Below are 72,089 nucleotides of genomic sequence, written 5' to 3'. Positions count from 1 at the left end.
TGTTATGTGAAAACGCCGCAATATGTGCAAACAACTGTATATGTGCAAAATTTCGCAGGGTTTTGTGCAAACAACGGAATTTGTGCAAACGCCACGCCGGGAAATGTGCAAATCTGTGCAAACGTGACGACGGGATATGTGCAAATGAACAATTTTCACGGGAAATGTGCAAACCTCCGGGATATGTGCAAATCACTGTTTTTATCAATATTAAGGCTATTTCTCATGAAATGTTTCATAACATTACTATTAAAATGAGAAACATGCCTGCATAAGGGAGAAGCCACAGTGCCATAGGCAATGAAACGCTTTTCAGAGAGGCGGCGGGGGGGGGGGGAGCACCAAACTAAAATTAAGGGACACTCAATTTGGGGCACAAGAGTATTTTTTTTGTCATTCAGGCGAGAGATGTTATACCCACAACACCCTCAAACGTATAACAAGGCCCATTATCGTTTGGAATAACATGGATATAGAGTTAAGTCTTTTAATACTCCAGACCCGGTCATTTACCAATTTGAAGATCCTTCTAAACTAAGATCCTGTACTAAAGCATACGTAAAGAGCATAGTCTTTCAAAAATAATTAAAAACTGCAACACCTCACCGTCTACCAAATTAAGACCCTGTAAAAATGAATATAGAATGTAGTCTTTACCCCAGACCCCGTTATATCAATAATAAAAAAAATCAAATTTAAGACCCCACCGTCTCATTCCTGTGGAATAAGATGAGTATAAAGTTTAGTCTTTCACTTCAGACCGGGTGATTGAACACATTCAAAACTATTAAAGGGGAATCCAACCCAAATAAAAACTTGTTTTTATAAGAAAAAGAAAAATCAGACAAGTTAATAGGTGAAAGTTTGAACAATATTGGACAAACAACAAGAAAGTTATGAATTTTTCAAAGTTGTGAATATTGGTAATCACTATACTCATGGAGACTTCAAATTGGCCGCATATGTGATGTCATAGTGATGTAAGGCAAGGACTACTCTTTCATGTACTCCACTACATATTATGGCTAAAATGTCATTTTTCCTCAAAGTTTTATTTCAAATTATATTTTTCTTTCATGAGGACATTAAACAATATACTACCTGGGTTATATTTAGATTACTGCCCCCAGGGGAATGGGTACTTAGGAGAAAACTACAAATCCCTGATAATAAAGAACATGGCCTATGGGAAAGTTGTCCTTGCCCCTTGTCATAATTTACTTACCCAGTTGCCAATTTGAAATCTACATATTATTAGTGATCCCAATTTTAAAGCAGCTATAACTTTCTTATTTCTTGTCCAATTTCTTTCAAATTTTCACCATTCTGTTTAATTTATTTTTCTCCTTCCCAACACAACATTTTATGGCCAAGGCTGGATTCCCCTTTAAAGCCCCGCCATCTTCCACTACTAAGACTGTTATGAAGAACGTGTATATAACGTATTCTCAATTCTCCAGACCCGTTTATTTAAACAAATCTTCAAGACCCCACAGTCTCATTCCTGTGAAAAAAGATTGATATAGAGTGTAATCTTTACTCCAGACCGGTGATTAAAAAAACATCAAAATTAAGACCCCAAACTACGACTCCGTTATAAAGCAAGGGTACATAACGTAGTCTTTACTCCGTACCCGTTTAAGAAAAATTGTTATTATCTTAAAAAATAAGACCCTGTAATAAGCCAGTTCACGGTTAGCTCATGATCAACTTTTCTCCAATGACCTTTGTGATTTTACATTAGGATAAGCACTATCTGAAGGGATTGAAGTTTCGAAGATTCTTGATTTTTTTTTCAAATGACTGGGTCTGGAGAAAAGAATACACTCTATATCCATATGCAGTAACATGTATTTTATATTACACTTTTTTTTTCCTCTCTTTTTAAACTGTCTTGGTTGGGTATTGGGGGGGGGGGGCCTAGGCAGTGCTTGCTTTTTTGTCTCGCCCACCAGAGGTGAAGGCGAGACTTAGGGATCCAAATGTCGTCCGGCGTCCGTCGTCCGTCCGTCACAAACCTGTAATGACACATAACTCCACAACCGTAAGTTGCTTTTCAACCAAACTTGGATGGTAGATGGACTTGGGGGACCTGCATGTTATGATGCAGTCTGAGGTCACATGGTAAGGTCAAAGGTCATTTTCAGGTCAACGTTCAAGTTTACATGCAAGACTCTCTTATGACACCTAACTCCGCAACCGTAAGTCGCTTTTCAACCAAACTTGGATGGTAGATGGACTTGGGGGACCTGCATGTTATGCTGCAGTCGGAGGTCACATGGTAAGGTCAAAGGTCATTTTCAGGTCAACGTTAAAGTTTACATGCAAGACTCTCTTATGACACCTAACTCCATAACCGTAAGTTGCTTTTCAACCAAACTTGGATGGTAGATGGACTTGGTAAGTCCCCCCTAAGTAAAATTGCTGTAACTTTTGAACGGAATTATTTTGAGATATGATATTCCGTAGGTGGTTTTCTACATTCATTAAGCAACTCCTGGGGGAAAATAAGATTGATCGGTTGAGTCATGCATGAGTAATTAAAGATTGAATTAAAAATGACAATTTTTAAAAGTCACATGAGTTGTTTTTCAGATTGTGCAAATACAAAGTTGGGCAAATGTTGTCTTTCTGTGAATTTTATGGTGTTATGCTGTTTTACTATCCATCATTTAGCCACTCCACACACAATTTTGGTATCATATGTTCATGGTTGAGTGAGCACAATTGCAGGGGCCGTGGGGGGGGGGGCTGGGCAGGGACCTTCAGTCCCCCCCCCCCCACTTTTTTCCAAAAGCATGTAAAAAAATGTAAAAATGACCATACGATTGTGATTTTTTGCATGGTCAGCCCCCCCCCCCCCCCCCCCACTTTGAAAACCCTTCCCCGGCCCCTGTATTGTGACGTATCATCATAGGGGTTTATGGTAGTATCCTCTACAACTTGTTAGATCATGTTAAAATTTGAAAATGTTGGTGGCTCCCCCATTATAGGCCCCTCTCCCATTTTAAAATTCTGGACCCACCACTGATTTGTCCATAAATTAAACTGATCATGAGAAATTGTTAGGAAAAATATACATTTATGCAGTGTAAAGAGTATTCATTCCTAGGTTTTCGAATGTGCTCGCTCAACCATGAAAATGTTTAAAGTTCGGAAAGTGTGTGGTAATAGAAATGATGTATGATAAAAACATTAGCAATTAAAGTCTTATTTGAAACAGAATTTGCCCCCAATATTCACTTTATTACCCTTTAAAATGAGTCTGTGACATTGAAAATACAAATTTTCCCACCTTGATGCGTGCTCACTCATCCATAAATAAACAAATCGATTTCATTTTTGCACAGAATTCTGCCCATAGGTTGATAAACATTACTATTAAATGACATTGCTAAAGACAGCCGTGAAAAAAAGTTCCACCATATTGAATAAGGGGTTACTTATTCTTAAACATGTGCACCCATAATGTACACAAGTCTATGAGAGACGAAGTCAAAATTTTAACAAATATGAAATGAGGGTTTGTTTCATGGACGGTTTTTGTTACTTCTGCCAATAGTTATTTCATGAAACTTCGTACATGGCTCCAGAGTAACACTATCCAAAAAGGCGCGCACACCAAAATAACCATTCGATACGACACAGAGTGGGGCCAAGGCCTTGAACTTTCTTCTCATTTGCATAATTTTCGAATATTGTGTGCTCACTGATGCATTAAACGTCGGGATTTTCATAAAAATCGAATCAAATGAACTATGCAAGGAGGTTTGTGACAGATATCCATAGTAACAAATTGCATTTTTTCCAATAACGTACAAAAGAGCTAATCGCATTCCACATGTTCATTCAAGCGTGGATATTTAATTAAACGCCTTTGAATCATTGAAGCATGTTAATTGGTCATGAACATAATGAAAAAGTTGAGAAAAGATCATTTTCAGTTCCCAAAATGAACCAATACTTGCCTATGATATTTGAAAATCGTATTTTTTGTTTTCAATAAATGTTCATTGAACCGTGAAACGATGAATATTATTGAAGAAACTCTTCCAAAAATAACTGTCATCATATTCTATCATTTTTATTGATATAAATGTGTAAAAAATCAAATTATAGCAAATTTGGACTTGTGTTTATTCAACCGTGAAATTTAGCCAAAAAAGTTGTATAATCTTTTAGAGAGTACCTTTTACAAGCCTTCTGACTATTTTTTATGATGAGAATGTGGAATTAGTTCCAATAAAATGGAATCAAAGTCATGATATTTGGCTTGTGACCTTTGAAAAGTGACATTTTTGCCTTCTGACGGTGCTCACTGAAGCATGAAGTGAAATACGTTCATAACGTTTACTCAGAGGGTAGCCTATAAAATTACCTACACGCTCATGTAAAAATATATTAAAAACTCGCATTGGTTCGGAAATTATTGATGTTTGTTTAAGGGGGGACTTACTTTGTTTGTTGTGTATAGATCAAAATTAATGTCTCTTGTTGGTAAAGTGCGCCATGACATTTGTTGGAAATATACGTTAGTGGGTATAGTGTTTTTTTTATACATATGTGGCTGTATTTACACTAGTTGGCATTTGTACATCACTTTGGGTGTGTAAAAGGAGATAGCAAACAATGCCTTGTTTGTATATCCATAGATTCATAAAAATTGATATCCAATACCATAGTAATCAAGACATTTTGGGTTTAAAATCAAATTTTAAAGAAATTCGACAACTTCTGATGAAATCTGGAAATGAAATCAACAGATCAAGTTCAATGTGTGGATCAGTGGAAATCATGCTTGCCTCCCCCACCCCCTTAATTAATTGTCTCATGCAGTGTACGAAACAGTACTGTTTGTCCCTTTAAGCCTGGTGCCAGCCCCCCCCCCCCCCCCCCTTCCACCCTGGCCTCTTTGAAAAACGTTTCATTGCCAATGGTCTTGAACCTACTCCCCTGTTCAGGCAGAAATAGTCTTAATATGGATAAAAACAGTGATTTGCACATATCCCGGAGGTTTGCACATTTCCTGTGAAAATTGTTCATTTGCACATATCCCGTCGTCACGTTTGCACAGATGCTGTTGATAAATTTTGACAGATTTGCACATTTCCCGGCGTGGCGTTTGCACAAATTCCGTTGTTTGCACAAATCCCTGCGACATTTTGCACATATACCGTTGTTTGCACATATCCCGGCGTTTGCACATAACACGGCTCCACAGGGACTTCCATTGACGAGTAGATACCATGTGCGACCATGGGGTTTCAAAAAGCACCCTAAACAAGTATTTTCCACATTCTGAAAATGCACCCCTTAAAAAGTAATGGGGTGTGAAAGCCTACCCTTAACGATTATTGGAAACAAAACGATACCCTTAACAAATATTCCCTGAATTGACCCCCTAAAAAAGTACAGCACTGTTTTCATTGCTATGTCACATTGGGTTTAGTACCGCCCCACCTCCCACACCTCGCTCAAATCAGATTCTATAACATGTAGTGTTAGGGCAAAAAGTACATCCTTTATAAACATTTTAGTCTTCTTTGTACGCTTGCAAATTTCACCGTAAACACGTATAGCTTTCCAAGCGAAATATTTAGTGTTTTTGATACCCTTATTACATTGCGTACATAACATGCCCAATCTTGAAAAAGAAATCCTTTTTACGTGTTTTTTGGTCGCGCATGGTATCCAATCGTCAATGGAAGTGCCCCCCCCCCCCCAGGTGTGGATATAGTATCCCGTAATAAGTAACCATCTGGAATAAAATTATTGGAAATGGTTTTTTGACTGATTTGAGTAGGTATGGGTGTCAACATTTACCAAAAAAAGTTAGGAGGAATACGTGTTGGGGAAAGTGCTTTTTTCAAGGTCAAAGGTCAATGACCTTTTTTACATTATATACCATATACGGTATAATGGTATCTCTGAGATAAAAAGGCGCAGGTTGGTGATCTTGGTGTCAAAATCCAGAGGCTCTTACAAGAAGATCAAATAAAATAAAATTAAGTACCCAGAATGCACATTAAACAGTAACATTCAAGGTCAAAGCCTTTCAAAGGTCAATTACCTTTTTTTACATTATATACCATATACGTTATAATGGTATCTCTGAGATGAAAAGGCGCAGGTTGGTGATCTTGGTGTCAAAATGCACAGATTCTAACAAGAAGATCAAATGAAATCAAATCAAGTACCTACAATGCTCATTCACCAATGAAATTCAAGGTCAAAGTCTTTCAAAGCTCAATTACCTTTTTTTACAGTATATGGTATAATGGTATCTCTGAGATGAAAAGGCGCAGGTTGGTGATCTTGGTGTCAAAATGCAGAGGTTCTTAAAGGGAGATCAAATAGAATAAAATTAAGTACTAAGAAAGCATTTTAATTCATAAAGGTCAAAGGTCAATGACCTTTTTACAAAGGCTAAATATCGTATAATGGTATCTCTGAGATAAAACGCTGCATGTGGTTGATTTTGGTGTCTTTCAATGGTCAATGACCTTTTTTTTTACATTATGTATCTTACTGTATAATAGTATCTCTGAGATGAGACGGCACAGGTTGGTGATCGTTGTGTCAAAATGCACAGATTCTTACAGGAAGGTCAAATAAGATAAAGTTAATCACCTAGAATGCATATTAATTCATAAAGTTCAAGGTCAATGACCTTTTTACATAGGCTATATATCGTATAATGGTATCTCTGAGATAAAACGCTGCATGTTGGTGATTTTGGTGTCAAAAAGCAATTTTTGCAAGAAGATAAAAAGGCACAAAATAATCAAAGAATAATCCTTCACCTTTGATATCCAAAGTCAAAGGTCAAAGGTTAATAAATATTTATATATCCATGCATGATTCCCCCTAAAAAAATAATCCATTATATTCACATTTTATTTGTGAATAATAGAAAGAAAGATAGCTATTTGTAATGAAAACGTGGATGTTTAATAATTTCACTCTGAAAGAAAAAAAATGGCCATGAAAAATAAATTTAGGGGTTAGAGGTCAGTCAACTATGTCAATAATGTCAGGGAATTTCAGTAAATAGGTCTATATAACGTAATTGTGGCATGTAGGTATAGTGATTTTGATGGGAAAAAAGACTGACCTGCGTGGAAAATGAACACAAATTTAATAATTGAATCCTTGACCAATGATGATGTCAAAATACAAGTTCGAGGTGAAAATGAGATCAAATAGCACTTTTTAATGTATATTGTAGTAATGCATTGCAACAAGTGTAAAAAAATCATGTATGATATAATTTGAAATGGTAAAGTTGTCTAAAGTAGCTAGCAGCATTTAGATATGCATTTTATAAATCTAAATCAAGGTACTAATTTCTCTGTAGCAATAGGTCACTAACCTCAAATGCTACAATCAATACTATAAAAACATAACTTAATCTGTAAATTGAAAGGATAGGCCTAACTCTTTTATGGCAAGCATCATCCCAGAACATTTTCATATAGCCAGGGACAATGATGAAGAATTAAAATAAGGCAATCATTTGAGCTGCAGCTTTTGTCATAGTTAATGAAGTTAAGTGTCTCAACTTCAGCAAAGAGTAATTAAACTCTTGAAAACCTTTGTCCTGCAGCATTAGCATCTGAAGAGATTCTGGCAGCTTGTAATGATATGTAATTGATAGTAATACGGGAATTCATCTTTGTTGAAGTTGATATACATGCCATTTACCACATGTATGACAGAAACTGCAGCTCTAATGATGGCCTTCATTTCATCTTCATCATCATCCCTCTGCTGTTTGGAAATGCTCTCAGATGATGCAAGCTGTGACATGAGAGTTAGACCTATCCTATCCATTTTCAGAAGATTAAGCTAATAATTTATAGTATTTATTATAGCATTGAGTTGAGTGGCCTATCGCTGGAGAGAAAAAGACACGACAACCTTGAATTAGATATTATGATGCATTATATGCTGCTACTTAAGATAAAAATCATTTTAAATTATATACTTGATTTCATTTTTTTTTTTTTTTTTGGCAACGCATCGTAGTATATGAAGAAGTGTTATTTGGTTATCAACTTTTTTTACTTAATTTCCACTGATATTTGGGAAAGGGTTAATTGACCTCTGACCCCTAAATACATTTTCCATGACCTTCATTATTTTAGACTGAAATTATGAAACCTCCATGTTTTCATTACAACTTAGCCATCTTAATTTACATTATTCACAAATAAAATATGAACACAAATATGAACATAAGGATAAATTTTTTGTTATTTTTATGTCATACAGATTAAATATATATATATAAATATATATATTTCCTCTGATCTTGGATTTCAAGGGTGAAAGTTTATTCTTTATACTTATTTTGGTGTTGTTTAATCTTCTTGTACAAATCTTTGCATTTTGGCACCAAGATCACCAACCTGTGGTGTTTTATCTCAGAGATACCATTATTATAATCTAATGTTAAAAAGGACATTGACCTTTGGCCTTAAATTTTATGGGTGAATGTGCATTCTAGGTACTTAATTTTATTTATTTGATCTTGTAAGAATCTGTACATTTTGACACCATGATCACCAGCCTGTACCTTACCATCTCAGAGATACCATTATACGGTATGGTATAAAATGTAAAAGAGGTCATTGACCTTTGGAAGGCTTCGACCTTGAATTTTATCGGTGAATGTGCATTCTAGGTAATTAATTTTATTTTGTTTGATATTCTGGTAAGAATTTGTGCATTTTGACACTATTATCACCAACCTGCGCCTTTCCATCTCAGAGATACCATTATACAGTAAATATGAAAAGGTCATTGACCTTTGACCTTAAAAAAAAAAAAAAAATTCCCCAACCCGTATTCCTCCTAACTTTTTTTTGGTAAATGTTGACACCCGTACCTACTCAAATCAGTTGAAACACCATTTCCAATAATTTTATTCCAGATTGGCTATTTTGGGGTCTAATTTAGGGATACTAATATACATGTATCATAAAACATATACTCCCTGCTGTAAGATAAAAACCTTATTCATCACATATTTATTTATTTTATTTTATTTATTTATTTATTAAAATATCTTTATACAGGATAACAGGCTCAGATTAACTGTTTTTCAGCCTGGTCCTGTTAACATAAAAAAAAACAATATATACATAATAGATAAAAGAGTAACTTGGGTAATGTACAGTAATGAGTGAATTCAATAACATTTAAAATCATAATTATCATTAATACAAAATCGTTTAGAGATAAAATACACTACCAGTCACAACTCCCAGACTCAGCACTACCTGCCTCAGCCAGAGAACAATAGAATCAGCATGATCAGTGGACCAAATCCATTGCTTTCCGGCCGAAACAGGCAATAGTGATTCAAAGAATGGTGACTAGTACTGTATTCATTTTTTTTATTTTTATTGACGAAATGTGATATTCGATATCGTATCTAATGAGGTGCATTCACCTTGGACTTGAAGGGCCAGTGACTCTATTTTCTTTTCAATAGTAATCGAGTCATTCACTGCCATATTATTTGATCCAACGTGTATGATGACCTCTTTAGGCAGGGTTTTTTCAACCATATTCCTTGTTGGTTCAAACAAATCTTCTACTTTTGCTCCTGGAAGGGTCTTACATTTAATTCTCTTTGTTGAGGACATCGTAGATGGGTTGAGAGGCTTTATCATTGAATCTCCTATTATTAGAACATCACATTGGAGCTTCCCTTTTTCATTCTCGGCTTTCTTTGCTAGCATGAAGTCACTTTCTTTCTTTTGCCTATAATCTGCCAATTGCTCACAAGAACTCTTTACAATGGCGGTTGTTTCTTCTACTTCTTCTTCAGTGTTATCAAGCAGTAGAGTATCGTATCTGTTGTTCACTTCGACGTTAGGGACAGTGACCTCCATGGAATGAGATGAGCTTTCATTCAGTTGAGTATTCATGTTGCTTTGTGTAGGTGAGGTTAATGACACTACCAATGACGAAATCTGGTCTTTCATCTGAATCAATTGCTTAGAAACATACTCTCTTACAGCTTGATTGGTTCCTTGTGATATTGGTACAGGGCTATTACTAGTAGATATCATATGTCGAAAGCCCATGAAATTGGCAAAATGATGACAAATATTAGAGTTAAGATGAGGGTAGATCTTGCATAGGCCATCGAAGATATGTTCGTTTTCAGACATTTCATCTTCCGTAAAGTAGGATTTTAGAAGATACCCAACTGCCGACAATAAACTAGTTTTAGTTACATATTTGGGCAGTTTATAACGAAAAGAATCATTGCCCGATGACCCAGAGCATTCGTTCATTTTCAGATTTGACATGATGAAAGTCACTTGATGAAAAGAAGGTTAAATTTGTTTGCTATATTGGTTCCATTTGGTTTCGGCACGTGTAAGTTAAATTAGATGTACGATAGATGAGTCAAGAACTTACGTTGTAGATCGTGATCAAGAGTTCGTAGTCCGCCTCTGATAGTATGTGGGACTACAATATTTTGGCGTCTAGTCGTAGTCCATATATTTCCATGCAGTGAGTTATATATCCAGCACCTTATGTTTGATTCCTTTTGCTGAATTCAGATTGTTTTATAGTATCCATGTATATCCTCTCACTTAAAAACGTAGTTTTATCATTTACTGTATCAGTGAACAGAAGAAAATGCAAATTTGAAGTAATATTCCGTGATTTTTCCGTGATTTTTCGATGAGAAACCGATATTCCATTAAAACTTTCAATTTTTAGAATTTATGGAGGTGTTAGAGTGGAGGAGGGGGGGGGGGCTTGGAATTCCGATGACCTGGGTATGATTCCCAGTTGGTGCACTAGTGTCATTTGGTAGCGTGTATCACCACTCCCACATCCCTCTAAGAGGACCTAAAGCCTTTGGTCATCTGTTTACTTGCTTACAATGTTGAACGAGCTGAAGAACATATGATATCATAAATTAAAAAGGTAAAAAATGTATAACTGTTTTATTCTTCATGGATTTTCATCAAACTCATAGATTTTATGATTCATCAAGTAATATTGTCAATATTAGTCAGTTTTGAATCTTCTACTGGAAATGGTGAGAATTGTTAATTACAGATTTCCAGTTCTCTGTGATCTTGATGTTTCAATATTCTGCTGTTGGCTTCATCAGGCGAATGAACACAAGTCACCTCTTTTCAAGCAACTTGGTACCAAAGTCATTATACCACCGCGCCACTTTGAGTAGCTTTCTTTGCCAGATGACCAAATTTTTTTTTTCTTCAAAATGGCTGCCTGTGTCCAGTGTGAATATTTGGCTCTCCAGAGTTCTTGAAAATTAACATACCTGCTAAATTGCCATTGTGAAAAGAACATTTGAGTTCCATGGTCACGGAATTGCAGGGCTTAAATGAATCCAACGCTATAAAGGTGTGTGCCCTGTTGATCAGTGCCCTTCTTAAAGGCTTTGGAGATATATTGTGCCCTTTAAAACAAAATTTTCTTTTGAGCTGTATTGTAGTAGTTTCGCCAATAGAAAAGTGGCCTTGCCCCAAAAGGATTTTAAATTTAACGCTTGGAATTGCTCCAGATGACCAAACTAATATGGTGATTGTTCATAACCAATATAATTACACACTATTCAGAGAGTATCAATTAATAATTTACAATTTGAAAAAGTCCTGGAATTAGAAGAAAAGATACATCATGTGAATAATTTTTTCACATATATTCTTGGGTCTCATCTATCAGATGAAAGTATAAAAAAAATGATGACAAAATGTTATGCTTGAGTGAACACTGTCTATTGAACCTTGCATAAGTCTGTTTGCGCAGATAATGTAATTTCATGCTTTGTAAAAGGAATGTTCGTGCTGTACATTTATCATCTTTTGCATTCAATAGAAATAAAGCAGGTACATTTTAATATTTTTAACAACTTTGCTACCCACATTAACATTTTGAAGTACAACGTTCCCCCTTTTTCGTGCCAGCCGTATCTGAGGACACTCTAAAAACGAAGATCTAATTTAGATCTTAAAGAGCGTGTATGGTGACTGCACTTCGGAGTGCTGATTTGTCTAGTTCAAATTTGAACGAGAAAAATCAGCACTCAGAAGTACAGTCACTATACAGTGCGTTTCAGAAAAAGGTAATCCAAATCTAGAGGGCTGAAATTCTGATCATGTTTAATTTTGTAAAATTATTCTGCATGGATATAATTGAGAAACTCATCAGCTTTCCATTGATATCCTATTTGTGCCATGCATGACCAAATCAATTGATGTTGAAGACAACAGTTGCAGAGACCACTTTTTTCTAAGTTTGGTAACGTGGGTGAAATGTGCACTTGATAGATAGAATAATATTTTTTCCAAAGTAATTTTTGTGTTACTTGAGGAATTTCTCTGAAATGATGAGTGAAAGGTTAATGTCTTATCATGGACCTGGTCTTATTCACCCACACCTTCAACATGTCATCCTCTCCTTTGAAAACCAAACCGGGAGCGTGGAAGGATGTCTTGGACAGCTCGTCTCACCAAAGGCAATGCCGGATCATTGTGCAAAGCATCCACTTCATATTGAATTCGGCCCTGCAAGTCATCAAGATATTGGTGAGGAGTTGCAAACACCTTATTTTTAAGTGTCTCCAAAGGGAATAATCACAGGCTGTGAGGTGATCTTGGTGGCCGTTCAATGCCATGGTTGAGGGCAACAACTTAATGTCCAAAGAGTTCTCTCAGTCTATCACGAATGATGTTGGAAGTATGGGCAGGAGCGCCGCCCTGAGTCCACCAAAGATGCATGTACATTCACTTATTTACACTCCTTTGGAAGAAAAAAGGTCCAATCAAAAGATTTTTGTCAGCTCAGGCATCGAAAGTATTTACATCAGCCTCTGCCTTTTCATCAAGTTTTCAAAATCTTGGAAAAAGTGGTCTCTGCACCTTTTGTCTTCAACATCAATTAATTCGGCTATGCATAATGCAAATGGCACAAATAGGGTATCAATGGAAAGCTGAGTTGTTTCTCTTTAATATCCATACACAATAATGTCACAAAATTAAATATGATCCGAATATCAGCCCTTTAGATTTGGATAACCTTTTTTCTGAAACGCACTGTATACGCCCTTTAAGAGCTAAATTAGCTCTTTATTTTTTAGAGTGGACATTCAACATAAAAAAAAAGTTTAATTCAAGCGGATTAATTTACCGGCAGTCATTTGATTAAAGAGGCCTGTAACAATGTATACATTGGTGGTCAAAAGTTAGTGAACTCTGCCAGAAAAGAACAAATTTAAAGTTGTTTCAAGTTCTGCCATGTTTTAGATATTTTATTGTGAATTCAGGTGATAAAATACTACATTCAATAAAGTTTGTTTCTCTGGGCTCTCTGAACATTGTAGTGTTGTCTGCATTCACACTCAGCATGAAGGAGTGCATTTTGTGGTGGGGTTCACAAATTTTTTAGCACAACCCTATATGTGGAAAAGCTTCAGGATATTACAAATATATCATTTTTATAGGATTATTTCAAAGTGTATTTTTTTTATTCACCTGACATCCAAAAGTTCAAACCTACCACATTATTAAATTTCGAATTGTATCCATTTGTTTCATTTACATAAGTGAAAGATCAGTAGGTCCTGCTTTTTTAAATTGTGAAAGAACCCTTTAAAAAATCAATATATTATGAGTTGAGCGATCCTAACTGGAAGAGATTTTGATGTGCTATAAAGATGTGATGATCATGCATTCAAAATAAAAAGAAACAAATGCAGTTATTTGATACATGTAATTACAGAACTGTAAGAAATTATTTGTCTTGAAGATTTTATGACAGTTTTAAGGGGATTTTCAACCTTGAAATGCTATTTTTTTAAACTCATTTGCTGCATGTAAGTGAAGAATGTTTGCTTGTATTATTTCTTGGTGTGGTTGAAACCACTTTTTATGTCTTCTAAATGTACTGGCTGTCTATTGTGTACTCTGCTATATGCTTAATAAGCTGTGATTTGTCAAATTTAGAAATGTTAATGTCTTGCTCATAATTAAGTAAGATAAAAGTGATAATTAAATATTACTCTGGCTGAAATTACGAGTGTGATGTTTGATCTTTGCTGATTCTCTTCCCGATTGTGCTTATAATCGTTAATTTCATTTTCACCGCCACCACCAATATCAAGATCATCATCACTATCTCCATCATCATGACGAGACCATGTATACTCAGTCAGTAGACATGGTAGAGTGGGCATTTCGGATTCAAGATCCAAGTTTGATTTCCAGTTGGTATGCTATAGTGCCCGTTGATAAGGAATTTGTCCCAATTACCAGGTTCCTCGGAGAAGACATTTAATTAAGCCTTTGGTCCTCTGGTTGCTTGCTTAATACAAGCATTAATGATTTCATAGCAATGAGGTGAAACACCACCACTAAAGTATCTCTTTTCATCCATCTCCGTTTCAAAATATCAATATCATTATCATCTCCACAGCCACTATCTTCTAATGAGAGAATGAATGTGTGTGAGAGGGTGTTTGTGGATGTGTGTATACATAAAGGTGTATGCAGTTACGTAGGTGAGCAAAACATTAGGAGAGGTGAATGTGAAGGACATAGGATATGGGGCATTTTTTTTTGTCGATAAAGAGAGAGAAGCAAGCATTTCGAAAATGAAAATCTCGGGATCAAATTCATCACCTAAAACAGTAAATAGACCTAATTCTTCCGCCAGTCAAACAGTTCCGAAGTTAAGTGATAGTTTGGTGGTCCTTTTCAGGACCAACAATTGCCCACGAAAGATACATGGTGCATCCCTTGAAACGTACTACACTATTAAGTGATGTTTATTCCAAATTTGGGCAAAGGAAGTTCTGTAGTTGCTGCCCTTCCTAGAATCAGTGTTAGATGGCAAATCATATTAACTATTGTCAATCATACATTCGTCAAATATTTTTTTTTTTTAATGGGTTGGCTCGAATAAATATCTTTGTTTTTATATTGTAAATAGTCTCGTGCCACTAACATTGCAAAGTGTTGACGCATTCTACGTTCGTTGTTCAGAACCACCTAAATACAATCGACAGATTAGAAGCCTTCCAAAGTACGAAAACCTAATCAGAGTGACAGAGTTTAATGATCTAATTAGTTAAGAACTTATTCTTTAAATGGTAAGATTATCTCGTGATTTCATGATAAGCCACAATTTAGAGGGTTCAAACTCCAAGTTTTAATTGCTCCCTCCGCCCATGTGCACACCCACTCCTAAATATTATGCGTCGATTCTTAGGTTGATAAATCTTTGAGTTTGATTTTAATGACGTTTACAGTTAAGTCATTGTTGAAAATTTACAAGTTTAAATACATTTCCTCCACCTTTAATTAGTTTCTTTTCACTTTTTGTGTGTGCAGAATTCGTCAAATAAATGTAAAGTATATCATTACAATTACATTACGATTTAAAAACTCTGATTGCATCCAACGAAAGATAAACTCATTCGGGGCCATCTACATTGAAAAGAAGAAGAAAAAAAATTCACCAGTGTGCTGATAACTGGCAGTAAATAATGATTACCTGCTGCATGTCAGAAAATGTTTGGCCCTTCTGAGGTTGCCAGGTAGGCCACACGCCGCTAATCGCGGGGCATGTTTGAGATTGAAGCATCGTTGTCTAAAATATTATTCCTTAAAGGACAAGTCCACACCAACAAAAGGTTGATTTTTAATAAAAAGAGAAAAATCAAACAAGCATAACACCGAAAATTTCATCAAAATCGGATGTAAAATAAAGTTATGACATTTTAAAGTTTCGCTTAATTTTCACAAAACAGTAAAACGCACATCCCGGTATGCAAATGTGGAGACTGATGACGTCATCCACTCACTATTTATTTTGTACTTTATTATATGCAATATGAACTATTTAAATTTTCTCCACATTGTCCAGTGAAAACAACGATTAATTCCACCATGAACATGTGGAATTAGCACATATTTCAGTTGGTCCTTATTTTCAAATCTGTAAGAAAAATAAAATATTTTGTAATTCAGACAATAGAAAACAAAAGAAAAAGTGAGTGAAGGACATCATCGACTGTCTCATTTACATGTCACTGAGTTGTGCATATCACTGTTTTGTGAACAATAAGCGACACTTTAAACTGTCATAACTTTCTTATTTTACATCCGATTTTGATTAACTTTTCAGTGTTATGCTAGTTTAATTTTTCTCCATTCATTCACTACAACATTTTCTGGGGTTTTGGGAAAAATCTTTTATTTTTTAGCTTAGTTCCAGTGGAGCGAATAAAATCACTTAATACACGCCAAGCAAAATTGTTTGTCTTGTCATTTATAGTTTGCGGATGATCATGTAACAAACTCAAATGACATTTTTGTTCATTCGAAAAAAGAAATTCAATGATTTGCTTTGTCGATCGCCCTCATCTTGTTGGTTTGTGAGATGTAATAATTGACCCCCTTTATCTCACCCAGATAGACTCAAATAAACAGTTGCTACCATCAGTGGTTATCTTTGACGTTACAAACAAATCACTTCTCAAATTAACTACAAAGTATACCAATATATGATATGAACTTTGTTTCTCGATGAGCTATCTGAATTCTGAAGTTCAAGCCCATATCATTCCTGATTAATTGATATCCTACAGATACAGCTAATGCCCATCATAGTCTTGTATATTTTGGTAAGTAATGTGCTTAACATTTATTTTGTGAGTGACGTTAGTCTTATTAAAAAGCCTTATTTCCATGGACTATTGCCTCAAGGGCATTTAATATTGCACCAGTATCAGTAAATGCGAGATGCTTCGTCTTGTTTACTTGGCCGAGGTATGAGCTTCCATTATTCATATTTCAATGCATTGTCTTCAATCGTCAGTGGGCTTTCAGATGCTGCATTCATTAATATAAGATGAATATTATTAGAGGAATTTTCCATATTTTCTGGCTCTTTGACAAGCCAAATAGAGAGATCTGGTTTACTGTTTGGTATCTAGTCAAGTGTCAATATAAACGAGTTGTATACCCGCTTCGATTCGCATTTTAAGGCATATGGCTTTTTAGGTCGAGAGCATTAGGCCAAAATAGGCTTAAGAAAGGAAATTTCTGGTTACGAGCTGATTTTTTTTTCAGAAAAGGTCCAAGAAAATGTCTAGAATAACATACTAAAAGTCTTCATTAATCCTTCTTGGGGGTTTTCCGTGATCCAAGATGGCGTTCAAAATAGTCGCAATTCACAGAAAATGGACGTAACTCACTCATTATTCACACTAAACATCCGATTTCGATGCATATTTCATGATTTAAAGGGCTATAAAGATCTAGTGATACAGGTTAAAGTGAAAATACGCTGATCAGGGTACCTATTGATCCAAGATGGCGTCCAAAATTGCTCTCAAAGCCTAAAAATCCACTATTCATCTATTACTTACTATAATATCTTTAATTTTGATTCTATTCAATGGTTTCAATGGTCAAATAGTATATCGGGACAAGTTAAAAGGACAGTCAGTTTTCAGTCCAAAAATCCAAGATGGCTTTCAAAAATGGAGTCGAAAATGGCTGATTTTACTTTTAACGGACATAGTTCATTTGATATCTGCCTGAGATATATGATTTTGGTGTCTAAACAATGGTTTGAAGGGTCATATAATACATTTGGACAAGTTAAAAGGACATTCAGTGGTCAAGTGTGTCTAAAATTCCAAGATTGCTTCCAAAAATGGAGTCTTAATTGACTGTTTTTACTGAAAAATTGACATACTTCATTAAAAAAATTCACCTGAGAGATAGATTATGATTGTGGTTTCTAAACAATGGTTTAAAGGGTCGAATAATACATTAGCACAAGTTAAAAAGACAATCAGAGGTCCAGTATGTCCAGAAAATCGAAGACGGCTTTCAAAAATGGAGTCTAAAATAGCTGCTGTTACATACAAATTGACATAGTTATCTGCATGGGAGATAAGATTTTGGTGTCTAAACCATGGTTTGAGGGGTCATATAATACATCTGGACAAGTTAAAATGACAGTCAGTGGTCCAGTATGTCCAAGAATCCATAATGGCTTCCATAAATAATGTCTCAATAAATGGCTGCTGATATTTAGGAACCAATATTTTGTTTTATATACACCTAATAAGTACGTTTTTGGTGTCTAAACCATGGTTTATTTGTTCAAATAATACTTTAGGGGCGGATCGAGCTTTTGTCGATAGGGGGGTCGAAACAAACTTTCGCCCATATGTTCCCCGATCGGCCGCTCAAAGTTGGTTTTTTGTAGGGGTAGTCCTAACAGTAATTTTTAGCTGTATTCGTAATAAATAATAATCTCATATAAGCCCTAATTGAATAGTGCGAGCGCGAAGCGGGAGCTGAATTTTTTGGAAGTTTCATGTATTTTGTATTGAAAATTGAACATTCTGAGCAATGTTTGTGATCGTGAACAAGATGTGTATGTAATTACTGCGAGCGCGAATCGCGAGCAGAAATTTTTAATATATGTTCTGGCCTGATCGACAATTGGGACATGTTAAGGACTTTTTGCAGTTACCAATGAAAAAATATACAAATTTCAACAGTCAAATAATGCGAGCACGAAGCGCGAGCTGAAATTTTTTGACACTCTGCCCTAAAAATTTGACATTCTAAGCACTCTAATTTAAATCTAGGGAAAGGTAACAGCAGGCATTTTTGCTCAATTCTAGAACCAAATTGCACATAATGGAAGCCTGAACATCCTTGCTTAATATAACATTTGACATTTCAAACGATAGTGCAGAAACAAAATTTATTTCTCACAGGTGGATATTGAGTATGACCATTTTAAGGGATAAGAGTTAAACGCCATTCTGGAAGCCATCTTGGATTTTGAAGCAAATTGGACAATTTGATATCATCATAAACAGTCCCAAAGTATTATTTGGCACTTGAAACTATAGTATAAACACCCAAACAATATCTCTCAGGCGGACATGAAATTAACGATGTTATTTTGTAGAAACAGCAACCATTTTGACTCCACTTTTGGAAACCATCATGGATTTTTGGACATACTGGTCCATGCACTGACTGTCCTTGTAACTTCTCCCAATGTATCATTTGGCTCTTTAAACCATGGTTTAAACACCAACATCATACCTCACAGGCAGATACTAAATGAAGTATGTCATTTTTTTTTAGTACAAGCAGTCAATTTAGACTCCATTTTCAGAAGCCATCTTGTATTGTTGGACATACTGGACCACTGACTGTCCTTTTATCTTGTCCTATTATTATATTTGACACTTCAAACCATGGTTTAGACACCTAAATCTTATCTCTTATGCAGATATTAAATGAAGTATGTCAATTTGTATGTAACAGCAGCCATTTAGACTCCTTTTTTAGAAGCCATCTTGGATTAATGGACATTCTGGACCTATGACTGTCCTTTTTACTGATCCTGATGTATTATTCGACCCTTTAAACCATTGTTTAGACACCACGATCTTGTCTCTCAGGTGGATTTTTAATGAAGTATGTCAAATTTTCAGTAACAGCAGTCAACTTATACTCCATTTTTGGAAGCCATCTTGGATTTTTGGACATACTTGACCACTGACTGTCCTTATAACTTGTCCCAATGTAATATTTGACCCTTAAAACCACTTAATAGAAACAAAATTAAAGACATTAAAGTAAGTAATAGAAGAATTGTGGATTTTTAGGCGTTGGCAGTCATTTTGGACGCCATCTTGGATTTTTAGGAACCCAGGGGACCGTTTCATGAAAGTTGTCAGCACTGACAAGTTGTCTTTTTTCGAAATTGCCTTTCAGCCAATCAAAACCAAGGATTTCACTTAAGTTGTCAGCACTGACTAAATTGTCAGTTTCATGAAACACCCACCTGATGGTCTGTTTATTTTCGCTTTAACCTGTATCACTAAATCTTTTACCCATTTAAACCATGAAATTTGCACCGAAATCGGATGTTTAGTGTGAATAATGCGTGAGTTATGTCTGTTTTCTGTGAATGGCGGCCATTTTGGACACCATCTTGGATTACGGAAAACCCCCAAGGAGGATTTCGGGACTTTTAGTATGTTACCCTGGACACATTCCTTGACCTATCCTGAAAAAAGAAAATCAGCTTGTTACGAGAAATTTCCATTTTAAACCTAAAGCTCTTGGCCTATTTACCTACTTTTTCCAATCAATATATTCATTATGCATTGTTTTTAAATATTTATCTGGTTGCATGTATATCAAAGGATATTATGTGTTTTCAACTTAAAATATATCGATAAAAAGTAATACGTGTTTTCTACAAAATTATATCTGGTATCAAGCCATTTCTTATTCATTTCGCATCTCTCTGTCTCGATATAGGCCTTCTACAGCACCTGGACAATATTGTAAAAATAGAGGGCAAAACAATTATTGCCCAAAGGCTCCTGTTTTAATATTCTAAAGGGTATTTTTCTGAGTAAAGAGCGTTTCGGCCGCCGACCATGTGCCAGCCGACCTTAACCAAAGTAGCAGTGACTGGCACAATAGGGTCCATCTTTCTAATCTTGGGATGTGTACTTATACCAGTAGGAAACGACCTAATTGCATACTTCGTTGAAGAGGTAATCAATCTTGTGATGAAAATGATTTTTTTTTCTGGAAGATGAGAAAGAAAGGGTTAGAAAGGAAATATCAAGATAGAATATAATCGTGATGATGACGCTGAAAGCGATGATAATGTTAGTTTTGATGGTAGTAGCTATGAAAGTTAGGGAATGGTGGTAGTGGGGGGTGGTGTGATGCTAATGATGATTGTGATGTTGATAACGACGACGATTTCAGAATAGAAATAAGAATGGTGCACTAAAATTGATTAGCGTTTCTGATGAATTAAATCCAGAGGCGTCGACAATGAGATGGGGGGGGGGGTTAAGCTGTGTACACTCAAGTTTTAAGGAGGAAAACATAGATATGGAGTGATATGATATAAACTTATAATTATTGTCGTTATTATTCTCACTACCATGATTATTATTGTTATAGCCATCATTATAGTTATGCCTTTTGCGATGAAATTAAGTCAGAAAAAATGATTTTTTTTTTTTTTTTTGGGGGGGGGTCTTGCTCGCTAACCTCACTCTGAATATTATTAAATAGAACATTGTGTATTCGTCCCTGATTGAATCAATTCTTATAATAGGATGTTGCCATTCAGCCTGGTACAACAGCTTATGATTCTTGGTTAAGACCACCTACACCAGTCTACATGCAATTCTGGGTATGGGATCTCACCAACCCGGAAGCATTCCTAGACGGGGGTATACCTCATATGGAACAGAAGGGACCATATACCTATGAGTAAGTTATTAATCCTTGATTATCCATAATAACGATAATCAATGTTCAAATTACGGTCCGAATAATGCCTCGTGCTTGTCTGTCATTTGGAGATTGCTCCATCAAAATATTTGAGAAAAAAAATCCCTCCCCTCCCATAATAATCCAAAGCAATAGCATACTTGCAAAGGGCTTAAAACTTAACAGAAATTTTTGAAAAAAAATTCATGGAAAATTGCGGATATTTTCACACATTTTTCCACACAATCTATTGAAATGGGGCGTCGTGGTCTAGTGTTTTCAACTCTCGTATTTCAATCTGTATTTCAATCAGCAATGGCGTGTTCTCCTTTAGCAAGAAATTTACCAACATTGTGCAGCACTCGACCCAAGTGAGGTAAATCGGTATAGGCCTTCCCAGTAGGATTTATTCGATCTGTGAACGTTTAAGAGCCTATATTGTGTCTCAACTCCAGCCGGGGTAATTATTGTGATACCAAGTATCAATCGGAGTAGGGTATATGCATATCATAGTAAGCTTTCCAGTCCACTTTCATTTTACCCTCTTTTAACTGGGCTATGTTGCAGACCAGGGGCCTATTTCATAAAGGTACAACGCAATCAACGGCCGAGATTTACCCCCCCCCCCCGTATACGGGGGGGGGGGGGGTAAATATACGGGGGGGGGGTACATCTCGGCCGTTGATTGCGCGATCGCCGCGAAAATTTACACGCGCGTAGAGCCGGATGTAAACTGCAAGATTGTGTAGAAAATTGCCAAAAAAATTAATTAAGATTTTTTTCATTAATTGATTGTGCATATAAGCGTATATGAAATTTGCCCTAAATCGGCGACGAAATAAGTATGGAGCTAAATAAGCAAGCTATGGACGCCCAAAAAGTTCCGCTGCACTCCCCAAGGGGATCCCCAAACCGACCAAAGCGCTCCAGAACCACAGACCCCGCCGACAACCCCCACCGCGCACAAACCCTCGAATCCTCCCCTCAAATTGGGAACAAAGGGAAAAATCCGAAAATCTGTGCACAAAACCAAATGGAGAGTCGCCCACAGAGTCAGCTATTCCGAAGCACGTTCGAAAATCCGAGGACCCACTCAGAGAGCACAACGAGACCCTCCAAACCTCCACAACTCGCTCATCCCACAACCGACTCCGACGAAACTAACCCCAGACCGCCCCTCCCACTCCATTCCCTCCGACAGGACCCCCCCCCCCCATCCCCATAGGCGGATCCAGGGGGGCCCGAGGGGCCCGCCCCCCCCCCCCCCCCCCATTGGCGGAGCAAAAAAAGAAAAAAGGGGGAGGGGAGAAAAAAAAAGGGGGAAAGAAAGGAGGAAAAAGAAGAGGAAATATAAGAGGAGGGAGACGAGTGAATAAAATTAGATCAGGGGAAGACTTGGAAAATGATTTGAAAATATAAATTTCATGTCACTTTATAAAATTTTCGCTCGCGCTTTGTGCTCGAATAGCCTGTTCGATGAGATACATATCTTGCTCAATAGGCTGATATGTATATAGCCTAAAATATCAAGTTTTGAAGTCAATATATAATTGATATTTTTTTAAGTGCTCTGTAAAATATCCGTTTTATGTTGTAAATATCATTTGCAGCTTTTTGCGCTGTGCGCTCGCATTATTTGATTTGCCAAGTAGGCCTACCTATCTACCTATCTTTGTTTATTCCATAATATTCTTTATATATTAATTCTGTAAACTACTTAAAATCCCCCTTTTATTAATAGTTTAAAATATATCAACTCATAGATCCTATTCATGATTAGAAAAGTGCTTAACATTTTCAGGCCTCAAATGTCATCAAATTTCACTCACTCATTAGGCTTATTACATTAATAAATATGATAATAACATTTTCATAATTTCCTAATAACTAAATTGTCCCTTTTTCAGAAAGGAATATCGACAAGTTTCATATCGCGTTTAAGAAGAGGAATAGGAAGATAGTCATCATTTCCATATGATGAAAAATGGCCTAGAATGTCCGGATCCAAGGTCAAAATAATAATAAAAATATCAGCTCGCGCTTCGCACTCGGATCATTTATTAAGTGCTATCCACATACACTTCACAATTTCCCTACACAGTGCTTTAAATAATGCTTAAATTCACCCTTTTCCTACCGGAATATCAACTATTTTCCGCTCGCGCTTTGCGCTCGCATTATTGATTTTCATGATAGAAAATGATATGTATTCAGAATGCCCAGATTCTGTCTAACTCTAAAACACGCGTACACATGTTTATTGAGATACGCAGCTTGATTTTTATTCAAAACGTGCTAAAAATTATCCAGTTGCGCTCGCATTATAAATGCAGGAAGATACCAAATTACCCATCCTTTTTCATGATTTACAAAACAGGAATAGAGTGTCCCATTTTTAGGTCTGAAATCTCAAAATTTTCCGCTCGCGCTTCGCGCTCGCATCAAATGTTTAGTTTTTAACCTAATATACCGTTTATTTCAAAAGTGCTTAGAATGTCAATTTTTAGGTCGGAATGTCAACAACAACAAAAGTTGAAATATGTATCGTCTTATGGCTAACTGCACGGTGACAGGTCCCTTTTCGATCAAGCCAGAACCCATATTAAAAATGTCTTCGCGCTCGCAGTAATTATCTAGTTACTTATATACGCATCTTGTTCAAGTTTACATACATTGCCCAGAATATTCAATTTTCAGGACAAAATACATGAAATTCCAAAAATGTTCTGCTTCGCGCTCGCACTATTTAAATAGGGCTTATGACATTACATTTTTTAAATGTTGTTTTATAAAAATAAAGCTAAGAAATTACTGTTAGGACATCTGCGTTTTGCCCCACTCCACCCCCTCCCCCCATTTTTCACGACCAAGACGATGGAGAGAAAATGAAAGGGATAAGTGTGAAATATAGGCCTATAATTTTTCAAATGTTATGTCAAAATCTATCACAAACTTTGATTTTTGTAATTAAAATGTCAAAAATTTTGCTCGCTCGCAACTTCTTATTCATTTTACGCGATTTGCCGTATCGAGCCCCCTCAATTTTTTGGCTCATTACGCCACTGAGACAACCCCTTCAAAGAAACAAACAAAAATCAACTTTGAGCTGCCAATCGGGGAAAATATGGGTGAAAAAAAATTTCGGCCCCCCCCCCCCCCCCCCCTCTATTGGCGGGAGCTGGATCCCTGTATATTGGCTTCCTTTAAAGGTCAAGTCCACCCCAGAAAAAAAGATGATTTGAACAAATAGAGAAAAATCAAACAAGAAACAACGCCGAAAACCTCATCAAAATCGGACATAAAACAAGAAAGCCATGACATTTCAAAGTTTCGCCCACTTTTCAAAAAACAGTCACATGCCCATCACAGTGATATGCAAATGAGAGAGTCGATGACGTCACTCACCCTTTATTTTGTTTTCTACTGTTTGAATTATACATTATTTGAGTTTTTACAGATTTGACGATTATGACCCTAATGCTTGAACCAGATAATGTTACAACAATTGAATTAGACATGTTCAAAGAGGAATGCAACTCTATTCCACATGACAATGAGGAGAAATTGAGAATATTTCACATTTCATATAATAAAATACAAAATAAATAGTGAGTGGGTGACGTCATCAGTCCCCTCATCCGCATACCGACCAGGATGCGCACACAACCGCTTTGTGAAACTAGGCGAAACGCCAAATGCCACAACTTTCCCACCCCAGATCCGACCCCGATGAAATTTTCAGCGCTATGCCCGTTTGATCCTTCTCCCTCCACTCAAAACAGCCCTTTGGTTTCTTTCTTACTTTTTTAAAAACTCTTATGTATTTGTTTGTTTTTTCGAACTTTTGTTATTGTTTTTTCCAATGAACTTTGATCATAAACAGCATAAAATAAATCCATTTAAACCAACAAAAGTGAATAAAAATAATCACACATATATGAATTTTTTGTTTTTGAGCAATTGTAGGTCTGACATGCACTTACATAATGTTGCATAATTTCGGAACCGCGTACCCAGGCGTCACAAATTTGGTCTCGAAAGATGCGCAAGACTTAGTAAAAATTCAGCGAGCGGCGCAGTAAAAAAAAATTCGCGAGACAGCGAAGTGACGAAATTGGTCGACCCGCCCCCCGGTTAAATAAGGGTTAATTAATAGTCGCTTAAATCTATCTATGTTCTTTGATATTCACGCATTATCGCTTTCCCGGAGATGTCGGTCATTCAAATCAGACAATGGAATTCATTTAAAGGGTGACAAGTAAAAATGGCAGAGGGAGACCTAGTAATGACAGAGGTGAAATGGCAGAAGCAGAAAAAAAAAAATTATTAATAAAATCGTCTTCTTTATAATTCCTGTGATCTCTAAAGCGTCCATTATAATTTAAACACTTTGAGATCTTCTTAAGATTAAGACATGTGAAAATAGTGGCCACTTAGTGTTCAGCAACATCAGTTAAAATATGCTTTTCAGGAATAGAAGTCAAAGAGAATATGCTGGTCTAGACACTAACGTAGTTCCTTTAACCCTTGTCGAGTCGTGAATCAATTGTGTAAAATCAATCATACTAACCGGATTATCGGTCAGATTAAATATCATGTAAAGTATAATCATAATCTAGTATAATCATAATCGTTATCTTCATAAGTTAGACCTACTTTCTCAAAAACGTCAAACCCATTATGAAAATAAAGTGAGTTACAGTTTGGTGGTCTGTATAAATATAAATAAAAAATTATGTGCAAGAATAGTGCTCATTCAGCATAATTTACAAAATGAATGCATCATGAAACGAGATTGATTCTGCTTAGCAACAGTGAGCCACCGCGAATGCGCGTGTGCACAATATTTACATGCGACGGTAGGGCCTAATAGTCCGAGAGCAAAATCTCATAGGGGCCCTATTCAAGGAGTTCGTACAACTCACACCACAGAAAATGTTTGACACCATAGGGGGGTAGTACGGACCCTCTAGATTACTGCTAGGTAGGTAGTAGTCTCAAATTGTGGTATCACTTTTTTTTTCTACAGTCGAATTTAAAGAGCGATGTAAAATAGCAAAAAAGGAACAAATCAATAACCTTTAAGGGTAAGGTGAAATGTAAGTTGCCATATCTCCGCTGCATATGCCATAAATACGTCATTATGTTGCTGGGTGACAGCTCTAAAGTTACAGTATTATTTAAAAGTGAAATTTAGATATCAAATCTTAAAAATGGCCACTATCCACTTCCATCTCAAGTAGATATGAAAAAAAAATTGATACGATAACGTGATTTTGTGTTGTTAAACATGAGGCGCTCTATATAACTACAGTAGGACATGCGTTATTCATAACGAAATGAAGATTTTGGCAATATTTCAAACATTTCAGATATGCTTTAACTACCATATATGGGCTACTTTTCACAATCTTGTAGTACCTTTAGTTTGAGATCCAACGCTGCATGAATCAATTAGCATTTCTTGTTCACTGAGGATATAATCTGATCCCAACCATATCCAATTTCTTTCTTTAAACTCAAATTTTGTCTAACTTCTCTAAATTGTAAGTTCTTTTATAGGGTTTATTGGCCGAAAGGCTTCCCCCGGGCGGTGGGGGGGGGGGGGGCTGCCAACGTCACCTCATCCTTTTTCCGAAGTTTGTCTATTTCTTGGAAAATTTGCCATTTTGAAGTCCCTATTGAGGCAGATAGCATTTCTACTATATGTAGGAAACCCTCATTCATTTTGAAGCCACTTTAAGACAAAGGAGTAACCTTTTTTTTTTTTATCTGTTATACATAAAGAGGTGCTGGCAACCGTCTCGCTCAGGGGGGGGGGGGGGCTGCCAAAGTCACCAAGCCATTTTCAGCATTTTGTCTATTAATGTAAAAATCTGCCTTTTTGAGGCCCCATTGAGGCAAAAAGAACATTTCTGCTTTGTAGTAAATTACTTTTTTGTCATAAAATCACTTGGGGACAAAATAGTGGGCTTTTCTCTATAAGGTACATATAATGAAGTGCTGGGACATCGAAGCCTCTACCACACAGAGGGGCTGCAGAAGTTACACACCCCTTATCCGTATTTTGCCTATTTATGGGAAAATCTGCCATTTTGGAGCCCCCATTGAGGCAAAAAGCTGTTTCAGCTGAAAAGCAAGCCACCTAAATCGTCTTAAGACTATGTGAAGATGAAAGAGTAGTCTTTTCTCTATCAGCTACTATAAGGAAGTGCTAGGAAATTGGAGCCTACCCCCTCAGGGGCTGCGGGAAATACTAACCCCTTTTCGGTATTTTGCCTATTTATGGGAAAATCCGCCATTTTGGAGCCCCCTTTTAGGCAAAAAGCTTTTTCTGCTGTAAAGCAAGCCTCTTAAATCGTCTTTTAACTACCTGGAGACAAACGAGTACTTATTTTCCTATCAGCTGCATATATTAAACGAAGTGCTAAGAAATCGGAGCCTACCCCCTCAGGGGCCTGCCAAAGTTACCTACCCCTTTTTCGTATTTTTCTTATTTATGGGAAAATTTGTCATTTTGGAGCCCCTATTGAGGCAAAAAGCTATTCCGCTACAAAGCAAACAACCTAAATCGTCTTAAAACTACTTGGAGATAACAGAATACTTATTTTTCTATTACCTACATATAAAGACGTGCTAGGAAATCAAAGTCTATCCCCTCTGGGGCCTGCCAAAGCCTACCCACCCCTTTTTCGTATTTTGCCTTTTTATGGGAAAATTTTCCATTTTGGAGCCCCCATTGAGGCAAAAAGCTGCTTCCGCTGTTTCCGATACAGCAAAAATGCCATTTTGCTCCAATGGGAATACCAAAATCCGATATTTCCAAATACATGTCAAGTACGAAAAAGGGTGAGGTAACTTTTAACAGGTTCCTGTAATAATATGCTTTAATATGCCAGGATGATATTTTGAGCAAATATCTTCTCAATAATTTGCAATAGATCAATAAAATTAAAAAGCTGCTTCACTAAAATATGAGTTAAATCTACTCCTAGGTCATTTGCATCATAAGTTCATGCCCTTTACTTGCTTGCTCACCTCTCTATGCTCCTTTCTTCTTCTCTCTTCTCTTATCCCTTTCTTTTTTAATTGCTGTTTACTCATGGTTTTAAAGATATCCTGCTTTCTGTGTTTTTACGCATTCTTCCATGTACAACTTATATACTGTATTTTACATTCATTGTTTTCTCTACTATAGTAATGATATTATTGATGTGTATGTTATACATGAGAATTGATTAAATGTCAATTGGAATAAAATAAATGTTTAATTGAATTGAAATGAAGTTAAATAATACAACAAAAAACCTGCGACATTCCTTCAATTACTTTATTTACTTCAAATGAATGGGAATACTGAGTATAGTAACATTCATCTGAGAATTGAACTTGATCATCAGAATTTGCAATGTAAGCTTCGTTTGAAAGTTATTACGAAATATAGATTTTCACTTCGAAATGTTTGTCGTATCACTGGGCCTATCATCCAGTATCATTTTGATACTTGTGGCGGAGATCATCATACTTATGGGGATGGGGGGGGGGGGATTCGATATAGACAAAGACTATGAGGGAGAAAAACATATTGGTGTATTAAAAACGTAATTTTTTGCTCAATCGCTTCTGTCGCGCACAGTTCCATGTCTGGCCCCATCATTTTACTTTTTGAGGGCGGGTACGTCCTACGCCAGTTATTATGAATCCGGGGGGGGGGGGCACTTCCATTGACGAGTGGATACCATGCACGACCATGGGGTCTCGAAAAGCACCCTAAATACGTATTTTCCATTTTCTGAAAATGAAAATGAAAATCCATAATTTATTGTTCGAAATAGACATGAAATGAAATACTCAGAAAATTTGCTTTGCCCAATTGATCGTGGGCCTGGCAGCCGCTGTGCAGCGCCAGATCGACGAGGCTCTATCCCTTAAATCGTTGAACGCCAAACAGGATAGCAGCAACTCCCATCTTTTAACGTCTTTTGGTCTGACGCGGCCGGGGTTTGAACCCCCGACCTCCTGGTTGTGAGACGGACGCTCTACCAACTGATCCAACACACCGGTGATGCACCCCTTATATTAACAAGTATTGGCGTGTGAAACCATACCCTTAACAAGTATTGGAAACGAAACGATAGTCTTGGCAAGTTCCCTGAATTGACCCCCTAAACAAGTACAGCGATATTTTTATTGTTATGTCACGGACGTCGGTCGTCGACCTACCTTCACCCACATCATTGGGTTTAGTACAGCGTGCACCTCCCACATATCGCCCAAATCGTACTCTAAACACGTAGTGTTGACTTTTGGGGCAAAAGTACATCCTTTATAAAACATTTTAGTCTTAATTTTTTACACCCACGCAAATTTCACCCTAAACACGTAGCTTTCCTAGCGAAAATAGATACCCTTTTTTCATTATTTTAGTGTTTTTGACACCCTTATCACGTTACGTACGTAACGTGCCCTATCTTGAAAAAAAAACACACATCATTTTTACGTGTTTTTTGGTCGCGCATGGTATCCACTCGTCAATGTAAGTCCCCCCCCCCCCCCACGGGTTATGAATTTTGTTTGGATCAGATTATATCGCCAGTAAAAAGTAATTCTAATTGATTTAAGCAGCGTTGGGTCCCAAACTAACGGCACTACAAAACTTTAAATAGTAGCACGTGTGCTAATTAGAACATATCTGAAAATGTTTTAAAATCTTCATTTTGTTATGAATAACGCATATTTAATCCAAGTAAAGTTGTATAGAGCGCCACATATTTAAACACAAAAATCAATTTATCGTCTCAATTTTGTCATATCTTCTTGAGATGCAAATGGACACTGACCATCAGGGTATTCCTATTTTGAAGGTTCGATATCTCAATTTCACTTTTGAATGTTTCTGTAACGCTAGAACTGTCACCCAGCAACATTTTCATACATGAATGACGTATTTATGACATATATACATGTAAGCGGAGATATGGCAAGTTACATTTCACCTTCCCCTTAAGAGTTATTGATTCTTTTCATTTTTTGCTATTTTACATTGCTCTTCAACGGTAGTAAAAAGTGATACCACAATTTGAGACAACTACCTACCTAGTAGTGATCTAGAGGGTCCATACTAACAACCTATGGTATCAAACCTTTTCTGTGGTGTGGGTTGTACGAACTCATTTTTCAGAGGTCCTTGCTCCCGGACTATAATGATGCCCTTATGAGCGCCTTGAGCCCTACTGACAAAAACACCTCCAAGACCTTTGAAATATGGCGATAATTACTTTCAAACAGATATTTCAACCCGATTTCATCAAATTACTTACAGGAGAGAATGTTCACTAGTACACTGCACCAGGGGCGACGGAACCGGGGGGGGGGGGGCTAAATTAAACAATCCACGAAGGAAAAAAATCCCTTTTTTCAAAATGGAAAATGCCTTTTCTTTTCAAAATGAAATATGACCTTTTTCAAAATGAAATACCCTTTTTGAAGTAAACATAATAAATTTTAGTTAAGAAAATCACAAAGTTTTAGGCTCGCGCTCCGCGCTCGCACCAATTATTGTTTAGTAAAAGGTATTCGTTCTGCTCATGGTTACAAACATGCATAGTATGTCCAGTTTTCAGATTGGAATATCACACATTTTTGGCTCGTGTTTCGCGCTCGCATCAGTTATTGTTTATTAAGGTAATCATTCTGTTCCTGGTTACAAACTGTGGTTAGAATATCCAGTTTTCAGGTGAGAAAATTACAATTTTCTGGTTCGCGCTCGCATCAGTAATTGTTTAATTCATACAAAAATGCTTACCGGTAGAATATTCAGTTTTAAGGTAGGAATATCACAAATTTTGGGCTCGTGTTTTGCGATTGCACCAATTATTGTTTGTTAAGGTAATCATTCTGTTCCTGGTTAAATAAAATGCCTAGAATGTCAAGTTTTCTGGTTAGAATATCACAATTTTTCAGCTCGCGCTTCGCGCTCGCATTGTCCGATTGATGAGATATGTAGCCCGTATCCTATTCATGAGTCACTAAATGCAGTTTTAAAAGGTTCCTTTTCTGGTCAGTATATTAAAATTTTCAGCTTGCGCTTCGCGTTAATTTTTTAGTTAGATTCACATCCTTTTTTTTTTATTATACAAAAACTGCTCGGAATGTTTATTTTTCACGTTTATTACATGAAATTTCCAAGAATTTGACCTCGTGATTCGCGCTCGCAACATCTCGCAAGGATGCCCTTTTAACAGTAATTAGGTCCACAATTGACCAAAAACCGAGATTTTTATTTTTCAATCAGAAATCTCTTCGAAAAAATAAATTGCTCAACTTAATTACTACAAAACAGACAATTTCTTCACACAGATGATATCATGGTGAAAATATCTGTTTACAGCGAAATGCCTTTTTTGGCATATACGCGGAAAACAAGCAGCCGTTATAGTAAACCCCAAATAGCATGAATAAGATACAATTTCATCAAAGCTTTAACCCTATCCGGCCCCCGAAACTACCCCCTAGACATTTTTCACGCTAATAATCTGTAACGCGAAAAGATCGCGTCGCGACGATTATGACTTTTTACCTTTAAGTCTCGCTTAACTTTTAAGACCAAATTCGCGACGCGGGGGTATGCGGTTCCGAAGTTACATAACTTTTTGTAAGTGCATGCAGTTGCGCAACTACGGGGGGGGGGGGCATGGGGGCACGTGCCTGACCAAAAAAAAACGGGAAATGGAGAAAAAAGAGGGAGAAAGGAAGAGAAACGAAGTGGGAAAGAATAACTTATTATTCATTATAATGTTATATTATAATTTTGTTTTGTTATATTACATAGAAACATTTTATCGAAACTTTATGAAACATAATTTTCTCAGGGCCTATGTCTTCACTGTTCATGGTAGTTGCATTGTCTGTTTATTGAGATATATATCTCATATATATATATATCCTGTTGTACTAAAACATCCCGTTTTCAAGTCAATATACACCAAATATATTTCCTCGCCCTTCGAGTTATTATTTTATGTAGTGACATGCTTCTTTTTCATTCATTCATTCATTTCGGTTTATTGTACGAAATACTTCCTTGTTAAAACAGTCGGCAGACTGATACAAGCAAAGATTACAATGTAAACATAAATTTCATAGTTACATAAGTGAAATGAAATAGTCAAATAATATAAAGTAACAATTAATTAATTGATGTTGGTATATTGCACTTACAAGGTAATTATACATGTAGATGAGATGACTACTTAAAGTGATTGCCCAATGTTAAGGTCTCAATATAAAACATTTCCTGTCCGTGATTACGTCCACATTAGTGGATTGGTGAGATATGTCTGCTCTCCATGAATACGGATCAGTCCTTAAAATGTCCCTTTTTCTGATCTGAATATAAAAAAATTTCAGCTCGCGCTTCGCGCTCGCATCACTTGGTTAGTGAAATACGAATGGTCTTCGTGAATTCCTACAAACAAGCCTTAAAATGCCCCTCTTCAGGTCTGAATTATCTAAATTTTCAGCTCGCGCTTCGCCCTCGCAATATTTGATTATTGAGATGCGTATGATACTCATGATTACAATGACTACAAGTGCTTCATGTATTTAGATGTAATTCTAACAAAATCAGCAAGCGCTTGGCACTCGCTAAGATGACTATGGTGAGATATGTATACTCTTAATGGATTCCTAAAATACAGTGCGTCCCACAAAAAACGAAACCGAGATTTGTCGATGATTTATCATAACTTAATCGCAAATACAATAGACAAATGACCTTCCATTTTAAAGCTTACAATCTCCTCTTTCATCTGAAATTACTTAGATTATTTCTCATTCACGCATGAGTGAGTAAAAACAATTTGAAAAGGGGATACCAAAAAGTCACTTGGCGAACCGTATCTGGGTTTTAAACAGAAAACCACATTTTTAAAAAGCTCAATATCTGCTCTTTAATTTGATACCTCAATTACAGAAAATGGTCAATAAATAACAAAGTTCTGGTTATTTGAAATAAGGCTTCAATTTCAATAATTTCATAAAATGAAGAGGTTTTACAGGCTAGCGTTCAAACTCACTCGACACTCCGTTTTGTTGACGATCAGCTATGCATTAAGTATTTTGTTACCGTGCGATAGCTTCAGTGGGAAACCGGTGAAAACACGTTTATTTAATGGATTATGGAAATACAAGCATTGTTTCGAGGGATCATAACTTTTGTACTACTTGACCATTTTCTGTGATTTAGGTATCAAAGAAAAGAGAAGATATTGAACTTTTTAGTCATGTGATTTTCTTTTTGAAATTCTGATACCCCCCGCCAAATGAGTTTTTGGCATCCTTTCTTCGAATTGTTTTTGCTCAATCATGCGTGAATGAGGAATAATCTAAGTAATACCAGATGAAAGAGGAGATTCTAAGCTTTACATTGGTAGGTCATTTGTCTATTGTATTTATGATAAGTTATGATAAATCATCGCTAAATCTCGGTTTCGTTTTTTCTAGGACGCACTGTATAGTCCTTAAAATCTCCCTGTTTGTGGTCAATATATACAAAAATTTCAGCTCGCGCTTCGCACTCGCATTGTTTAGCGAGACAGATACGTAACATGATTACAAAAATTTGATTATAATTTCCCTGTTTAGGTCTGAATATCAAACATTTTCAGCTCGCGCTTCGCGCTCGCATTATTTAATCAGTGAGATACATGTCCGTTTAATGGCATTGTCCTTAAAATGCCTCTATTACGTCAGTACACCTGGCAAATGAGCGCGCTTCGCGCGCTCACGAAGTGACTCAAAATTTTTGCTGGTACCCCCCCCCAATGCCGTGACCCACGATACGCCCCTGAGTGCATGCCATTGCTAAATACGTGATTCCATGTACAAATCAAATGCAAATTGTGTTTTTCAATCAAATATCCATGCATGTATCATCATTTCATTTTTTTTACTAATTTAAAGCAATAGATGTCATGTTATTTATGACTAAAATAGTGTCGATGATTTCATTAAAAAAAACAATAAAAAACATTAAGTCGAAAAACACAAAAAATACACAAGAATAAAAAAGAATACATGAGAAAAAAAACTGATATTGCCATTTTTAATATACATTTGATAACAATACTAAGAAAAGTGTCCAAACCAAAATCTAGCAGTTTTGAGGCTATATTCAAAGATTTACAGCAAAATTATGATTTACGAATTAATTAACATAATTAAGTAATAACAAATAAATTTGAATAATTTTTGTACAATTGACATTTGAATTGTGGAGATTACGTCATGGGTGACGTGGGTGCAAATATTCGTCGCGATCGCGCGATCAGCGGCCGAGATCTGAGGGGGGAAGGGTTGTTTTTGCCCCCCACGTGCTATGCAATTTCGAAATAACCCGGGCTATAAAGGATTAAGCAAACAAAACAAAAATTAAAGATAGCGAATATGAATATGAGTAGGAACATGAACAGTAGTATTAACATGAACATGATTTTAACATAGGCCTATACAGTAAAACATCAAATAAAACAATAAAAGTACAAACATTAAAACGCAACATCAAGAGAAAACAGTTATAGCAAACAGTAATATTAGCGAAATGAGTTTGACACCAGGTTGATGAAGACAGTCATGTTTTCATGTCACCTAATGAAGAAGAGTTAAAGCGGGTTTACGTTGTTGAGGCATTATGTATGTTACAAAGTGTCGAAGAGAGAAGAGCTTTATGGGTTAAAATAGCTATATTCAGAGATGTAATGAAATTCACATCCGATCCTGATTTTTCAAATTAACATAATTTGTCTTTCCTTTCGGAGTTGTCATTTCTGCCAAATACAATGGAAGTCTCATGTTTCCTTCTAAATTTACATAAAGGATGCTAAAGAGAGAGGGGGGGGGGGAGTTTTAGTTTCCAATGAGTAATTTTAAAAATTCGATAATTCCAGCAAGCGTTGTAATTTTTTATATCTAAGGACCAGTTTGGGCGGAATTGATCTTTGAGTTTTTGGTGAATCATATTTTCAAATCCAGAGACAGATTAGGATTTTTGGTTTGTAACCATTGTGTTTCATTTCTGTTGTATATTTATGTATATATAATTTATGTTTATATATCTATGTCTGTTATCTATCTATCTATACGTACATGGAACCATTTTTCTTTCTTTTGTAATTTTGTGATTTTGTGTAATATTCTGTATGGTTTTTTAATGTGAAATAAATTAAATGAAAGGCAACTGTATCTAATATAATATGTACATGCTTCATTCAACTTGAAGTAAAATCATTGTTATCAGGTTATGAGGAAAGTTAAGTGGAAACTTACATGACTTTTCAAAATACCCCCCAGACCCCAAAATTTCACAGCCATAATTATAGTAGAATTGGTACAACCAGAGAATCAAACAGATGTATGTGCTTATAAGTGCATACATCGCCTTTGTAGCCAGTGGCGTAACTACTGGGAGGGGGGCACGAGCCCCCCAATCGGCTGGCAAAAAGAAAAAAAAAAAACCCGGGGAAAAGGATAAAAAGAGGGAGAAAGAAAGATAAACGTATAGTGGGGGATAAAGAAGGAATTATTGTATATCATATTATATAGTATTATATTCTTTATGATATATTACATAAGTTTTATTTTTTCATAACTTTATGAAAGATAATTTGCTTAGGCCCTATTTGTTCGTCACTCCTGTTGCTTGCATTGTCTGTTTAATAAGATACATAATCCTGTTCACCGGGAATAAATGGTATAAGCATCCCGTTTTCAAGTCAATATACACCAAATATATTTCTTCGCATTTCGAGCTTATATCATTTTATGTAGAGACATACAAATGTTCCCTTTTCTGGTCTGAATATTAAAAAAAATCCAGTTCGCGCTTATCGCTCGCATCATTTGGTAAGTGCAATAGGCATGGTCTTAATAAATTCCTACAAACAAGCTCCTGTTTAGGTCTGAATATTAAAAGTTTTCAGCTCGCGCTTCGCGCTCTCAATATTATTTGATTAGTGAGATACGTATCATGTTCATGATTACAATACTACAAAAAGTGTTTCATGTGTTTGGATGTAATTCTAAAAGGCGAGATATGTATACTCTTCATGAATTCCTGAAAAAAATTCCTTCAGATAGATTTCATAATAAATATTTTACTTTTTTAGGTCTGAATATGAAAAACTTTCAGCTCGTGCTCCTCGCTCGCGTTATTTGATTAGTGAGATACATATCCTTTTAATGGGACGTTCCTTAAAATGTCTATATTAGGTCAGTATACCAGGATATTGAGCGCGCTTAGCGCGCTGAGTAAGTGACTCAACATTTTTGCTGGTGCCCCCCATGCCGTGACCCACGGAATGCCACTGTTTGTATTTTTTTTTGCCTTGTTAAAATTACCATTATAGTTGACTACACTAAGGAAATCTTTACTTTAATCCACCTTTATGGTTGAATACAACACCTAAATATTTTTACTCGAACAGTCGAATGCTGGCAATGCGCATGCGCAAAAAGAAAATAAATGAATAATAAAAAAAACAAGTGGAATGCCTCTGGCTGTCTCACCAGCATCACGCGATTCAATATAGCAGCAGTGCTGACTTTGAAAACTACTATAAAATAATTATTCACAAAAAACACCATTCATATAATGATACAATACTACGTTCATTGACATTTGACCTTGATCATGTGACCATAATTACATCAAACTCATTCAGGAAATGTATAGCTAAGCCACTGCAACCATTCACCTGCACAAAGACAGTGATGAATTCCCGATTAACAGAGGAGTGCGACAGGGAGATATACCATTTCACGGTTTTCACCCAAACTGTTCAATGCTGCACTGGAGGAAATAATACGTAAATTAGATTGGGAAAGTACTGGGCTAAACATTGAAGGTGAGTGTCTCCACCACCTGAGATTTGCCGATGATATCATTCTAATTACTGATGATGGTCACAAGCTAGAAAATATGCTCAACGATCTCAACACTGAAAGTAACAAAGTAGGTCTGAAGATCAACATGAAAAAGACAAAAGTAATGTTCAACAAATTTGCTAAGGAGGAAAGAATCATAATGGATAATTCTGAAATCGAGAGAGTAGTTCATTATATCTACCTTGGGCAACACGTCGGAATGGATCATGAACAACTGGAAGAAGTTAAAAGGAGGACAAGAGCTGGATGGATCGCTTTAAGGAATTTCAATGACATTATGAAGAGCAATATGCCAATTTGCCTTAATAGAAAAGTATTTAATCAATGCGTTATACCGGCAATGACCTACGGTTCTGAAACCTGGTCTGTAACAAAGAAAATGGAACAGAAATTAAAAACCACTCAACACAGTATGGAACGTATAATGCTACGGATATCAAAACGTGACAGGAAAACCATACAATGGATTAGGAGCTAGACTAGAGTAATTGACATAATCAAAGCAATTAAATCAACGAAATGGAGATGGGCTGGCCACCTTGCAAGATCACATGATAATAGGTGGACCAAACGCATCACAGAATGGAGACCATGGCTAGGATCACGAAATCGGGGTAGACAAAAATTGAGATGGAGTGACGAGCTCACAAAATTCATTGGCATAAATTGGATTGCATCATCTTGCACCAACTTGAGGAGGCCTTCGCCTTGCAGTGGGCTGAACATGGCTGATATGATGATGATGATGATGATGTGACCTAAAACTTGTCAGTGATATTTGATGGTATCAGGACAACTACCCCCTGGACAATCACCCCCCGGACAACTACCCCCCGGACAATTACCCCCGAGGACAATTACCCACCGGACAATAACCCCCCGGACAATTACCCCCTGAGGACAACTACCCCCCGAGGACAATTACCCCCGGACAATTACCCCCCGGACAATTACCCCCCGGACAATTACCCCCCGGACAACTACCCCCGGACAATTACCCCCCGGACAACTAGCCCCCCGGACAACTACCCCTGGACAATTACCCCCCGGACAAGTACCCCCGGACAATTACCCCCCGGACAATTACCCCCCCCCCGGACAAGTACCCCCAGACAATTACCCCCCGGACAACTACCCCCCGGACAATTACCCCCTAGACAAAGGGGTGCACAGAGTCATACGTCGGCCGTACGTTTGACGTAAGAAGTACTCAAGGCACTCTCGAGTATCTTGGAATCAAACGTACGCCGTAAGAAAGCTGTACAATTGAGCTCCATCCATAGGCGGATCCAGGGGGGCCGAGGGGCCCGGACCCCCCCCCCCCCCCTATTGGCAGAGCAAAAAAATGAAGAAAAAAAGGGGGAAAGAAAAAAAAAGAAAAAATAAGAGGAGGGAGACGAGTGCAAAAAAAAGGTCAGGGGATGACTTGGAAAATGATTAAAAAATATATTTCATGTCACTATATTAATTTTTTCGCTCGCGCTTCGCGCTCGCATAGCCTGTTCGATGAGATACACATCTTGCTAAATAGGCTGATATGTAGCTTAAAATGTCAAGTTTTGAAGTCGATATTACAAAGCATACTTCAGCTCGGACATTATTCATAATTTTGTTTGATTTACAAACTGATTTTTAAGTGCTCTGTTTAATGTCTGTTTTATGGTGTGAATATAACTTGCAGCTTGCGCTATGCGCTCGCATTATTTGATTTGCCAAATTATATAACAAACTACTTAAAACCCCCCTTTTATGACAGTTTACCAAAACTTTCGTCTCACGATTTGCGCTCGCATTTTTGTTAAAAATATATCAACTCACAAATCCTATTCATGATTACAAAAGTGCTTGAAATATCAAGTTTTCAGGCCTCAGTGTCAACACATTTTACATTATTACATTAATAAATATGATAATAAAATTTTCATGAATTCTTAATGACTAAATTGTCCCTTTTCAGAAAAGAATATCGACAATATCACAGTTTCATATGTTTCATATCGCGCTCAGGAAGAGGAATAAGAAAGTTGTCATCATTTTCATATGATGACAAAATGTCCTTAGACCTAGAATGTCCAGGTCCTAGGTCAAAATAATAATGAAGATATCAGCTCGCGCTTCACACTCGCATCATTTATTAAGTGCTTTCCACATCCACTTCACAATTACCATACACAATGCTTTAGATAGTGCTCAAATTCACCATTTTCATACCGGAATATCAAGTATTTTCCGCTCGCGCTTCGCGCCCGCATTGCTTTTTCAATGAGATTAATATCTTGCTCAATATAGGCTGATATGGAGCTTAAAATATCAAGTTTCGAAGGCAATATGCAAAACATATTTCATCTCGGATATCGAGCTTTCATTATTTTTTAATTTACAAATTGATTTTTCAAGTGCTCTGTAAAATGTCCGTTTTATGGTCTAAATATTAATATTTTCAGCTCACGGTGCTCGGTCGCTTTATTTGATTTGCATAGGCCTACTTCTTTATAAATTATTACAAACCGTCCTTAAAATGCACCTTAAACGAATTGTATACTATCATGATTGCCAATTTGTATAGAAAAAACACTGTATTTGATTATGTCATATTGTTTACTATTTAGTAAATTTGGTACTTAATTACGTACTTTAATGTTTAATTACTTTCACCCAAGAATAATACACACAAAAACACCTTGTAATTTACAAGGTGTTCTTGTATGTATTATCTTTGCATAAAGTTTTTTAGCTTACTGTATTAAGTTATAAAGCCACATCTTAATCTGGAATGTGCACCAATAGTTTCATAATTCTTAGCTTCTTGTTATAGTTGAACTGTTTTAAAATAACAGATTTATAGGTCTAATGGACAGTGTTAGTGTTGATAGTTGCGTTATCGACTTTCAATATTTCTACCTATAAAGGTGTCTTTTTTACGTTTTATCTATTTGCCTGATTTCTTACCTGAAATTAAACCCAAAATAAATATTTAAAAAAATCAGATCAGTTGGAATCAGAGATATTCAGCATTTGTGATTATTATGACTAATCGTGTTCAATTGTTCTATGAAAACTTAGAATGAGGGCCAGTTTTTCTGATGTATATATGCATAGCCAAACGGGAGGTTTTGGGTGCAAGCCCCCCCCCCCATTTTTCATGATGCAGAAGGCGCCGCTAAACAAAAACAAAAAAGGAAAAAAGAAGAAAGTGAGAGAACAGGAGAAAGAGCAATATAAAAGAGAAAGAAAAAGTTATTAACGTAAGATAAAGAAAAAAATATTTCGGAAACCTTTGCCACCGACCAAAACTTACAATGGGTCCCGCTTAATTCTAACATTGATGCTGGAGAGAAGGGGTGATTTTCTGAAGGTAATTGTCCGGGGGTAGTTGTCCGGGGGGTAATTGTCCGGGGGGGTAATTGTCCGGGGGGTAATTGTCCGGGGGGGGGGGGGTAATTGTCCGGGGGGGTAATTGTCCGGGGGTTAATTGTCCGGGTGGTAGTTGTCCGGGGGGTAGTTGTCCGGGGGTAGTTGTCCAGGGGGTAGTTGTCCGGGGGGTAGTTGTCCGGGGGTAGTTGTCCGGGGGGTAGTTGTCCGGGGGGTAATTGTCCGGAGGTAATTGTCCGGGGGGTAATTGTCCTCGGGGGGTAGTTGTCCTTGGGGGTAATTGTCCGGGGGGTAATTGTCCTCGGGGGGTAATTGTCCGGGGGGTAGTTGTCCGGGGGGTGATTGTCCAGGGGGTAGTTGTCCTAGAACCTATTTGATTACCCCTATATCCACATTGTATACACTATATATATAAACTTTGAAAGTTATGACAGCAATCTAATAATTACCTCTAAAATGGCCAAAGTTCAATTACCTTAAATGACCTTTGACTTTGGTCATGTGACCTGAAACTGGCACAAGATGTTCAGTGATACTTGGTTACTCTTATGTCCACGTTTTATGAACTAGTCCAATTCACTTACAGAGATATGATGGTAATCCAACAAATACCTCCAATATAGCCAAAGTTCATTGACCTTAAATGACCTTTGACCTAGGTCATGTGACCTGAAACTCGAACGGGATGTTCAAAGATACTTGATTACTCTTATGGCCAAGTTTCATGAATAAGATCCATAAACTCTCAAAGTTATGATGGTAATTCAACAGATACCCCATTATGGCCAAAGTTCATTGACCTTTGACGTTGGTCATGTGACCTGAAATTCGCACAGGATGTTCAGTGATACTTGATTACTCTTAAGTCCAAGTTTTATGAACTAGACCAATAAACATTCAAAGTTATGATGGTAATTCAACAAATACCCCCAATTTGGCCAAAGTTCATTGACCATAAATGACCTTTGACCTTAATCATGTGACCTTAAACTTGCACAGGATGTTCAGTGATACTTGATTACTCTTATGTTCAAGTTTTATGAACTAGACCAATAACCTTTCAAAGTTATGATGGTAATTCAACAAATACCCCCAATTTGGCCAAAGTTCATTGACCATAAATGACCTTTGACCTTAATCATGTGACCTGAAATTTGCAGAGGATGTTTAGTGATACTTGATCACTCTTATGTCTAAGTTTCATGAATAAGATCCATAAAGTTATGATGGTAATTCAACAGATACCCCCGTTTGGCCAAAGTTAATTGACCTTTAACCTTGGTCATGTGACCTGAAATGCGCACAGGATGTTCAGTGATACTTGATTACTCTTAAGTCCAAGTTTTATGAACTAGACCAATAACCTTTCAAAGTTATGATGGTAATTCAACAAATACCCCCAATTTGGCCAAAGTTCATTGACCATAAATGACCTTTGACCTTAATCATGTGACCTTAAACTTGCACAGGATGTTCAGTGATACTTGATTACTCTTATGTTCAAGTTTTATGAACTAGACCAATAACCTTTCAAAGTTATGATGGTTATTCAACATATACCCCCAATTTGGCCAAAGTTTATTGACCCTAAATGACCTTTGACCTTGGTCATGTGACGTGAAACTCAAGCGGAATGTTTAGTAATACTTGATTAACCTTATGTCCAAGTTTCATAAACTAGGTCCATATATTTTCTAAGTTATGCTGTCATTTCAAAAACTTAACCTTAGGTTAAGATTTGGTGTTGACGCCGCCGCCGCCGCAGCCGTTGGAAAAGCGGCGCCTATGGTCTCACTCTGCTATGCAGGTGAGACAGAAAATGAATGCAGCTGAAATTTAATAAGGGAATCATACTTTACTTCCTAAAAGTCAAGCACAAGAGCACTCACAAATAAACAGACAAACTATACCGTCACCCACCTCGTTTGCATGGGGAGATCGTTTTCAGGTTCATGTGGATCGAATTACCAAACTCCAAAAAAGAGCTGCCCGTTTGATCCTTAGATGTCACATATACCCCATCTGAAGAAATGTTTTCAAATCTAGAATGGACGGACTTCAGAATCAATTATTTTCCATATATATTTGTACATAAATGTGTTCATGGACTCGCACCAGAATACTACTCAAATTATTTTCACGATATAAGCAAAACACATTCGAAAAATACGAGGAAATCCTCCAGACACGATCGTGTTGTTCCAAGGTGTCGGTCTGAATATTGCAAACATTCCTTATATTACGCATGTCCGAAACTGTGGAATAACTTGCCATCTTTAAATCCCGGGGGGGGGGGCACTTCCATTGACGAGTGGATACCATGCGAGACCATGAGGTTTCGAAAAGCACCCTAAACACGTATTTTCCATATTCTGAAAATTCACCCCTTAAAGTACACACACGAAGAAAATTCACGAAAGTGATGATTATAGACAAATTATATATGGATGGAAAGGTCTTGTCTTTTTATACACAAATATGTCACTAAAAAGTCTTATAGATGTCGTGGAAATGCAAGAAATTAAATTATTAGAGACGCTTCTCAGCCCCCCAGCCGCCCCCAGACCGACAGTTCACGCAGTGAAAACAGTCGAGAATAATGACGTCACACAATCGTCGAGCTCATCATCCCTCTGTGCATAATACACTGAATCACCTTACTGACCTGTTCAATATCTTCCGAATTTACCGTTTTCTTCATGTAATTTGATATCCGATTTCTGTTTTCGACAACTTCAGACCAAAAGTGAACCAGAACTGTTTTACTTTGCCCGTTTTTATTGAACTGGGAACTGTAAAGACCAATTTTGTCCACTGCATGGACAGGCGTCGTGGGTTGTGTTGCTCCAGTCAGTCAGTCAGTGAGTCAGTGTTTATTGAAAAACTCAAAGCTGTAGCTGCCCATTCACTGCTTGCCGCTGGGGCTCTGCAAGGGCAGTCGATGCTGCACATTATGCTGTTTGATCCATCCACAAAAGGCGTCGTACCTTAAACTAAAGTCAAGGTAAGCATGTTTGGAAATTGTACTTGTATGGTCTGGCATCTGACTGACGATGCATTCAGGCCAGATGACAGATACAGATCTAATAATAACGGTAATTTTAGAATCATGCATTATTTCAAGCTGTACTAGTTGACTACGTAGGCCCTAAAGTCTCTAAAAAAAAGGTTTTTGCAGCAGATTTTTTCTTCAGTCAGATTTCTAAATAAACTGGCCAGGCAATGGGTTGGTTATACTGAAAAATCTGCGGTTTCGTTTCAGAGGAATGTTTAATTAAGCCTTTTTTTACTACTCGGAATTAGGATGTCATGATTCATGAAGCCAGACCAAATTTCAGCAGTGGTTACCCTGATTCCCTGATTAGTATACTAATACTAACCTCGCAATACGTGTGAGTGCCCTGATTCCTGACCGAAATTAGAGTCTGGTGTTTCTTTCAAAAATGAAGATAAATGCACTCTTTGTTATGACCCGGAGAGCACGGCTCAAGTGATGTTCGTGTAGAACGTTTCAGTCTAAACCCACTATTATTTATCGTCGACCAGGAATTACATGCCACTGCACCGGCTTATTCCTGTATCAGATGATGATGATAATCTGTGCACCAAAACTAGAATATAAACTGATTAAAGTCAAACTAAAAATGTCGAGTCAGCAAGTGTGCAGATCTGTATGAAGAAGAGAGAGAGAGATACATTTATTAACCAGTTTGTTCAAAAATATTGTGGCTGTTGAAGACAGTATTTCTTGTAGTCCTTCTTAATCATCAACATAATAAAACTCATACTTTGATTATTTAGACTATTTCTTTTTTTTTCTCTCTCTCTCTTCTTCATACAGATCTGCACACTTGCTGACTCTGGTCTCTGCTTACTACTTCAATCTGGGAGATTCTGATATGGACATGTAGCCATTTTTTCTTCACTCTGCTTTCCTGGAGCTACGGTTTGCACATTTTGGACTGATAATGATCTTAATTGATCTTGGAAACAACATTTTAGAGCAGTTTTGTAGAGGACTGTAACATTGAATGTACAGGAATACAGCTTGTCAAAAATAAGAACACAATTTAAAACAAAAGAACAATTGTAATGTAACTAGGGCATTTTGTGAGAAATTTTCTACTCAATCACACGTCCCAAATCAAGGGTAAGTCTTTTGATTAAACACAAACATGTGGTTGAATTGCACGTGCAACTCGACCTTATTACACTTATATTTGAATTTGAGACTTACGCTTTGAACATAAGTTTCTTGCAAAGCCCCAAAGTTATATTTTGTTAGCAACTCTGTATCAGTTATATACCATGCTGATTGCTGAAAGTTAAATGTCGTGTATATATCGTCAGAATTTTTTTCTCGAAAGGTATAATATATTTGTCCTTTTAAATTATAGTGGAATATGGGTACGCCTTTTATTTGTTTTCCACAATATTCATTGCATGTATGAACAAAAGTGAAATATTTATTGTGAAGCACTGTGAATGTTGTTTGCAGTTGTGTGATGGTGCATCATGTTTGTTATAAGACTGTAAGCCTGGATGTGATCGAGGAAGTGGCCTGGATGAAAGGAAAGTGAACATGTGTCCAATTACTGGTTTGCACATTTTAAGACAATTTTGTTTCTGGATAAATATTGCTATGCATTCCATGTGAAGAGTAAAGGAGAAGTCCACCCAACCAAAAATTCATTTGAATAAAATAAAAAAATATTCAGAAAAGTTCATAAAAACTTATTCAAATTAATCAATAAAAAATAAAATGCTAAACAAAATTTGAAATGAATAAGATGTTACATAATCAACTCTAATTTGCATGTCATTGTTTTGTGTTTATAACTGTTTTGAGTAAAAAAAACAAGGGAAATTACTCTATTCAAATAATTTTTACTTGATGTGGACTTGACATTTAACTCATCCTCTACCCCTCCCATCCCTGCCCAAATAAGTGTAGAATCTAATCAAGAACTTGAAAATCAAAAGCAGCAATTAAGAAGTACGATTTGATAAATGCAGGTCTGAATAGAATCTCACATGAAAAAAAAAAAAAAAAAAAAAAAGAGCTGGGTAGGAATGGGGAAGGAATAAAATAATTTCTTAAAAAATCCCCGAACAAAAAAAATATCACGAGTTTCGAACCTGGGTCCTCGTACCAATCAAAATAACGTTTTACCGGTTTGGCCACAGACCGCTTCTTACTCCCGCTCGGGAAATTAAGGATATATAAAAAAAAAAAAGACCATTCGCCGCTGTTGCCTTATAATGCTTCGGCAATTCAATTGCAATTCCAATCATTTCGCGATGGATATTGCCGTGTTTTTTTTGTGGTTCCTGACTTTGCTACGTAATGAAATTTCATATTTTTTGTTCAGTCGTGAAGAAGATTGTCTATGCTTTATATTGATTATCATATTAATATGACGCAAGTGTGATTTCTAAGTGAAAATGTGCTTTGTTTATTCACATATATTTCTTGAAAAAAAAAATCATTCTTTCTAAGCTAATTAAATATCGGTTACCAAAATACGTTAAATGTGCATTTTATTTCATTGTTCAGTAAATTCAAACTTTTATCTATATAACAAGACCAATCTTATGAGGAATAAACAATTCTAAGAGCAAAAAGCGCTGATTGGAAAGGTCGTCTTCAATGGGCTGCTGTCAGCTCAGCTGCTCACCGCTCATTGTGTGACGTCACTCAGCTGGAGCTCGCAAGAGGACCGGTGGAAGGCAGAAATATGGCATGAAAATAAATCATTTTTTAGAGCTGATTTCTGCAAACTCTAATCACTATTTCAAAAAGTGAAGTTAGATTTATGATAAGTAATCCTTCCCCTTTACAATGATGACCACAAAAATTAATTATAAAATAGTTTTGATTCTTCGGGTGTGTACTTTAACAAGTATTGGCGTGTGAAACCCTACCCTTAACAAGTATTGGAAACAAAACAATACTCTTGGCAAGTAGTCCCTGAAATGAACCCCTAAACAAGTACAGCGATATTTTATTGTTATGTCACGGGTCCGTCGGTTTTACCTTTACACATCATTTGGTTTGGTAGGGCCCCACACCTCGTGCAAATCGGACTCTAAACACGTTTGGGGCAAAAAGGACATCCTTTATAAAATATTTTAGTTTTGTTTTATCATCCCCGCAAATTTGACCCTAAACACGTAGCTTTCTCAGCGAAATAAATACCCTTTTTTCATTCTTTTTGTGTTTTTGACACCCTTATCACGTTACGTACGTGATTTCTGCGAGTTACGTACGTAACGTGCCCTATCTTAAAAAGGGCATCCTTTTTACGTGTTTTTTTTGGTCGCACATGGTATCCACTCGTCAATGTAAGTGGCCCCCCGGGCTTTAAATTCATTTCAATATAATCTTAAACCAGAAATTTTACGTGTCCAAAGGAAACAGATGCCGCCGCTTAACGCGATCAGAAATTCATTCAATATCGTGCAGAAACCAATATGCATATATATAATGTAAAACAAAGACATTTGACCTAAATACTGACCCTTTCCATAATAACATCTGACAGAAGATATGACAGTCAGGTCATTTGATGTGACCTGACTGTATTTTGGTGTCATCTACCCAGACACCAAACATTTTTAATATTTGGTAAATATTTCCAAAGTTATCATGCGGAAACCAACTCGCATATTTAATGAGCTGTGACCTTTGACCTGCGGACTCCGAATTCGAACTAGTAGGAGTGGGCTATACATGGGTCAAAAATACTTTTTTTGTCAATTTAATATGCCAACAGTTTTTATCTATTCCTTGTAATGTATCTCAACATGAAATGACAATGTTTTTTGTCTCGGGTCCGAGAAAAAAGTGTGCCGGGCCAAAATCCAAAATGGCCGCCAAAACCCCCCAAAATAACAGTTTTGGCCACAACTTCTTTATTTGGTGGTCTTTTTCTCTGGTTTTGGTGTCCATTCATATGTTTTGGGGGGCAGGCAATCTGTTTTACCTGAAATTAGTACTTAAAAACATTATTTGTAGAGTTAAAGGGTTATTTCATCTAAATTTACACATTTTTCGACCCATTTATCAGCCAAAAATTAGGTTTCATCGTCTTGCGGTTCTTGGATATTGGACGATAGGAGTTCCACAATAGCAAGTAGTTTAATAAAGCTATATTGCTCATATTCCTCTACTCTGGGTTCTACGGATATTTTCGAAATATATCTTATTAAAAAAAAGAAAGAAGTTATTTATCAATAGGGGCCATACAGTATACTATGTATTGTACATACACTGTACTGCACTGCATACATGTATGTCCATGCATTGACCACCATGGCAAGGTCTACAGGTAGATCTATATCAACTCTAGTGTCATAGAAATGACCTCTTGAATTAGATGCCTCAGAAATTAAATATACTGTATGCTTTGTCTCAGAAATTGAAGACATTTTTTTGTCAAATATGCTCATTCAGGGGGCGGAGAGGGAAAAATATCATTAACAATGGACTATAGTCAACCCCACATTGTGGCATTTACACTGTGGCTATTCTGCTACCATTATGGTAACTTTGCCATTCAATTGTAACTTGCATGGAATCCTTGATTGTGATTGGCCGTTGATCAGCGTTACCATGGTAGTTAACTGACAACATAAACATAGGGTTAGACACAACCAGGTAAAATTAAGCCTCCAAAAGAGGAAGATACATGTATGGCTATTATGTGCGTACATGTACATGACGTTTACACTGTATGTGCAATTTATGTTTATCATCGGGTTACATATTTCCATCATGTATATCAGCTAACAAGCAATCAAATTCACAAGTCACAATCTAATTCTAAACCTCAGGAGCTCACTTCTATGACACTATAGTTTATATACAGTACATGATATGTCATGGTGGTCAATGCATGGATATATGCAGTGTTCATGTAGTATGTACAGTACATTGTATACCATACAGCCCCTATGGACAAATGACATTTCCCTTTATTTGACAAGGTATATTTCGCAAATATCCGTCAACCCCGATTTAAAGATATAAAAGCTCTATATCTATATGAAGCTGCTTACTACTGGTCAACTGGTATCGTCTAATATCCAAGAACCATGAGACAATGAAACCTATTTTTTTGCTGAAAAAGGGTCTAAAAATTAGTACATTTAAGTAAAATCACCTTATAACTATACAAATAATGGTTTAAAAGTACTAATTTTAGGAAAAACAAATTGCCTGCCCCCTAAAACATATGAATAGACACCAAAACCAGAGAAAAGGACCACCAAATAAAGAAGTTGTGGCCAAAACTGTAATTTTGGGGGTTTTGGCGGCCATTTTGGCTTTTGGCCCGGCACACTTTTTTATCGGACCCGAGACAAAAATTATTATCATTTCATGTTGAGATAAGGTAAAAGGAATACAAAAAACTGTTGGCACAGTAAAACCAAAAATCACCCATTTATAGCCCACTCCTAATGTTAGCCTGTATTTTGGTGTCATCTACCTACACACCGAAATTTTTAAAATCCATTTAATACATTTCGAGTTATTGCGCGGAAACCAAGGGGGGGGGGACGAACGGACGCTTAATGCCCCCTCCGGACTTTGTCTTCGGGGGCATAAAAACATGTCAGGTCGATTGACACTTAAAGGTTAACACTGGCACTAGCTACTTTGTTAAATTTTATGTATTTGAGTGTTTTAATACCGTTGAAATAATCGCTCTAAAATTTCAAAATTTAGTATTGCTGTCTTCGCAATTCATTTTTTTTGCATTGTTATTTTGAATGTTTTTTTATCTGCAAATATTATCTGTTATTGCGTTCTTGTGTATATAGGGGCCCCATGGGAGATCAACTATTGTTGATTGGTCTACTCCTTATTAAATAAACAATAAGCAAACAACGGCGGTAAAAAGATTTACGTTCATTTTATTTAGGTGCCCATCTTCCTTTTCCCACTGCATGATAATATTCGGTTAATAGAACTCCATATAAAGATTGTATAGTCCACTCATCTTTAGTTGAATTTACTTACTGACTGCATGGCTATTGATTCTGACATTGACATAATGATGGTGTAAGTTTTATACAATGTAATTATATATTGTTTACATAATCACTCTGTATGTCGGCTGTGTCACACACACACACACACACACACACACACACCCTCCCTCACACACCTACCCCCACGTGTGTAATATTTAAGCGCTTGTAGGTTTTATAGTTTACAAATTCCCCTTACCATCAGCAATGTTAAAATAAGTCAGATTGAATGAAGTTATGATCTTTAAGAATTTCTTTAGAATTTGTACATTTCAACCAGACATTGCAGAATTTGCAAGTTGAATTTTACTTCTCGTGCAAAATATTAATTTATGTTCTCTTTAAAACGTTTTTATTTCAGAGAACTTCGAGATAAAGATAACATCACGTTTAATCCGAATTCCACGGTCTCCTTCAAACCAAGGACAACTTATGTTTTTAGACGGGAGTTATCTGTTGGACCTGATACAGACACTTTTACAACAGTCAATCTGCCAGCTATTGTAAGTTAAGTTCTAGTTGATTTTATATTGTAAAACAAGGTAAAAAAAGAAACAAATAACTTCATTGTATTAAAATATAGCTTCTTCATGACAACGAATTTCCAGAATTATAGACGTTAACAAATAGTCAACCAAACGCGAAAAATTATAGGATTGAAATTAACTCGGTATGAATGCCATGCATGATAACAATAAATAAAAAAATACTTGTTACACTGTTATCTTGTTTATTGTATTTTGTGAATATAAGACCGTCTTTAATGTTTATCAATATCCTTCTTTACAGACACTAGCTAACCTGTTCAGAGTTGATCCAAGACTAGAGGCTCTCCAGTATCTGTTAAACGAGCTTTCAGGCGCTACAACAGTGATTGAGATACCCGTAGCTGGAATGCTCTGGGGGTATGAAGATGCCTACCTCAAGGCACTGGAACCACTCCTAGGAAATATCAGCACCGAATTTGGAATTTTCATGGGGGTGAGTAAAGTAAACTTCGGAAAAGGTTTGATTTACTTACCGATTAAACATTGATATATATATCTATGGGCGAAAATTTGATCTATCTTTACTTTTCTCTCTACGGTTGTTTTATTCACTAATGAAATATCTTTTGATCATAGCGCTTCAGATTATGACGTAAATTACGTCTTTTGATCATAGCGTTTTAGATTATGACGTAAATTACGTAAAGATGATAACATAATGATTCCGTTGCTACGCAACGCATCTCATCAGCGTATACATGCTTAGTATATGGCGCTAGAGCGCAATTTTTGTATGAATTTGTTGTGAATCAATATTTCACTTTCTGAAGAATTAAAGACGAAACTAGTTAAAGTGGAATATTTTAGCATTCTTTGACTATTCTTCATTTAGTTTGATTATTATTTTCTTTCCGTGACGGGGGACATACTTCGTTATTTCATCGTGTTTATGATATATATATATATATATATATATATATGTGTATATATATATATATAGAAACAAAAAAAGACTTAATAGAAACGCCGTAAGGAGACATAATCTTCCAAATTTTCGGTCATAGACCTTCTTCAGGGATGAATTTATTAAATCCAAAACAGGTTGCATCATTTGGTGATGATACCAACGCGCAATAAATATAATGCGCAATAAATATAATATATATATATATATATATATATATATATATAAACCCCTCAAAAAAGTTTGGAAATCTGTGTTTGGCCGATAATTTATCCCAACTACCAATTTTACACAATGCATATTTGACATCATTCAAAAGATTATTTAATTCTCTTTAAAATGGTCCCATGCTTGTAATTATTATGCCATCACGAAAAGAGCAGGATTCAAAAGTGTTGGATGAGGTCTGAATTGAAAAGCTGCAAAACGAGCAAAAAAGTTTGGAAATCTGAGTTTGGCCATTATTTTCTCCCAACTCCCGATTTTACACAATGCGTATTTGATATCATTCAATAGTTTGATTATAATTTTCTTTCCGTGACGAGGGACATACTTCGTTATTACATCGTGTTTATGATATATATATATATATATGTATATATATATATATATATATATATATAAACCCCTCAAAAAAGTTTGGAAATCTGTGTTTGGCCGATAATTTCTCCCAACTACCAATTTTACACAATGCATATTTGACATCATTCAAAAGATCATTTAATTCGCTTTAAAATTATACCATGCTTGTATGATCATGCCATCAAGAAAAGAGCAGGATTCAAAAGTGTTGGATGAGGTCTGAATTGAAAAGCTGCAAAACGAGCAGAAATAGTCATGAAGGGTCAATACAGAACATGATTCTTTTGTATGTGTCAATAGAGATGAAAATCCATTCAAATCAAGCCCCATCAAGCCCCTGCTTCTTCATTTTTATGTTTTGTTATGGTTTATGTAGTGATGGTTCTGTGAGATTGAAATACCCATGCATGTTTGTTTGTTATGTGTTTGCTCGTGCAGAAGTGTGCTTGATTCCATGTTAATGTTGATGTTAAGGTGCACGACAACAATTAAAAGAAACCGCTGAGAAATTCACTCATCACCACTGAAAAAAGAAAGAACAAGATTGTGTCATTTTGCAACTTTTTAATTTTGACCTTGCCCCACATTTCAAGGCACTGCACCTCCATGTGAACCATAATCATATCATGTAGGGTATCATTTTAAAGAGAATTAAATGATCAGTTTATTGATATTAATTACACATTAATATTTACTAAAACCGAGGAGGGATTATGGATCAAAGTCAAAAGAAACCGCTAAGATACTCACTCATCACCACTGAAAAAAGAACAGTGACTTTCAATATTGTGTCATTTTGCAACTTCTGAATTTTGACATCGCCCCACATTTGAAGGCACTGCGCCTCCATGTGAACCATAATCATATCATGTAGGATATCATTTTAAGGGTATCATAATTAAATGATCTATTCATTGCTATCAATCATACATTAATATGTACTAAAACCGAGGTGGAATTATCGATCAAAGTCAGATTTCCAAACTTTTTTTTAGGAGTTTATATCAGACTGTGTTTAGATCATCTTTAGATCTCCGTGAACATTATGTCCTATATACAGTGCGTCTAAAAAAAACTATACACTTTTGAAATGGCTACCAAACAAAAAATGTGTCACTATGGGGGAAAATGTCTATATATATGGAAAGCCAAGAAAGTAAATTTTCAGATGACACCAAAAAGTTGGAAAACTATTCATGCTTTAGTGAGCACTACCCACTTAAACAAAGGGTATGGAAATTAGGCTGGGCAGGAATTTGCCTTCCAATATCTTTCAGTTTTGAGATGCGAGTCTTTTGGAACTTGCAAAGTTGAGGGTGTTCTGATAAATCAATGATCAAGCATTTATCAATTTAGGTTTTTAGAGCAAATTTCAAGAATAATTATATTGAAATTAATGCATGAGAGAACATGAAATAAAATTTTTAACTTTTTCACATGGATCTCAGCAATGTGATCATGGAAGGGATAGGACTTAGGTGGGGGAAGTAGGGTGAAGGGATAAGGGTCAACATGTCACTTAATCCCCCCCCTCCCTCTCTCTCTCTACCCCTTTCTACCCCTTTCACCCTTCCTGAGAGACTAGCCTTTGCTAGGGGGAGCAGGAATTAGCCTTCCAGGTTTTTTTTAGAGGTGAGTCCTTTGGAACTTGCAAAGTTAAGGGTAGGGTGTTATGCTAAATTACTGATGAATTGAGATCAGTATTGATTTCTTACGCAAATTTCACGAGTTACAAAATTGAAATGTAATGCATGAGTAAACAGGATTGTAATTTTAGTGTAGCATTTTTAGTTTATTATGTGGATCTTAGCAAGTGTGCTTGTGAGAGTCAGAGTAATGTGATTGCACCTCTTACATGCAAGGGGGTGAGATAGGGTAAGACTGGGTTAAAGGGGCATTCTTCTTTGTGTTCTCTTACAAATTACATATCATGTACTCACCCCCGCCCTCCACCCCTTTCTTTCTCCTGGTTGTATAAATACTTAAATGCCTCGTGCCTTAAGGTTGATGGGTCTTTCTTTTCCATTGAATGATTATTAAGAACTTGACTATTTATGGTGATTTATGAAATAATTTATTGAAAAAGCTGAATGTTTGATTGATAATTTATTGAAAAAGGTGAATATTTGATTGATCACATTGATTGAGTTGATTTACTAACAAATTGTTGATTGAATGAAAATTAAAGTGAAAGTTGATGACCTAATTTTCAGAATTTATTATCAAATTGATAGTCCTGTCTGGACTTAATGCGTGCATGTAATAGCAATCAGTCTCAATCTCAACGGGGGGGGGGGGGGGGGAGGGACGGACGGACCTGAAGGAGGGAGGCTAAACATTCTGTTGACACCATTCCCATCAGCTTACTTCACCCACTGAAGTCCTATCTTACGCCTATTCTCCTGACTCCAATGAACACACTGCTGAGATCCAAATTGTAAAGTTAAAATGCTGCACTAAAGATTGCAATTCACGCTCACTCATGCATGAAATTTCAATTTGATAATTCATGAAATTTGCTCCAACAATTTAAATCGATCATGAATGACCATTAATTTTATTTAAATTAATTTAAGTTTGCAAGTTCGAGGGACTCGCCTCTCAAAAACTGACAGAAATCGAAAGGCTAATTCCTGCCCACCCTAGTTTTCATACCCTTTGTTTAAGTGGGTAGTGCTCACTCAAGCATGAATAGTTTTCCAACTTTTTGGTGTCATCTGAAAGTTGACTTCATTGGCTTTCCATATATAAAGGTATATTTCCCCAAAGTGACATATTATTTGTTTGGTAGTCTTTTCAAAAGTGTATAGTTTTTTTTTTAGACGCACTGTATATAGCCTATATATGTATGAAACCGGTGTGTTGGCTCAGCTGGTAGAGCGTCCGTCTCACAACCGGGAGGTCGGGGGTTCAAACCCCGGCCGCGGCAGACCAAAATACGTTAAAAGATGGGAGTTGCTGCTACCCTGTTTGGCGTTCAACAATAAGGGATAGAGCCTCGTCGATCTGGCGCTAAACAGCGGCTGCCCGGCCCACGATCAATTGGGCAAAACAAATTTTCGGAGTATTTCATTTCTGGTGTCTATTTCGAACAATAAAATATGGATTTATAGGCTCGTTGCAATTCATGTTATCATGCTCATCGTCATCACAACAAGATAATGAACCTCATTGTGGTAATCACCGTCATCATAAAATTATGCTTAATCTCCTTCCTTCGCATCATCATCATCATCTCCTTCTTTCTATCATCATGTTCGGCTTTGTATTCATGATTATCATCATTAAAAGATAGAGCAACATGACCCAGACCACCCATTTCGTTCTTCCCTTTTCTTGCCACCCTTTTTCTTCAATACTTGAAAAATTGTAGCGGTCCCTCCCTGGAGGCGTTCAGAGCCAGAGACCCGGGTTCGATTCCCGGCGGAGGCATATTTTCAACCTTTGATTCAGAATGGATGACAGCTCTGAGGGACCTTGAGTGAAGCTACGCTTCTATTATTCTATCATTTTCATTTCTTTCACTCTTTATTATTTACAAGATAGTTGCCACAAGTTATTTGCATTTATCTAATTTCTTTCTTTATATGTATGTATATATATATATATATATATATATATATATATATATATATATATATATATATATATCCCTCTTATGAATATTCATGAGTATTCTAGATAAACGATTGGTCAATTCGTGATTATGTGACAAAGTATAATTTCAATAGGAAAACACATCGCTGCAATTAGCTCCGTATACTTTTCTTGTAGCTCCGTATATTTTTCGATATACTTTCATGGGCAGAACTGCGCTCATCCTCGATATTTTCATTCAACTTTGAATTGCGCATGCTCCCTGACTTGACCCAGAATTAATGAGATATCGATCATCCGCAAAAAAGAAATAAAGTAAAATACAAGCTCTCGCCCAAATTACCGTACCGACAATCTGGAAAACAGTGTGGAATTGGGTCTAGATTACAATGCAGAGAATCTAATTCCGACGGCCACTCATACAGGATCCTTTAATTCGGATTAAGAATACCTAACAAGGTGAGTCAAGATCCGATACTAATTTTTAGAGCATACATATTAACTGCGCGTATTTATACTGAGTGCCACTGCAGCAACGGCCAACGCAGCGCAGCGGACCTCTCATTAAGTGCAGGCGGGTAGAAGACGCGCGCAGCCTACCCAGGAACTGTCTAGCATTAGCTAGACAGGCCTAGAGTAGGACTAACATTAGGTCCGGCAATGTTACTTAGATTTGGTCGAGATTGGTTAAAATCAGCAAGGACTAGGTCCACAAAGTTAAAGAGGGAAATAAAACAAATATATCAGGCGTTTCTTTCGAAAGCATAGTGGGAATTATTAATCCTCGGTTGGACTGGCAATGTAACTATATTTCCTCGGGGCTTCGCCCCTCGGGAAAAATAGTAATTGCCAGTCCAACCTCGGATAAAATAGCTCTATGGATAAATAATTCTCTCTATGCTTTCTCAAAGCCTGATATATTTGTATATTATATATATATATATATATATATATATATATATATATATATATATATATATACAGTATATATATATATACATACATAAATACATACAGGGTGTTTCTTAAAAAAAGGTAAACGAAGTTCAAATGTCAACTGTGGCTGCATGCCTCTATATAAGAGGAGTTTCCAATAATATACGACGAATGACAGGACGAGTTTCATACGATTTAAAGAACTCTTTAATATAGATCATTGTCGATTAATGATCAGTAGAATTATTTTGTAGATTAAGCGTTGCAGATAACATTCTGAAAATTATAAATCAGATATATAAGAATCATAAATACACAGACATATTATCTTCTCGTTCACACATTAGATTCATATTTACATAATTTAGTTATCATCATTCACATTAAAACAACATCCATTCATCATTATTCTTGTAATAAATATTTGGTAAATAACAGTGTGCAACAATCCAATAAAAGTAATCAAACATACCAAATATGGCTTTCTGTTGGTTACTGAAATGGACACAGCCTTTTTCCTTCGTAATACTTAAGCAATGACAATTATTGATAAAACGCGCGCAACTATTATTATCATTATTAATATTATGCGCAAATATACATGGCAACCATGACGTAGCAATCAATATTAAAATTACACTAATTACGTAACAATTAATGCGCGCAATGCGTCGCAGTAACATGGCTCCTTTTAACTGATTATCGAAAACAGTTACTTATATATATATACTTATAAACTTCAATTAGAAATATCTATAGCGCTAATACATAAAAAGAATAATGCTATAAACCACTATTAAAAATATCAATAAACAATAAAGTATTCATGCTTTAGTATTGTGCTTGCATGCTCTCATCACATTTTGATAAGTGAATAATATATTATCGAAGTTTCAAGCGTTCGAAAGCAAATTCAGGTCAAAACTATACGATCAAATCACAAAATGATAAATAAAAGATTGCATAATACAAAATTTTGAACGATATCTGAAAATATATCAAGCTTTTTTTTTTAATGCATTTCTTTTGATCCAATTTGATTCTTGAAACATCGATCAAGAAGATAATATATCAAATATGTATATACTGTATATATATATATCATGCCAAAAATGCATACTGCGATATAAGCAATGTTTCGCTCATTTGGTTGAACAAAACAAAATGAAAGATCACAATATTCAAATAGCACAAAAATAATTTTCCAAGCTATCAATAACTTTGCATATCAATCTGCTCATTGCCTATTGATATAAAAAATAAACGATAATAATATAACAGTCTAATTGTTCTCGTGTTTGGCTCCTTGCGGGGGAATCCCTAAATGTCTTTCGCGTGGATTATACTAGCCCATGTGAAAAGCAGTCTCTTTCTGTACGTTGATGTCAATAGTGTCAGTATCACATTAAGAACAAATCTAGTCATCTGCTAGGATCAAAACGAGCTTATGTATAGGTCTTTCCAAAAATCTAGGCTCATGCTTACGTTTACCGTCTTTTAGAAGATCGCGATCAGCCATGATCAGTTTCACTTTACGAACTCGGCCATTATCACATTTGTAGGCTTCTGTCACTCTTCTTAGTGGCCACTGACTTCGAGTATCGCTGCAGTCTTTTACAATGACAATGTCGCCTATCGCGAGGTCACGCTTTGGATGGACCCACTTCTGTCTTGTTTGGATGTCTTGGAGATATTCACGTTTCCATCTAATCCAGAATTCGCTAGATACTGCACACGACGCCACCACTTCCGAACATATATGTCTTCTCGCTGAAACTTGCCTGGGGGAGGCATCACAACTTTTGCCTTCATGGTTAGAAGATGGTTCGGAGTCAACGGTTCAGGGGCATCTCCTGCACATAGATTAGCTGTAGACAGTGGTCTGGGATTGACAACTGACTCCACTTCAGTAAGGAACGTCTGGAAGGATTCATCATCTAGTTGTGACCCTGAACTCATGAGGAGGGGTTCAAGGACTCTGCGTACTGTACCAATCTGGCGCTCCCACACTCCTCCCATGTGAGATGCACTCGGCGTGTTCATCTGGAAGGGTATCCAATCAACTCCATTCTCTAGTAGATACATCTGGATAGATTACTGGTCCAACTCTCTCATTGCTTCCCGCAACTCGTTTCTAGCGCCAACGAAAGCAGTCCCTCTATCAGATCTGATCTGTCTGACTGGTCCACGACGAGTGAGGAACAGCCAGAGGCAGTTGATGAAGCTACTGCTTGTGAGACTATTTGCTGCTTCTAGATGAATGGCTCTTGATGCCATACAAGTGAAAAGTACTCCATATCTTTTCACAATGCTTCTTTTTTCTTTGATGTTGAAAGGTCCAAAGAAGTCCACAGCACAGTATGTGAATGGGGGTGCCGGTTCTAGGCATTCTTTTGGCAGATCTGCCATCTTCTGTTGCTGCAATGGTCCTCCCATTTTTCTGCACAAGACACACTTTGATATGATACTGGAAACTGCAGAAGAACCACCAATCACCCAGTATCAATTTGTCTTAGTTGGTTAAGTGTGATTCCTCTTCCCATGTAGTTAACCTGCTCATGCTTGTGTCTTATGAGCAATGTCGTCATATGATAATTTCTCGGCATGATGACGGGATGCTTGATTTCGTCAGGTACGGCAGCTTTGTCGATTCGACCACCAACTCGCATGATACCATCACTGCCAATGTATGGATCTAGACGATATAGAGAACTGGTTGGCTTGATTTCACTGTTTCTCTTCCTTGCTGTCTGTCTGTCCTTTTGCTCACCAGAGCCTAAGTTGCGAAGTACCATCAATTCGTCACGAAAATGTTTTATCTGCAAGTTTCGGATTATTTCAGTTTCTGCTGCATCGACTTCTGCAACCGTCAAGATAACACGTTGGAGTGGACGGTTCAATTTAGGGCTTGTCTTCCTCTTCACTTCTCTCTTTCGTAGTTTACTTTTGAACATCATACATCATAACCACTCTCTTGGCACGTTGCCAGCTTGAGATATGCTGGAGGCGATTAATCTCGAAGTGGTTGGCTGTAGCAGTCATTGTAGACAAAGTAGACACATGTCTAACTTCTGGGTCATCTTTCTCACAGCTGGCTTTATACTGCTCTGTAGGAATTGAATTCTCCTTTCTCATGAAGAAACTTCGGTCCAACCAGCCAGCGGCTACTTTCAACGAGCTCCTTTGCTGTCATCCCTCGAGACGCCTCATCAGCAGGGTTGTCTTCTGTGTTCACATAAAACCATATTTTGGGGTTTGTCTCGTCATGTATCTGTTGCACCCTATTTGCCACGAAGACATGGAATCTTCTTGCTTCGTTACGAATGTAACCCAAGACCACTTGACTATCTGTCCAGAAGAATTCTTGAGGTTTAGCCACTGTCAATTCTTTCCTTAGAAATGTACTCATCTTTGCTGATACGGTGGCAGCCGTCAGTTCGAGTCTGGGAATAGTCATCTGTCTGAGTGGGGTTACTCTTGATTTGGCTGTCACGAGAGAGCAACACACTTTGTCCTCTTCATTCACCAGGCGAAGATAAGAGCACTGTCCGTAACCATCAAAACTTGCATCTGAAAAGTGATGTAACTCTGTACACTTTACCTTGCCGAAGTTTGGAGGCTTGTAGCATCTTCATGATCTTGGGACGTTTAGTTTCTCGAGTTCACTTATTTCAGATCTCCATTTCTCCCACTGTGGTCTGACGTCATCGGGTAAGGGGCTGTCCCAATCAAGTTTCCTTCTGCAGAGGTCCTTGAGTATCTGCTTTCCTCTCAGAGTCACTGGACTTGCAAGGCCGATAGGGTCATAAATTGAGCCAACAGTAGATAGAACTCCCCTCTAGTAAGCTCAATTCGGAACTGCAATGTATCACGCACCAGAATACACCTAATGCTCTCTCTATTGGTAATGGATCAACTTCTAGGTCCAAGTCAGCAATACCCTTAGCTCTGTCTTCGATAGGAAAACTCTGCAGAACCTCCTTATTATTAGACATTATCTTGTGTAATCTCAGTCCAGCTTTACTGCAGATTGCTTGGCTTGCTTTCATGGCACTCACGGCTTCATCTGGGGTTGCGACTGACTTAAGTCCGTCGTCGACATAGAAGTCATCTCGAATATACGAAGCTGCATCGGACCCAAACTCAGCTTCGCCGTCATCTGCTGCTTTCTTGAAGCCATAGTTAGCACATCCAGGTGAGCTAGTGGCGCCGAATAGGTGAACCTTCATCCTGTATTCGATCACGTCTTTGTTTGGGTCACCATCTTCCCACCACAAGAAACGGAGAAGGTCCCGATCTTCCTCCGACACGAATAATTGGTGAAACATTCCTTTGATGTCTCCAACGACAGCAACTTCTTCTTGACGGAACCTACACAGTACTCCAACTAAGCCATTTGTCAAGTCTGGTCCTTGTAGGAGGTTGTCATTGAGTGAGATTCCTTCACACTTTGCTGAGCAGTCGAAGACCACACGTATTTTCCCTGGCTTTTGGGGATGATAGACACCAGTATGGGGTACATAGTTTACCTTTCCTTGTTTGTAGTTAGAGGGAGCCCTTTCAGCACATGCTTCAAGCACATCTTTCATGAATTCTATGTAGTCTTCCATAAACTTTGGGTTCCTTCTAAATCTGGCATTTAGTTGCTTCCATCGGTTCTCTGCTACTTTGCGATTGTATGGTAGCGATGTGTTAGGCGTCTTGAGAGGGAGGGGCATCTCATAATGTCCGTCTGGTCGTTTCCTTATTTCTTTCTCCATGATTCGCAGGAACTTCTTGTCCTCCATTGAGAAAGACTGCCCTCCCATGTTTTCATCAGCAAAGTCCTTCTCGAGAATCGCAATTACTTTTTGCGGGCAGAGGATTTCTTTCGCTGTTGACGGGACTGCAAACTTCACGCTCTCACAACTTGTACTTTTGTTGCAAACAACAGCACCGGAACTTTCAGATGTCAGGCAGACTTTTCCAATAATTCCCCAACCTAGGAGAGATTTTTTAGCATAGGGGTCATCCTCCCCTCCAGTGATTACTTGTCGAGGCCGGATAGCTCTTGGGCAATCATTTCCGATCAAGAGTGACACATCAATGTTTCTATCATAGGGTATCATTTCATCCGCAACTTGACGTAGATGAGGCCAGTGATTTACCACCTCCTTCTTGGGTATTTGTGACCTGCTGGCTGGTATTTCCTGTCTTGCAAAGGCCACTTGTAGTTGAATTACATGCTCCTTATTATAGTCTTGTATCTCCAGACCCTTGATTTTCTTACTTTCGATGGTAGAACTTCCATGCATTGTTGTAAGCTGCAGATTTGTTGAAGCTCCCTTTACGACGAGTTTGTCACGCAGTTTCTCTGACATGTAGCTTACATTTGACTGATCATCAAGCACTGCATACACAAGGCACTCTTTACTTGGATTTTCTTGATGTCTCACCCAGACTGGAACAATCATACTATGATCTCTGCCGTTTTGATCCTGGATTGAGCATACTGTAGTACAGTTGGCAAAGCCTGCATGCTCAGTCTTCTTGGTAGCATAGTGTAGACAGGACAGATGGCGACCGCCACATTCCTTGCACGATCGTCGATCTTGGCACTCCTTGATACGATGACTATCCGTCATTCCACATCCCATGCACAGTCTCCGCTTGAAGAAGAATGCCTTTCGGTCATACATAGGCTTGCTGACGAAATCATCTAATTCATCTAGGGTATGGTCTTCCTTACACCAAGGACATTTTGCATAGCTTCCAATTTTCGTCCATTCCGAATTTACCCTCCTTCCATCTGTAGCGAAGGTTCTTGCTTTAGGACCAGTGGCGTAACAGGCGGGGGACAGGGGGGGGGGGGTGGCAAGCTGCCCCCCTGGCGGATTTCACCGGGAAAATAAAAGAAAAACGGGAAAAAGAAAGAAAAAGGAGGGAGAAAGAAAGGGAAAGGTGAAGAAAAGGGGAAAAGGAAAGGAGGAGAAGAAAAGGGAAAAAGCGAAAAGAAAACGAAGAAAACTTTTTTTAAATGGAAAAGGAAGGAAAGCGGGAAAATGTAAGAAAGAAGAACATTTGAGAAAGAACAAATCATTTTGAAATAGGCCTATGTATGCAATAGCATGATGGGAAATAAATCCAAAGATGACAAATTGACAAACAATAGCGGGAAACGAAGGTAGAAAGGAATTAGTCAAACACAGGGGCCGCGTAACGGTTATCAAAGGGGGGGGGGGGGGGCTGACCATGCAGAAAATCACAATCGTATGGTAATTTTTACGTGTTTGTACATGGTTTTGGGAAAAAGTGGGGGGCTGAAGCCCCCCCCCCCCGCGCTTCCGCGGCCCCTGAAACACAACCGGGCTGCCGATGATTGAAATTAAAGAGCGGGAAGAAAGATGGACTGCATACAACATTCTGCTATAAGCTTGCTAATTTTATGCAAATAAGCTATCTTTGCCCCATGCAAACCCCACGCAGTAGGGGCTCTTCAATTATAACCTTCAAATGGCTCTATAATGCTCCCCCCCCCCCGTTCAATCACGTTCACTCACTGGCATACAGGCGCGGGGGGGGGGGGCGGGATCTTGGTTCCACACCCTAGAGGAAATAAAAGAAATTATAGGAGACAACGTATAATTAAATGAATGGAAACAATGAAATGTGTTATTTGCTGAATATAATGGGAAAATCTATCACATTATTAGAATTTAATTTCAATAGGCAAATTTTTTCCAGCTCGCTTTTCACGCTGGCGACTATTTACAAATTTTCCCACATTGCTATGTTTTGCTCCCTCAAAATATTTGTTTCATTATGCAACTGGGTGAAATAAATGTGTTGTGTAAAAGCTATATTCTGTATTTGCCCGCGCTTTGATTAAAATAGCGGCAATCTGCGAGGTTTAAATGGCTTTGATATCAAGAAGTTCCGGGGGCTCCGCCCCGGACCACAACCGTACAGCACTGCGTATGGAAGGGATGGGCCTTGGCCCCAAAAGTTTTACAAACAAGAACAAAAAAGGAGGAAAGAAAAGCAAAGGAAAAGTGTAGGATATGATTTTATTTACTGAATATAATGTAAAAAAATAGCTCAAAGTTAGATTCTCAAGAAAAGGTGATTTTTTTTCGCTCGCTTCGCTCGCTCGGAACTTATAAAGCAGCTTTTTAGCACATGTGCTATACTCCGCCATCGGTTTTTTAATATTTGTTTTTACTCTTCACGCTACTGCCGCAAAGAATCCTGTTCACAGTGGCGTACAGACCACAAAATAAAGGAATCTATAGAGAGAAGAGTGAAATATATTTTTCTCTGGATATCATGTCAAAATCTATCACAAAATTTGATTTTTGTATTAAAAAGGTCAAATTTTTTGCTCGCTCGCTCGCTTCGCTCGCAACTTTTTTTAAAGATAAATTCTGCCCGATACGCAATATCTGGCCTTTCTTAAAATAGTCGCCTCATTACACCATTACGCCTGTTCATACCATGGTATGACCAGGAAATTTTTGGCTCTTGCCCCCCTGGCCACCGACCCCTGTTACGCCGCTGTTTAGGACCCAATGCTTTAAGACTTCTCGAGGTTTCTCTAAGGCCTGCAAGTTCAGGGATGTTGGCCTTGTTAGCTGCCCTTCTCACAAACTCTTCGAACTTTGAGAATGATGGATATTCTTGTTGGTCGATGTTTTCTCTTTGACGGTCAATCTCTTCTCTCCATCTTCCTTCGAGAAATACAGGTAGTTTCTTCAGAAGTTTGGCATTCTCCTGTGGATAATCTAAGATTCCAAGAGATTTTACTGATTGCTTTGCTGCCTTTTCCTAGGAAATCTGCGAACTCCATCAAACCATTGCAATCCTTTGGTCCTATCTTTGGCCAGGCGGCGAGTTTATTCATGTAGGCTGTGCTAACGATGCTTGGATTTCCATATCTCTCACTTATGAGACTCATCGCGCTTTCATAGCCATCTTCACTTCCTATCAGCATGAAATGCTGGACGACATCCTTTGGTTTTCCTGTTACATAATTATTCAGGTACATCAACTTTGTGGTAGATCGCATTGGCTTGCTATCTATCATAATTAGGAATGCATGCTTCCACATTGGGTAGGTCATGGGGTCTCCATTAAAGATGGGAACGTCTATCTTAGGTAGCTGAAGAGATGCCGACATTTCCTGATTAGCGGCACATTGTTGGAGACTTACATTGCCGAGCTAATTAACACATTTGTCCAATGATTTGGCAATCTGCTCCCGTCCTGTCTGTTGGGTAGAAGGTACTTGGAAATTCTGCGGCGACTGCCCCGCTACAAGATTTGGAGGAGGCGTTACATTTGCCTCGCATGACTTCAGAAATCTCTCCAGATCAGTTTCTTTATTGACATAAAGTCCTTCCAATAGGGATGATTTCTCCAATCCATTCTCCTTTCCAAATTCTTCCAGCACTTCTAACTTAGCTTCGTTTTCTGCGAGTTATATCTCGCAGACTAATGCTTCTTGCATCTCTTCGTATGCTTCTTGTGCCATCTTGGCTTTTCTTTCCATTTCCTTTACTTTCTTTCGTGGACCTGGGAACGATTTTTTCAGTGGGGGTGCTGAAATCTCTCCTCAAAGGTGGGGGGGGGGGGAGGAGGGGACACAATTGAGTTTTCCATAATTACACATACACCTCTGAGGGCACCACACACACACACCCACCAACCCCCCCCACACACACACATATACAGTGCGTCCCACAAAAAACGAAACCGAGATTTATCGATGATTTATCATAACTTAATCGCAAATACAATAGACAAATGACCTATCATTTTAAAGCTTACAATCCCCTCTTTCATCTGAAATTACTTAGATTATTTCTCATTCACGCATGAGTGAGCAAAAACAATTTGAAAAGGGGATACCAAAAAGTCACTTGGCGGGCCGTATCTGGGTTAAAAAAAAAAAAAATTAAATGTTCAATGTCTGCTCTTTAATTTGATACCTTAATTACAGAAAATGGTCACGAAATAACAAAGTTCTGGTTATTTGAAATAAGGCTTGAATTTTAATAATTTCATAAAATGAAGATGTTTTACAGGCCAGCGTTCAAACTCACTCGACACTCCGTTTTGTTGACGATCAGCCATGCATTAAGTCTTTTGTTACCGTGCGATAGCTTCTGTGTGAAACCGGTGAAAACACGTTTATTTAATGAAATTATGGAAATACAAGCATTGTTTCGAGGGATCATAACTTTTGTACTACTTGACCATTTTCTGTGATTTAGGTATCAAAGAAAAGAGAAGATATTGAACTTTTTAGTCATGTGATTTTCTTTTTGAAATCTCCATTTCTCCCACTGTGGTCTGACGTCATCGGGTAAGGGGCTGTCCCAATCAAGTTTCCTTCTGCAGAGGTCCTTGAGTATCTGCTTTCCTCTCAGAGTCACTGGACTTGCAAGGCCGATAGGGTCATAAATTGAGCCAACAGTAGATAGAACTCCCCTCTAGTAAGCTCAATTCGGAACTGCAATGTATCACGCACCAGAATACACCTAATGCTCTCTCTATTGGTAATGGATCAACTTCTAGGTCCAAGTCAGCAATACCCTTAGCTCTGTCTTCGATAGGAAAACTCTGCAGAACCTCCTTATTATTAGACATTATCTTGTGTAATCTCAGTCCAGCTTTACTGCAGATTGCTTGGCTTGCTTTCATGGCACTCACGGCTTCATCTGGGGTTGCGACTGACTTAAGTCCGTCGTCGACATAGAAGTCATCTCGAATATACGAAGCTGCATCGGACCCAAACTCAGCTTCGCCGTCATCTGCTGCTTTCTTGAAGCCATAGTTAGCACATCCAGGTGAGCTAGTGGCGCCGAATAGGTGAACCTTCATCCTGTATTCGATCACGTCTTTGTTTGGGTCACCATCTTCCCACCACAAGAAACGGAGAAGGTCCCGATCTTCCTCCGACACGAATAATTGGTGAAACATTCCTTTGATGTCTCCAACGACAGCAACTTCTTCTTGACGGAACCTACACAGTACTCCAACTAAGCCATTTGTCAAGTCTGGTCCTTGTAGGAGGTTGTCATTGAGTGAGATTCCTTCACACTTTGCTGAGCAGTCGAAGACCACACGTATTTTCCCTGGCTTTTGGGGATGATAGACACCAGTATGGGGTACATAGTTTACCTTTCCTTGTTTGTAGTTAGAGGGAGCCCTTTCAGCACATGCTTCAAGCACATCTTTCATGAATTCTATGTAGTCTTCCATAAACTTTGGGTTCCTTCTAAATCTGGCATTTAGTTGCTTCCATCGGTTCTCTGCTACTTTGCGATTGTATGGTAGCGATGTGTTAGGCGTCTTGAGAGGGAGGGGCATCTCATAATGTCCGTCTGGTCGTTTCCTTATTTCTTTCTCCATGATTCGCAGGAACTTCTTGTCCTCCATTGAGAAAGACTGCCCTCCCATGTTTTCATCAGCAAAGTCCTTCTCGAGAATCGCAATTACTTTTTGCGGGCAGAGGATTTCTTTCGCTGTTGACGGGACTGCAAACTTCACGCTCTCACAACTTGTACTTTTGTTGCAAACAACAGCACCGGAACTTTCAGATGTCAGGCAGACTTTTCCAATAATTCCCCAACCTAGGAGAGATTTTTTAGCATAGGGGTCATCCTCCCCTCCAGTGATTACTTGTCGAGGCCGGATAGCTCTTGGGCAATCATTTCCGATCAAGAGTGACACATCAATGTTTCTATCATAGGGTATCATTTCATCCGCAACTTGACGTAGATGAGGCCAGTGATTTACCACCTCCTTCTTGGGTATTTGTGACCTGCTGGCTGGTATTTCCTGTCTTGCAAAGGCCACTTGTAGTTGAATTACATGCTCCTTATTATAGTCTTGTATCTCCAGACCCTTGATTTTCTTACTTTCGATGGTAGAACTTCCATGCATTGTTGTAAGCTGCAGATTTGTTGAAGCTCCCTTTACGACGAGTTTGTCACGCAGTTTCTCTGACATGTAGCTTACATTTGACTGATCATCAAGCACTGCATACACAAGGCACTCTTTACTTGGATTTTCTTGATGTCTCACCCAGACTGGAACAATCATACTATGATCTCTGCCGTTTTGATCCTGGATTGAGCATACTGTAGTACAGTTGGCAAAGCCTGCATGCTCAGTCTTCTTGGTAGCATAGTGTAGACAGGACAGATGGCGACCGCCACATTCCTTGCACGATCGTCGATCTTGGCACTCCTTGATACGATGACTATCCGTCATTCCACATCCCATGCACAGTCTCCGCTTGAAGAAGAATGCCTTTCGGTCATACATAGGCTTGCTGACGAAATCATCTAATTCATCTAGGGTATGGTCTTCCTTACACCAAGGACATTTTGCATAGCTTCCAATTTTCGTCCATTCCGAATTTACCCTCCTTCCATCTGTAGCGAAGGTTCTTGCTTTAGGACCAGTGGCGTAACAGGCGGGGGACAGGGGGGGGGGGGGTGGCAAGCTGCCCCCCTGGCGGATTTCACCGGGAAAATAAAAGAAAAACGGGAAAAAGAAAGAAAAAGGAGGGAGAAAGAAAGGGAAAGGTGAAGAAAAGGGGAAAAGGAAAGGAGGAGAAGAAAAGGGAAAAAGCGAAAAGAAAACGAAGAAAACTTTTTTTAAATGGAAAAGGAAGGAAAGCGGGAAAATGTAAGAAAGAAGAACATTTGAGAAAGAACAAATCATTTTGAAATAGGCCTATGTATGCAATAGCATGATGGGAAATAAATCCAAAGATGACAAATTGACAAACAATAGCGGGAAACGAAGGTAGAAAGGAATTAGTCAAACACAGGGGCCGCGTAACGGTTATCAAAGGGGGGGGGGCTGACCATGCAGAAAATCACAATCGTATGGTAATTTTTACGTGTTTGTACATGGTTTTGGGAAAAAGTGGGGGGCTGAAGCCCCCCCCCCCCGCGCTTCCGCGGCCCCTGAAACACAACCGGGCTGCCGATGATTGAAATTAAAGAGCGGGAAGAAAGATGGACTGCATACAACATTCTGCTATAAGCTTGCTAATTTTATGCAAATAAGCTATCTTTGCCCCATGCAAACCCCACGCAGTAGGGGCTCTTCATTTATAACCTTCAAATGGCTCTATAATGCTCCCCCCCCCCCCGTTCAATCACGTTCACTCACTGGCATACAGGCGCGGGGGGGGGGGGGCGGGATCTTGGTTCCACACCCTAGAGGAAATAAAAGAAATTATAGGAGACAACGTATAATTAAATGAATGGAAACAATGAAATGTGTTATTTGCTGAATATAATGGGAAAATCTATCACATTATTAGAATTTAATTTCAATAGGCAAATTTTTTCCAGCTCGCTTTTCACGCTGGCGACTATTTACAAATTTTCCCACATTGCTATGTTTTGCTCCCTCAAAATATTTGTTTCATTATGCAACTGGGTGAAATAAATGTGTTGTGTAAAAGCTATATTCTGTATTTGCCCGCGCTTTGATTAAAATAGCGGCAATCTGCGAGGTTTAAATGGCTTTGATATCAAGAAGTTCCGGGGGCTCCGCCCCGGACCACAACCGTACAGCACTGCGTATGGAAGGGATGGGCCTTGGCCCCAAAAGTTTTACAAACAAGAACAAAAAAGGAGGAAAGAAAAGCAAAGGAAAAGTGTAGGATATGATTTTATTTACTGAATATAATGTAAAAAAATAGCTCAAAGTTAGATTCTCAAGAAAAGGTGATTTTTTTTCGCTCGCTTCGCTCGCTCGGAACTTATAAAGCAGCTTTTTAGCACATGTGCTATACTCCGCCATCGGTTTTTTAATATTTGTTTTTACTCTTCACGCTACTGCCGCAAAGAATCCTGTTCACAGTGGCGTACAGACCACAAAATAAAGGAATCTATAGAGAGAAGAGTGAAATATATTTTTCTCTGGATATCATGTCAAAATCTATCACAAAATTTGATTTTTGTATTAAAAAGGTCAAATTTTTTGCTCGCTCGCTCGCTTCGCTCGCAACTTTTTTTAAAGATAAATTCTGCCCGATACGCAATATCTGGCCTTTCTTAAAATAGTCGCCTCATTACACCATTACGCCTGTTCATACCATGGTATGACCAGGAAATTTTTGGCTCTTGCCCCCCTGGCCACCGACCCCTGTTACGCCGCTGTTTAGGACCCAATGCTTTAAGACTTCTCGAGGTTTCTCTAAGGCCTGCAAGTTCAGGGATGTTGGCCTTGTTAGCTGCCCTTCTCACAAACTCTTCGAACTTTGAGAATGATGGATATTCTTGTTGGTCGATGTTTTCTCTTTGACGGTCAATCTCTTCTCTCCATCTTCCTTCGAGAAATACAGGTAGTTTCTTCAGAAGTTTGGCATTCTCCTGTGGATAATCTAAGATTCCAAGAGATTTTACTGATTGCTTTGCTGCCTTTTCCTAGGAAATCTGCGAACTCCATCAAACCATTGCAATCCTTTGGTCCTATCTTTGGCCAGGCGGCGAGTTTATTCATGTAGGCTGTGCTAACGATGCTTGGATTTCCATATCTCTCACTTATGAGACTCATCGCGCTTTCATAGCCATCTTCACTTCCTATCAGCATGAAATGCTGGACGACATCCTTTGGTTTTCCTGTTACATAATTATTCAGGTACATCAACTTTGTGGTAGATCGCATTGGCTTGCTATCTATCATAATTAGGAATGCATGCTTCCACATTGGGTAGGTCATGGGGTCTCCATTAAAGATGGGAACGTCTATCTTAGGTAGCTGAAGAGATGCCGACATTTCCTGATTAGCGGCACATTGTTGGAGACTTACATTGCCGAGCTAATTAACACATTTGTCCAATGATTTGGCAATCTGCTCCCGTCCTGTCTGTTGGGTAGAAGGTACTTGGAAATTCTGCGGCGACTGCCCCGCTACAAGATTTGGAGGAGGCGTTACATTTGCCTCGCATGACTTCAGAAATCTCTCCAGATCAGTTTCTTTATTGACATAAAGTCCTTCCAATAGGGATGATTTCTCCAATCCATTCTCCTTTCCAAATTCTTCCAGCACTTCTAACTTAGCTTCGTTTTCTGCGAGTTATATCTCGCAGACTAATGCTTCTTGCATCTCTTCCTATGCTTCTTGTGCCATCTTGGCTTTTCTTTCCATTTCCTTTACTTTCTTTCGTGGACCTGGGAACGATTTTTTCAGTGGGGGTGCTGAAATCTCTCCTCAAAGGTGGGGGGGGGGAGGAGGGGACACAATTGAGTTTTCCATAATTACACATACACCTCTGAGGGCACCACACACACACACCCACCAACCCCCCCCACACACACACATATACAGTGCGTCCCACAAAAAACGAAACCGAGATTTATCGATGATTTATCATAACTTAATCGCAAATACAATAGACAAATGACCTATCATTTTAAAGCTTACAATCCCCTCTTTCATCTGAAATTACTTAGATTATTTCTCATTCACGCATGAGTGAGCAAAAACAATTTGAAAAGGGGATACCAAAAAGTCACTTGGCGGGCCGTATCTGGGTTAAAAAAAAAAAAAATTAAATGTTCAATGTCTGCTCTTTAATTTGATACCTTAATTACAGAAAATGGTCACGAAATAACAAAGTTCTGGTTATTTGAAATAAGGCTTGAATTTTAATAATTTCATAAAATGAAGATGTTTTACAGGCCAGCGTTCAAACTCACTCGACACTCCGTTTTGTTGACGATCAGCCATGCATTAAGTCTTTTGTTACCGTGCGATAGCTTCTGTGTGAAACCGGTGAAAACACGTTTATTTAATGAAATTATGGAAATACAAGCATTGTTTCGAGGGATCATAACTTTTGTACTACTTGACCATTTTCTGTGATTTAGGTATCAAAGAAAAGAGAAGATATTGAACTTTTTAGTCATGTGATTTTCTTTTTGAAATTCAGACACCCCCCGCCAAATGAGTTTTTGGCATCCTTTCTTCAAATTGTTTTTGCTCAATTATGCGTGAATGAGGAATAATCTAAGTAATACCAGATGAAAGAGGAGATTCTAAGCTTTACATTGGTAGGTCATTTGTCTATTTCATTTATGATTAAGTTATGATAAATCATCGGTAAATCTCGGTTTCGTTTTTTCTGGGACGCACTGTATATATATATATATATATATATATATATATATTTATATATATATATACATACATACATATATATGACAGTCACTTCTTAGCTTTCTAAGAACATAGATATATAACTCGAGCGCGAAGCGCGAGCCATTTTTTTTGTTAAAGGACTGTTTGCAGTTACCCATTAAGACGATACATATATCAACAATCAAATAATGCGAGCGGAGCTGAAAAAATTGACATTCCGACCTAAATACTGGACATTCTAAGCACTTTTTGCATTAATGAACAGGATAGGTAGGATAGGTTAATAACTATACAATTGATGCGAGCGCGAAGCACGAGCGGACACAAAATTGAGATTTCAGACCAAAAAAAACGAGACATTCTAAGCACTTTTCTAATAATGAAGAGGATAGGTATACAACTATACAATTGATGCGAGCGCGAAGCGCGAGCGGAAACAAAATTGAGATTTCAGACCCCCAAAACGAGACATTCCAAGCACTTTTCTAATAATGAAGAGGATAGGTATATACACTGGCGTAAATCCCGGGGGGGATGGGGGGGATATATCCCCCCCACTTTTCGAGGAGGGGGGATGGCCTGTACAAACATCCCCCCCACTTTTTACGAAAGAAATGAAAAAAAATCACAAGAGATAATTGTTTTATTGGTGAAAATTCTTCCTAAAATAAATAC

At 37.6% G+C, this 72,089-nt stretch overlaps 4 protein-coding genes across 4 annotated transcripts; 1 reads left to right on the top strand and 3 right to left on the bottom strand.

Moving 5' to 3' along the window:
* The first annotated feature begins 16,517 nt into the window (after nucleotides 1–16,517).
* LOC129260250 (lysosome membrane protein 2-like) lies at nucleotides 16,518–51,042 on the top strand. Its single transcript, XM_054898267.2, has 5 exons — nucleotides 16,518–16,684; nucleotides 20,370–20,611; nucleotides 21,190–21,347; nucleotides 50,059–50,200; nucleotides 50,487–51,042. The coding sequence occupies exons 2-5, from the start codon at nucleotides 20,492–20,494 to the stop codon at nucleotides 50,730–50,732; spliced, it is 666 nt and encodes a 221-aa protein (XP_054754242.2). The 5' UTR covers nucleotides 16,518–16,684; nucleotides 20,370–20,491; the 3' UTR covers nucleotides 50,733–51,042.
* Nucleotides 51,043–59,361: 8,319 nt separating this feature from the next.
* Nucleotides 59,362–59,721, bottom strand: LOC129261477 (uncharacterized). The gene has a single exon (XM_054899536.2). It carries the CDS (start codon nucleotides 59,719–59,721, stop codon nucleotides 59,362–59,364), a length of 360 nt encoding a protein of 119 aa, XP_054755511.2.
* Nucleotides 59,722–60,067: 346 nt separating this feature from the next.
* Nucleotides 60,068–61,942, bottom strand: LOC135154170 (uncharacterized). Its single transcript, XM_064099479.1, has one exon. It carries the CDS (start codon nucleotides 61,940–61,942, stop codon nucleotides 60,068–60,070), a length of 1,875 nt encoding a protein of 624 aa, XP_063955549.1.
* A 3,757-nt stretch (nucleotides 61,943–65,699) lies between these two features.
* On the bottom strand, nucleotides 65,700–67,574 carry LOC129261478 (uncharacterized). Its single transcript, XM_054899538.2, has one exon. It carries the CDS (start codon nucleotides 67,572–67,574, stop codon nucleotides 65,700–65,702), a length of 1,875 nt encoding a protein of 624 aa, XP_054755513.2.
* Between the last annotated feature and the right edge of the window lie 4,515 nt (nucleotides 67,575–72,089).

This window comes from Lytechinus pictus, chromosome 5 (genome assembly GCF_037042905.1).
Source record: "Lytechinus pictus isolate F3 Inbred chromosome 5, Lp3.0, whole genome shotgun sequence".
NCBI lineage: Eukaryota > Metazoa > Echinodermata > Echinoidea > Temnopleuroida > Toxopneustidae > Lytechinus > Lytechinus pictus.
Note: the sequence above shows the minus strand (reverse complement) of the source record. Positions and strands in the feature narration are given on the sequence as shown.

Bases quoted from the DNA above. Each gene is read 5' to 3' on its own strand.
- LOC129261478 (XM_054899538.2), bottom strand. From the start codon at position 67,574: ATGTATGACCGAAAGGCATTCTTCTTCAAGCGGAGACTGTGCATGGGA.
- LOC135154170 (XM_064099479.1), bottom strand. From the start codon at position 61,942: ATGTATGACCGAAAGGCATTCTTCTTCAAGCGGAGACTGTGCATGGGA.
- LOC129260250 (XM_054898267.2), top strand. From the start codon at position 20,492: ATGTGCCAGCCGACCTTAACCAAAGTAGCAGTGACTGGCACAATAGGG. The intron at 20,612-21,189 runs GTAATCAATCTT...TTCTTATAATAG, and splicing joins TTGCATACTTCGTTGAAGAG to GATGTTGCCATTCAGCCTGG. The intron at 50,201-50,486 runs GTAAGTTAAGTT...CCTTCTTTACAG, and splicing joins CAGTCAATCTGCCAGCTATT to ACACTAGCTAACCTGTTCAG.
- LOC129261477 (XM_054899536.2), bottom strand. From the start codon at position 59,721: ATGACTATTCCCAGACTCGAACTGACGGCTGCCACCGTATCAGCAAAG.